Genomic DNA, 72,089 nt, shown 5'->3' with positions numbered 1-72,089 from the left:
TTAAGTTAAAAGAAAGACTGCATCTAAATTCTTATAGTGCTATACTAGCACTATCATTTAATATTTATGTTTTTTAATTTCTACACAGATCAAACATTGTAAACCCATGATTTACAATCAGAAACTAATATGAAGAGAAAAACCTCAGAGTTTAGCACTGAATAAGTACTTCCTATGTACAGTGAATATTATTCATAGTAGAATGCATCCATTTCAAAATATAATTATTTAGGGCCTTTCTACTGTCAGTTTGTTTTAAAATGTTTGCCACCTTTCCTTATTCTGATCATCAGAGTTTACCTGTTTATGAGTCTAGGAGCCCTCACTGAATTGTGACTCTACAAACTTAAATCACATAATCCTCTCCTAAGAACACAGAAATGTCGAGGGTAGGAAAATATTTTATTAATAACACAGCAGTCCCTTCTGCCTTGCTCCACTCCCAATGCAAGCAGTCTAGAGAACGTGACTGTTCAAACTGCACAAGAATCCAGAGTCAGACACACCAGCAACTTATGAAGAAAGGGAAACTGAGGATTCATCCATGCCTGGTTATTGCATAATTATCTCATAGGAGAAAGCGAATTTGCATGTTTCCAAAGTAAATTATAGGAGCCAGTGTCACCTCCCCCTCTGTGCCACATACAGGCTGATAATGTGTAGAGATGGCAGTGTGCCTGGCCATACGAAGCTGGAAGGAGACCAGCTTTCACCCTTTAAGGAACACACAGATGAGCCCAAGGCCATCAACATAATCAAGATCAGACCAGAATTTCCATGTGTAGGAAGAATACATAAAGTTGCACTACTCTTTTTTCTTCTTATTATTATTACTTTTGTTTTAATAAAATGTATTTATTAAATTTCCTTTATATTTAATCCTAAATTACAGTACATCAATATAAGAGAGCTATGTGTTCATTTAAGTGAGGTTGTCTTCAAGGCGGAAAAATCAGATGAAGGCAGCGTTGGGTGAGTTATAACTCATCTTTGGCAAACCAGAGAATAAAAGTCCGGAAGTCATCTATCAGTGTAGAAATTATGATCGTCCAGGCCCATTTGTGTAGTAATAGAATAAACAACACAAAGCAAATCTTACAGGCAGGCATCCCACAGCAGCTCTACAGACCGGTGAGTAGCTGGAGACCCCATTAGTGATGAAGCAGCTCCATTTTGAACATTCCACACACAAATGTAGAAACTCCATCTAGAGCAGGACATGCTCATCTCCTAAAGAGCTGTCTCAAACTCTTTCAAGTCACCGTCGTTCTGAAATTCCGATAAAGCTGTGAACACATCTCTTGAGAAAAACTCTTAAATTGGCACGCACACCAGTCTTGGACACACTTGCAACGATTCAGAAACCCCCTGAAATTCCACATGTGGATATGCAGGCCCGTGAAACCAGGTCGACAAGCAGCGCCTTCCTGGGTGACGGAAGTGCAAAGCGAAGGGGCCCAACAGAACTGCTGATTAGGAACAGGATAAACTATTCTCTTGAAAGGGATTGAAGCATTCCGAGCCTCTTAAATGTTCTCCATCTCCCGCTTTCTTTCTTTAGCTTCCTCACTCCTTCGAGTGAAGGTCAAAGACTCAGATATTGAACTTTCCCGAAACCACCTGGAGAAACCACTGCACGTTTCATTTGCCAGAGGGGGTCACTCTGCAGCTTACTGTTCACTTGCAAAACTAAAGCACACCTTTGTTCTTTTCCATAACTGTGCCCAGAAGAATTACTTTCAAATGCATTTTCCACACTATGAAGTGTGTCCTAACAAAACACAATATACTCAACCGCAATGTGATTACTGTGCTTGTAAAACAGTTGGTGTTTTAGCAATATGCCCTTAAAAAAAGTATGCTTGGAAAAAATGGATTCTGTTTCAACAGTTAAAAGGACATAATTATTTTTCTGCTGCATAACAATTTTTAAATGTTAATGAGTTAAAATACAGCACCAAAACAGCTCCCATGCAATAATACAGTGCATCATTTGGCTGCCTGGTCCCCTGCCTTTGTTTTTTTTCCTTCAATGGTCAAATAATATGCAGCATCCTGGAAAGACCACAGATATCAAGTGACTACAGTGAACCCATCACATGGGACAGCTTGCTCTTCATAAACTTTCTCTGGGTTTATATAGAGTTTCTCAACCTTGGCCTCCTAGACAGTTTGGGCCTGATGAGTCTTTGCTGTGGGGGCTACACTGTGCAATGTTGACCATTAGCAGCATCCCTGGCCTCTGACCACTAGACTCCGGCAGGACCCTCACTCCAACCCCAAACCATGACAGTCAAAATGCCTCCAGATGCTGCCAAATGTCCTCTGGGGGAAAAAACTGTCCCCAGTTTAGAATCACTGATAGAAATCGTAGTTATAGGAAAGGAGTCACAGGTAAAGCAGAATGCACTGGGTATTGTACCTGAACAGTCCACCTACCAGATGGGGGACTAATCTTCTAGAATTGCATTTGTCTAATATTGTAAACAATGTCAATGGCATGACTCATACTTATTTTTTTTTTAATTTTTAATGTTTTTTTTTTTGAGAGACAGAGAGGGACAGAGAGCGAGGAGGAGTGGGGAGAGAGAGAGGGAGACACAGAATCTGAAGCAGGCTCCAGGCTGTGAGCTGTCAGCACAGAGCCGATGAGGAGCTTGAACCCACAAACACGAGATCATGGCCTAAGACGAAATCGGAAGCTCAATCAACTGAGCCACCCAGGCGCCCCATGACTCACTCATATGTATTCAATGAGTTACCAGGCTCATCAAGTAAAAAGCAACTGATCTGCAACCTCAGCAATATCATAGAGCATATAAAGGAAACCCTAAAATCTCATCAAATACCTCTACTCATTTATTCAAGTGTCTATTAAGAGCCTAGATTATGGCAGGCACCATGTTAGAAGCCGGATTCTGGAGTAAAAATGATAGAAGCATTCCTGCTTTCATGGACTCTCAATGCCGACGGCAACATCAGGTAAGGAAGTGGGCAACTATGACATATAGTAAGTGCTCTCGTGGGAAAAGTAGCTGGGGCTCTTTAAGTAGATTTAAGAGATTTAAAGAGATTCCTAGAAGACCTTCTGTGTAAGCTGAGACAAAAAGGACGAACAGAAATGAGGCAGAGAAAAGACTAAGAAGAGAACATGACTAAGAAGCTGGAATAGCACGAGAGGTGGCCCAGCATGGTCACAAAGCATGGAGTGTTCACGGGAATATAAAAATTACAATAAGGATAGAGTGCACTAACTGAGGGAGACAGATAAAGAAGTGAGGCTAAAAAGCAGGGGCTAAATCATGAAGGAAACCATGTTAAAAGGTTTGAGGTTTATTGTAAGGCAAAGGGAACTCACTGAATAATTCCACAGGGAAAAGCAGGATTATTTGATTTTTTCTCAAAGAGATCACTCTAGCTATCATAGTTGTATGAAGGTTCTCCAAGAAAACAACCAATAGGAGAGATGTGTGTGTGTGTGTGTGTGTGTGTGTGTGTGTGTGTATTTATAGAGAGAGAGACAGACAGAGGGACAGATTTATTATAAGGAATTGGCTTATGAGATTATGAAGCCTGAAAAGTCCCACAATCCATTATCTGCAAGCCTAAAACCTGGGAAATCCAGTAATATGGTTCAAGTCCAAGTCTGAAGGCCTGAGAACCAAGAGAGCCAATGGTGTGGCTATAATCCAAAGGTAATTAAGTGGGAGGAAGTCTCACTTACTCAGAGGTGGAGCGGGGTAGTCAGCCTGTTTGTAACTTCACCTGATTGGATGAGGCTGACCCATATAGGAAGAGCAATCTGCTTTACTCAGTCTACTAATTTAGTATTAATCTCACCCCAAAACACCCTCACAGAAACACCAGAATAACGTTTGACCAAATACCTGGGCACCCTATGGCCAAGTCAAACTGACACACAAAATTAACCATCACAGTGGTGAATATTAAAAAAGAAAGAAAGAATCCAGGGAGTGCATGAGAAAAGCTGGTGCAGTAAACTAGGCAAGACATTATAGTGACCTGAACAGCACAGGAATTTCACCACCCAGTTTTTTAATAGAGATCACAGCCTGACACATAGTAGGAGCTTATTGAATACGTAGTTAGTATTTCTCAAATTAGTGAATGAACACGAGTGAATGAAATCAAAAACATTTTTGATGGATTGATTTCATTTAAAAGCTCGGGAGGTAGTCCCATATGCCTGTGATAACCTGTCTACATATTAATCATTTCATCAATCCCATTCAAATCAGAAACCATTTAATGTTATTCCAAACCTTGAGTGCTGTTAACAGTTAACACTGGTAAAGGTGCAATGAAAAAGACACTTCCAGGCACTTTTGATGGAATTTCTGAATAGCAATCTGGCAGCATTAAGAGCATTAAAAATGTTCTTACCCTTTGGTTTAGCAACTCTCTTTCTAAGTTTTTATTCTAAGGACTGTTCATTACAGTGAAAAAAATGAAAGCAACTTAATCTCTAACATGGAGAAAAGCACTAATTAGTATCCACCAAGTAAAAATCTTGTTTTCAATGTCATTTTGGTGAAATAGACAATGCGTTAACAAAATAAAATACAAAACTCTCTATACAATATAATCCTAAATGCTCATCCATTCCTTTCCAGGCTTATCTACACTAAGACAGAGAGCTCAGCGATGTACAAATGAGGAAAATCATCTTAATTTATAAAATATATATGTATACATAATTGCATGTGCTTAGAAATTTTTAGTTATTCTTTTTTTTAGTGAAATTAGTCAGACTCTATCAGCTAAACAGCCATTCAAAAGGATGTTTTAAAAGGAAATGAATAAAAGAATGGTTGAGTGAATGGCTTCTCCTAATTGCAAATGACCAGATGTCTGCATAGTAACTGGAAACGCTCTATTTGGCTCACAATAGACGAAAGTAACAGGCTTGTGAAGAAGATCTTCCCAGTGATACTATACATATCCTGACTGTTTTGAAAGGACTTTCAGACCTTGGGTTTGGAAAGGCAGAAGAGTTTACCAGAATTTTTTGTTCACGGAGTCACATAACCCAATTCAGTTAGTTTTCGACTTTCTATAAAACTGTGAAGGGCCTCCAAAGGTCTTGCAGCCTGGTCTCTGTCAACGGAGATTAACAGCTGAGCATGTATGTGTGTGTGAAGGGACAAGTACAGAACCGCCTTTCATGCGCGTTTCCAGTACTTAAGAACCTCCTTTGTCAATTCTTACTGCAAGTTCAGTCCATTCCTTCTTGTCTGGCCTTCATAAAGTATGGAACAGCTGGGTTCCATGCTTCTTGTATAACCCTTTAAACACTATCAGAGAGTTACTTGTTCTGTTCATCCCCAACTCTTCCCACCCCCGGTGCCCTGCGGAGTTATCACACCCTCATCAGCCTGAGGCCATGCTCCCCCTACCAATGAGGTATATGTACTATGCCTCCATTCTTTGCCTCATCCTGATGCCTTTACCAATCACAGGGCTGTCAGAGAATTCACTGCTGGGCCAAGCATTACTCTAAAGAAATCAGTCCTTGGAGGTTGACTACAGCATGGGAATAAGTAGACACACCCATGCTGTTTGTTTCCTAGGTTACTCTCCTAACAGAAAGGGATAAAATGCCTTTAGTGTATTTGATCTTTTGCCTAGCACATCGCTTATAAAGAGTTTGCACAAGAAGGTGTTTTGAGGTTGTGTTTATTTACTTTTATTAAATCACTGCTCTGATACCCAAAACAAGGCTTGTTCATAAACTAAAAGATTTACAACTTACAGAATTGCCCCCTTTTGTCTCAGAAGTGGATCACCCATTAGAAGGATCTAGCTCACTGAGTATCTTCATCCAATCAAAAAAATTGTTTAGGCGTGCCTGGGTGGCCCAGTCGGTTAAACACCGGAGACTTGATTTTGGCTCAGGTCATGATCTGACGGTTCTTGGGCTCGAGTCCTGCACTGGGCTCTGTGCTGACAGCACAGAACCTGCTGGGATCCTCTCTCTCCCTCCCCGTCTACCCTGCCCCGGCTTGTACAACACAAGTGCACTCGCTCTCTCTCTCTCTCAAAATAAATAAATAAACATTAACAAAAACATTTGTTGAGGGGCATGTCTTACTCAGAGAAGAAATGATTTAATGGCAGGTTTTTATGTTATTAATATTTTAAAGTATGCTTAGCGTTTATGGCTTACCCAGTTACAGAAAAAACGAAGGAAAACTTTCAGGGATTAGGAAGATGAAGACCCCAGGCTATGGTTAATAGAATATATTGCTAGAGCACCTAAATAGTCCTAGAGATATGTATAAGAAGCTATTTCCATGAACAGAACTGAGTTCTGTTGTTGAAATACTTATTCATAAAAATAGGGAACATATGTCTTCCTTCTTTGGTATTCTATGTTTTTTTTAAACTGTCATTGCTGATGGCTAGAATAAAGTGTTATTCAAAAGGCAACTGATAAGAAGAGTTTCATATTTCTCCCCCTCTCTCCCCACCCCCTCACCACACGCACACACACACACACACACACACACACACACACTTCCAAGATGAAATTACTGTGGGGTTGATCTTTGCACCAAACCAAAGCCAGTTAAAAAGCTGAACCATCGTTTCCAGCACAGCTTATCTTCAAAACTACAGCTATGAATTAAATAAAACTGTAAATGCTTTGTATTATTAATTGAAAATGATTAAAATAAAAAACCCTGGCAGTATAAATCTAATCCATGTGATTCATTTGTTAATTAAATGTGTGTTTATAATCAATTGCCAAGAAGTCCTCCAGATAAATAAACATTAGCTTAGGTGGTCTTTTACATCAGTAACAAAAACTACAAAAAAAAAAAAAAAACCCAGTTATCTATAAACAATCAGGTAGGCCTCTGCTTTCCAAATGGATCCAAATACTGAATCCATTTTTTAGATGAGATATCCAAACTGTGCTTTATCAGTGTTATAGAATAGAATTTATAGCTCAGACACCAAGGACATTTGATTGAAACTCATTGTGCGACCGAGCTGTGTATATAAAACTTTCACAAATATTTTTTCTACTATTGTCAACATAGTGTCATCTTGGAAGCATAAAATTGTGTAACATAAAATATTTTACCTGTGAGAGAACACCAAAAGTATTTTGTAAGAATTGGAAAGCTAAGAGAGCCAGAAGATATTCTAGAGCTACCAGGGGCTAAATCTATAGACGGGAGACTGGAAAAAAGTAAGAGTCAATGGTTTTTTTTCCATGAAATGTGACTACCCAAAAGCTCTCAGGCCACCGCACTCATAAGGGGTGATCAATACTGACTTGTTACTCACCGAATACCAGGTGATCTCTCCAATAGCATATTTTACTCTATGTGGCTGACTAGAAAGGCCTGAAGTGCTTATATTTTTTAATCAAGATTATAAAATGGTCTTTAAAATCTGGGTTAAATAGGTATTTCTGCGGTACTCTTTGGATAAAGATTTTCTTTTTTTCAGCTTGTCTTTTTTTTTTTCCTTTTGACAGCTACAGTCCCCAAAGGAACAAATGAGAATAGCATTTCATAGATGAGAAATCATATCCCCTTCATCAAACATCTCACCTCTTGACATTACTTACAATTGGATAAACATGGGGGAGTCCTAACTGAACTGATTCCAACTTTGGCTGGACAATTACAAATCACCTGCTACATTTCAGAAGCAAAGCGATTCGGCTATCAGTAGAATCATTAAAATGCTGAGCAGGGTTGAGAGATACTCTTATCAAATGGGACATTACAGTTCAATAAATATTTATTGAAGCCATGCTCTTCACAGGGTAATATTTCCTTTCTTTGAACAAATGGTTTTCACATAAAAGAAGGTGATACGACATCTTAATCAGCTTAATTGCATCAAATTTTTCCCAGTTCTTTCACTTTTACTCGTTCCAAATGAGACATACACCTTATTTAATTTTGCACCTATTATCAGGTTCTTGAGTCTCAAGCAAAATATCTTTGCCAACCCTCTCTGCATATGTCCATGACCGCAAAACAAATTTCATTATTACTTAAAATTAAAAGGTTTCATGCTGCTGCAAACATATTTACATTCTCACCATTTCATTTATCACGTATTGTAATGGTTAAAAAATCAAACACCATGTTATGGTTTCACTTTAAAAGACTAAAGAAATACCAAATCCTATGGAAGGAAGAGAAAAAAAATACCTGGCTGTGTTCGTAGCACATTTCAACCAAAATGCTGTAGCCACACTTCTCACTACATTTCTCACTCAAGGAGGTTGCCCCCAGGAAAAGAAACACGTCTGGATTGTTGAAAACATAAAGAAAATTCCTGACAACAGCAGGGGAGGGGGAAGTGTGAGAAGCACAGCGCTACCTCTGGGCTCAGGTAGCTCTACTCCTGCTAACCCAGCAGCAGCCGTGTGTCAGGGCCACTTTTGTCACGGCTACAGCGACAGCTACAGCACAAGGGTGGATTACTTCAACATTATTTCAACATTTTAAATATAAGACTTTGATTAAGAGACAGTATTACAGGGGTACCCGGGTGGCTCAGTGGGTTAAGCATCCGATTTCGGCTCAGGTCATCATCTCCTCATTGGTGGGTTCAAGCCCCGCGTCGGACTCTGTGCTGACAGGTTGGAGCCTGGCGTCTGCTTCAGATTCTGTGACTCCCTCTCTCTCTGCCCCTCCCTTGCTCACACTCTGTCTTTCTCTGTCTCAAGAATAAATAAACATTTAAAAAACATTTTTTTAAACGGAGACAGTATTATAGGCAAATGAATTCTTCTTCACTGACTCACAAATTCTCTTGTTTTACACTTCATCTGATTTAGGAAGTACTCAAATCAGATTCATAAATCATACCCATAACATGACACCTTATTAGGTGGGGTTTGGGTGAGGAAAAATTGCTATAAGTAGATTACAATGACTGGCATGAGGAAAGAAAAACCCCTCCTACTAGTTCTTACAGGACTTCCCTCCACATCCACAAGCAAAACGAAATCCACGCTTCATATGCTAAATGTAGGGCGTAGAGAATCTTGTGCAATGGACACAGATGGAACCTGTTCGACCTATTTCTTACATTTGGCAAGCCATTACAATGCCATCAACAAAACTTCTTTTTTTTTAAATTTATATTTCAAAGATGGAATGTGAAATGCAGGAGTGTCTTTTAAACGAAAACATGAATATGTAATGTGATAATTTACCGTATTCCTTAACTGTTCTACCAATAGTTCCAAGGCCTAGCCCTCACCCTTACCAAAGCTCTCTGCCATATTAATAACCCTTGGCAAAAGGTCAACTATACCCAATTGTGCAATGCCTTTAGCGCTTATTCATTGTGAATTGAGTGAACTTCTTCAAAATATATGAAAATAGTTATTTGTCCCAAAGGTGTATTCCAAATATCCATTTAAAATATTTGAGTGTGTTGCCAATCACTTCCTCAACATTGTGGCCCGAACTGCCCAAGCCCACTCAAAGACAACATAATGAGGAAAATCATGGACAATTCATCTCGAGATAACTCACAAAACAAGACCAAGCCCCTCTAGTGAAGATGTCTGGTCTGGCATAATTACTGAACAGCCAGCTCCTTTTTTGATCACAAACTGGATTCAAAGTCAACAGGGCCCTAGCGCCTGAGGAGTTAATTACTGTAAACGCAAGGGTACACCCTGGGACTTCTTCTACAGGGTTGGTTCTATGCTGAAAGAAGCAAAACTGCACACACCCATTATTCGAGAAAATGCCTCTCTCCTACTCAATTTGAAGCATACCTATTTTATGGACACCAATTTGACAATAAATTATTTTCAATTAAAAACAAGAAAGAAACATACCTATTTTGAAACGACTTAGGACTGACTAATTACATATTTGGGCTTCTCAGATATGCGGGACAAAAGGATTGTTTATGTTCTAAAGAAATTCATTTAGTAAGTTCCTAGGAACTGTGTGTCTAAAAATTGTGCTTCGTTAAATGATTCCAGGGCCACAAAAAGCAATAATATTTTATATTCCACGTTTTCCTAACTCTATTACCTTTCACTCTAGTACTGTAGAATTAAAGTAGAGAGAGCAGACTAAACTAAGAATGAAATCATCATGTTGATACATAGAATCTCAATCGTATGAAAACTAATTTAAAAAAATTATTTCCTGGTAAAAAGAATAATAGAGTTTACTGAACAGTAGTCATTAACGACAGCTGGGAAATCAGTGGATTTCAACATAAATGGACACATTATGCTTGCAGGCATAAAGTCCTTTTGTAGCTGATAAAGTCCAACCTGTTGAGAGTTACAAAAAGGCAATCTGGGCCCAAGATCTAAAGCAGTAGATTGGGAAAATGGTGTTGCATCTTTGCCCTTAGAAGAAAGGAAGGAAGAGGAGGGAAGAAGGAGGAGTAAAGAAAGAAAGAAAAAGAGAAGGAAAATTATAGCTGTTCTCTGTCATTGTATACTTTACCCAAGCTAAAAATGCTTTGTGGGCAGTGTAGTTTTAAAAGAAAAATCATCTTCAACAGAGGTACGTGTCTTTCCCTATTCCCTCTTGACACTTGGCCTAGAGAAGGGCCCACTTCGTTCAATGCAAAGGGGTGCTTCCACCCCAACCCTGGACCCCAAGATCAAGGTTTGACTCTTTCTTTTAATATATTACAGAACACTGCAGCTACTGAAGCCTCATGTGAAAAGTATCCATAGTTCGACTCTCCATTATAATCAGCTAAATAAAATAGCTGCTCACTTCTTTCTGATAAATTCCCATGAGAGGATATTCTCTGAACATTAGTGCTGAGCATCGATCTCAGCAGAACCCATCTGTTTCCAACCATCAGAAAAGCGGTCCGAAAGACTAGTTTTGAGTCTGTTGTTTGGAACTCAAAACTTATTTAGCCAAAAAAAGTAATGCGTTCACAAAAGCTTGGCTCACACTCCCTCCATAATAACCTACTTAGTCTATAATACAACTTAATGTATAATACCTTTGAATGTTAAGAGAGGAGAAAATGATAATATAAGGGAACATACAGGACATATGAGAAATAATAGAAAAGGAGCTTCCTTCCAACTTGGATGAAAGGTTCATGTTGGGCAAAAATGTGAAATAACCAAAACTCCCTTGCTTACATCTCCTTTTGGTGCTTCTTTTCTATATCATTTCTCTGACCCAGTTCCTCCATTGCTTAGAGTTGTTCTCAACCTTTACGAAGCACCTCACCCTAACAGCTTCCTATAAGCCTGATCTCCATCTCTCAGTGGCCTCAGTTCCAAACCTACCTACTGCCTATCCCTCTTCAGGTGAAATTCGCACGTGGTTTAATGCATCACCCTTCAACTGACTTTTAGGAAGAAAGCAATTTCCTGAGTGATCATTTCCATTACGTGTGAAAAGTTGCTGTCTTCTTAAATATTCCTTGAATAATTTTCAATGGTTCTCTTTATTCATTTGCTTTGTGTTTGGACCTTTTCTAGAATTCTATCTTGATTTACCTACAGTACTTTTTGAATGTATCTCTCTGTACAGCTTTTTATTTTTAAGTTTATTTATTTACTTATTTTGAGAGAGAGAGCACAAGTGGGGGTGGGGCAGAGACAAGGAGAGACAGATACTATACACTGCCAGCATAGAGCCCCATGTGGGGCCCGAAACCACAAACCATGAGATCACGACCTGAGCCGAGATCAAGAATTGGATGCTTAATCGACTGAGCCACCCAGGTGCCTCTATGTATAGCTTTTTAGTAGTTGTTCTAAGTACTACACTCTTTCACATACATAATTTTCACAACTTTTCGTGTTGATACTTTAACAGTACAAGTGACAAATAGGAATCTTAACTCCCCTTAAGTCCCTTTTCCTCCCCCATTCATAATGGAATTATCTTAAATATCTCCTCTATATACAACGAGAACTACATCAGACATTGAAAACCACCAAATATAACATAGAAAACTCAAAAAAGAATATCAGTTGTAGGGAGCATATTTTTATTCTTCCCATTGTCCATTTTCATTGTACCAATGTACCTTCTTATATTATTTCCCTTCTGTGTGAAAATTTCTTAAAGTCATTATTTTAGGGTGGTTCTGCTGGCAACAAATTCTCTTGGTTTTTGTTCATCTGAAAATGGTTTTAATTTACCTTCATCCCTGGAGGATATTTTCCATAGATATGGAATTCTGAGTTGGCAATTATTTTCTTTCAGCGCTTGCAAATGTTGTGGCACTTTCTCTAGCTTCCATGGTTTCTGATCAGAAATTCTCTGTCATTCGAATTCTTTTCCCCTATAGGTAAGGTACCAACTCTCTCTAACTGCTTTTAAAGTTTTTCCTTGGTGTTTAGCTTTCAGGACTTTGATAATGATGTGTCTTGACCAAGATGTCTCTGGGTTATACTGTTTAGGGTTTGTTCAGCTTCTTGAATCTCTAGGTTTATATCTTTTGCCAAATTTGGGAAATTTCCAGCCACTATTTCTTCTAATCCTCTCCCAACTCTACATTCTCTAACTCTCTTTCTGGGATACTGACCAGATAAACGTTAGATCTTTTGTTACAGTCTCAAATGTAGCTGAGGCCCGTTCACTTCTTTCCTGTTTATTTTCTCTCTGATGTTCAGTTTGGGTAACTTCTATTGTCTTCATCTTAAAGTGCATTGATTCTTTCTTCTGTTCTCTTCATACATACTTCTTCTGAGCTCATTCAGTAAAATTTTTGCTTGTTTTTTTGTTTGGTTTGGCTTGGGGTTACTTTATTTTTCAGTTTTAAAATTTCAATTTTTCTCTATTTCTTTTATTTCTCTGTTGAGACTTTCTATTTTTTTTTTATTTGTATCAAGCCCTATTTCTAATTCCTCCTTGAAGCATTATTATTTATGATGGCCATTTTAAAATCCTCATCAGCTAATTCAACATCTTTGTCATCTCAGGGTTGTCATCTGTTGGTTATTCTTTCTCATTCAGTTGAGGCTTTCCTGGTTCTTGGTATGATGAGTAACCTTATCATAGCTGAAACTGAAACAGGTGAAACTCCTAAATTCCCACTGGGCAGGGAGGGAGAGAGGCGCTCCTTATGGCTGAGTGGGGCTGTGGGTCCGGGCTTCTGCTCAGCCTTCCCTGTTACTGCCCCGCCCTGAGAGCAGGAGTGTCATCCATGCTTTACTTCTTTCCCTATTTTTTCTACTTTTTCCCTTTGAACCCACAGATTTTTCTTAAGATCTAAGACTTTCCACAAAGGATTATAGAACAGATGGGCAATAATCAACCTGAATCCTTGTTTTTTCCCTGTGCATTAGGAATATTTTTAAGATAGTCAACTTCAGGGCACGTGGGTGGCTCAGTCAGTTAAGCGAACAACTTTGGCTCAGGTCATGATCTCGCGGTACATGAGTTTGAGCCCCATGTGGGGTTCTGTGTTGACAGCTTAGAGCCCGGAGCTGCTTCAGATTCTGTGTCTCCCTCTCTCACTGCCCCTCCCCTGCTTGCACTCTGTCTCTCTCTCTCTCTCTCTCAAAAATAAATAAACATTAAAAAAATTTCTTAAACATAAGCAACTTCCCATTAATCCAAAATATCTATAGAGCAAATTAACGTAGTAAATCTGTTAGCTTTTTTTTTCCCCCCCAAAGGTAAATTTCCATTTAGGAGAGATGTAGGGGGAAAACATATTGTTTAGCTTAAAAGTAACAAAAGCAAATCTTTAAAAGATCATGAAAAAGAAAGAGAAAGGAGCACACACAAAAAAAGGAAATATTTTCTAACTATTATTCATATATTCCTTATCTCTAATTTGGGTTTCTGGGTGTGTTGGGCTTGTGTTTATTTGACTCTTAGACTTTATTTTCTCCACCTATAATTTCTCCAATGACCTGAATTTATTAAGACTCCAAAGATTAGGGAAATTAAATCAGAGGAAAAAAATAAACTTCCTTACCCAGTAGGCATGCACTGTGTCTCATAAACCTAAACAAATGGCCAAGATGCTTTCTTTAACTCATTTTTTTTTCCCTAAAATAGGGAGCAAGTAATTTAATTAATCAATTAAATGCATCTACCATAGAACAATTCCAGTATGAACTTCAGTCTGTAAAATCTGCAGTTACTTCATTTCATATTATTGGAAGAGAAGGGAAATGAAATGATTACCCTTCCAACCCTTTTCTGCAAATACTTCTCATAAACAGAATTCCAAACTTGAGAAGACCAAGCAAAAGAGAATCATCTCTGACCTTTACTTTAACTTTGCTTTCAAAACTCGTACTTATTTTTTAAGCCCAAATTTAAAATAAAATGAAATAAAATTGGGTCAAGGACAAAGTGGAGGCAGCATTTGCAAAACTCAGGGAAGCACAGCCATCCTTTACACCACTCACTTGGTAACCCTTTCTTGAAACATGTGAAAGAACCAATCACACAATTATCAGCATGTTTTTTTAAAGCACATATGCCATGACAAATTAAATGTCTCCTCTATAAATGTGTATCATCTAGAGTAACACCATGTAAAGTATGCTATGTGATACCAGACCATTAAGACAGCCAAATACTTCTTCTAAATCATCCTTGGTGTGCACCCACTTAATATGCCTAGGACAGGGAAATGATAGGATTCTAATAGAAAAAACAATATACAGCATTGCCAAGAAAGAGAGAAATACCATGTATTACCAAATCCGGAAGATATGTAGTCTTTATGGCTTCACATGTTAAACTAGAAAGAATTTTTTCCAAAATAAAAAAAAAATAATTCAAAACTTTTAGTTAACTGACCTATTTATATTTAAAATACAACTCTGAAAGATAATTTAGCCCAAATTTTTGTTTTACAGACAAAGAGGCAGAGATGATCTTACATAGCAAATCTCATGTTTTAACATCAATAAAATATGTATGTGTGTATGTGTGTGTGTGTATAGATATAGATATATAGATATAGATATAGATACAGATATAGATATGCTTTCTCTGCACCCCGAAAGAATAGAGAACAGGGATAGACTCTTTGATATAGTAAAACCATGATACATCTCAGGGATGTCCTGAGTTACCTTCTGGATTCTGACAAGTCGCAGGACTTAACAGTCTAGAAGACAGCTTCTTCCACATCTTTAAGAAAAAGAGAAAAGACTATGTTGGAAAGGGCTCTGACTCGGGCGCTTGTGGAATCTTGAGCAAGCCCCCAAGCAACCCAAGCCTCAATTTCTTCATCTTATCTTAGAAAAACAATACAAACTTTATGGAAGCGTTGTGAAGATAAAATTACGATAATAATTTACATAGATTTTTGGTATGAGGTCCACATTGCAGGTATCGTTGTTATTGGTTATGACTGCTGTGGAGAGTAATTCAGCATACTTAACGATTCCACTTCTAGGAATTTATCCCACCAAAACACACGTATATATAAAATGACATATGTAGATGGATCTCCACTGCATTGTTGTTTGCAATAGCCCAAGATTAGAAGCAAATCAAGTGCCCATCATAATAAACTTAATGATATCATACAATGAAAATTTTGGAGCAATTTTTAACTTTTGCAAGATATACAGGTGTTTTACAAAGTATATAGATGAATAGATGACAGGCAGATTTTTTTAAGTTTATTTATTTTGAGAGAGAGAGAGAAAGAGTGAGGGAAAGAGAGAGCAGGAGCAAGGAAGGGGCAAAAAGAGAGGGAGACAGAGAATCCCAAGTGGGCTCCACATTGTTAGCACAGAGCCCCATGCAGGGCTTGATCTCACGAACCATGAGATCATGACCTGAGCTGAAATCAAGAGTTGGACATTTGACGGACCAAGCCACCTAGGTGCCCCTAGATAGGCAGATAATTATGCTTGTGGACATACAGAAGGCTTATGGAATTAAAAGAATCGAAACAGCCCTCTGAGGAAAGGACTTAGTGGCTGGAGACAGGACTAAAAGGAAAATTTACTTCCTACTCTACACTTTTCAAACTTTGTTATGCATGTATTCAAAGAAAAATGAATAAAATTAAAAAATTTTAATTATGGAGGAAGCTGATAAAGAGTGTAAGATTTTTTTTTCTTCATGTGTTTGTTTTTGTAGGGTTTTTTTTAGACTTTCTAGCAGATTTAAAGGATAAGAGTGGTCAATTAAGAGCACACTTTCCAATAATAATTAAAGACATTAAAATCAGAATCAACAATGATATTAACAGTTTGAACCAAAATTGCCAAATTAATTCATTGAATATAATTATAAAAGAAGTTTGTAACTAACACATAGCTAAACACTTTGTAATGCTGGATTACAGCAGTTATTCTTAGTAAGGTTGGGAAAGACAGTGTATTAAATCGTGGTTAGTTGGGACAGGTTGGAGGGAGGCTTGTTCCAAATACACACATACAAAAATGTGCACCCCTGCATGTATACACATGACAAGCACACATACTCATGCACACATGCGATTCTGAATTTCAGCCTATTCGGACATTGGGAATTATTGACTTCGAAGCGGCGTGTGTCAAATTTAATTGGCATTTGGAAGTTAAATACAAATACTAATTCAATCATTCTATAGTTTAGTTATGTAAAATAAAAGCCACGTCCAGCGATGTTTAATCTAGCATTTCATTGATAATTTTTATTCCACGAAACATTTATGATCATGGTATTTTTCTGATTCTGTTCTTGGCACTGATAGGTGGCCAAAGGCATCATCACCTTCTCCTGGTTGTCAGTCACAGTGAAATTCAAGAGAGCTGTTATGGGGGCAAACTTATAAATGGAAGGAAAGACTCTGCCTAGTTAAACAATGGTAGTGTGTCTGATTAGTGGTATTAGTGACTGTGAGAAGGAAAAGACAAAGACTCTTCTGTGACATTTTATGTACATGTATTTGCAACAGAGAAGGGGGAAAGAGAGCTGACTGAAATCACTCATACTTCCAAAGAATAAGCATAATCTCTCTCTGGAGTAGATGGCCTTTTGTTTAGCAAAACACCTTGACAGACCACTTGGGTTTCAATGCTGAGGCCCTCAGGGCCTAGTTTGGAAAAGGACAGAGATAGCTCTGATTGTTCTACATAAAAAGAAAAGAAAAAAAGAAAGATAAAGAAAGAAAGAAAGAAAGAAAGAAAGAAAGAAAGAAAGAAGAGAAGGAAGGAAGGAAGGAAGGAAGGAAGGAAGGAAAGAAAGAAAGAGAGAGAAAGAAAGAGAAAGAAAGGAAGGAAGGAAGGGGTAGGGGCAGTGGTGTTGAGCAGCCTCAAATGGGAGGAGATTCTTAGCAGAAACACAGGGAGACTACCAATCTGGAAGCCAGACACAGACGAGAGAGAGACCAGTGTATCATGTAATGAGTAGGAAATGCTTTACAGCCAAATTTTCTGTTAAGACTGGCACAAAATGTTTGAATAATTGATACTTAAAGAAAAGAAAGGGCCAGATAATCCAAGGCCCACAGAAGGGGTGAGAGGAACGCAAAGAGGGCAACAGAGTCAGTCATCCGGGCGTGAACGAAAGATAGCACCTTTCTCTTCGATGATGCTAGAGAAAGTTAAACTCTGGGGGATGTGGAGGGGTTTGCACTGAGCAAGAAAAAAGCTAACGTCTGGATAAAATATATGCTATAATTACCAATAATATTTCACTGCAGTCACATAAAAAAAAAATGACAAACTGCCCCTTCCGTTCTTCATCTATTTGATCATCAGTGAAAATGAATATAAAAAGTTTTCATGCATATTTGAATGCTCTAGATGCACTAAAGCAAAATCAGAGTCTTTGAAGACCCCATCTGGGTAGTAGTTTGATTCTGGAATTTTATTTTGCATGAATATGTAGATCACAAATGGGTTTCTTTAATTACCACCTGTATCACTTTTTTAATGGTTACACAAAAATCGTATTTAAAATTACACCACGCTGTTATTTCTATCTAGATAAATAAACCTGGTCTCTAAATCTAACAGCCTTAACTAATATTTGAAATTAATTTTTAAAAATGCACAATTACGCGTCTCATATTCTCATGAAACATTTCATCAAAAGGAAAGACGAAACCAAGGCATATCAGTCTAGTGGCAGTGACAGATACTAGATATTAGAAAAGCATATAGAAAATCTTTTTCATTGCAAACACTCTGAATGACATCCAAATCAAGATAAATATCAGATGGATCTGAATATTTTTAAAAGGTCTGAAATCCATTAAGTGAACAGAAATGTTTTCTTGCAGTGGATAAAAAGAGAGAGAAAATATAGAACAATAAGGGTAAAGAATAACCTAATAAGATGGGATATAAATTCTTGGGCTCAGTATTTTATTACAATCGAAATTAATTCTTCTGCCTACTTGATAGAAATATTAATTGGGAAATCTCTCCAACAACAAGCTATAGATAAACAATTCTCAATTACTCACATTCATAAAGAGTGGCTCAAGAGAGTGATATAATGTAGGGGCTGTTTACATTTGAGTCATATTAATTTCTAATTAAGATTTTATTTGGCCAACCTTACCCTGCTATATTCCTTGAGTATATCTCATCTAAGGAGCAAGCAATGGCCAGGAGTGTATTTTGTATAAGCGGGCAAATCAAAGGAATTGTAATGTCCGAGAAGGTTTGAGAGAAAGAAAAAACACACACCTGAAATTAAGTACATTTTTTTAAATGTGGCATTTTAAAAGTGCCCAAATCATAAGTGCACAGCTTCATGACTGTTCATGAAGTAAATACAACTATTTAACTTTAACTCAGGTCAACAATCAGAATATTTTTATCACCCCATTCGTTACCCTCCCCTCATTCCCTATTTCTCAAGGTGACCACCATTCTGACTTCAAACACTTATGTTAGTTTTTGCTGTTTTTGAACTTCGTATAAATGGAACCACACAGTGCCTACTTTTTTTGCATCTGGTTTCTTTTACATTATTATCTTTTGAGACTCACCCACATGATTTCATGTAGTTACAGTGTGTTCATTCTTGTTGTACATCAATATCACAATTTACCCATTCTATCGTTGATGAGCACTTGGATAGTTTTATCACTGTGCCATTATAACGGCTTGCTGTGAATACTCTAGTCTATGTCTTGATAAACTGATATACATATATCCTTTGGGCGTATACCTAGGACTATAATTATTTGAGTCACACACTCAGTATTCACAAATACTGAAAGTAGAGTTTCCAAAATAGCCAGTCCACTTTACATTCTCACCCTCCGCGTATGATTGTTCTGAATAGACCACATCCTTGTTAGTACTTGTCGAGTGTGTTTTTTTCATTGTTGGTTCATTTATTTTTAAAATTGGCCATTATGCTGAGTACAAACTGATGTGTCATTGTGCTTTTAATATCTATCTCCCCGAAAGTTAATGAGATAAAGCCAGTCTTTGGGATATCATCATTTGTGAAGTACCTATCCAAGTCTTTATTCATTATTCTGTTGTATTCATCTTTTACTTACTGGTTTATAAAAGCTCGGTATGTATTTTATTTAGATCTTCTATTGGATGTATTCATTGCAGCACATGTTTCCATTTTATGGCTAGTTTTCTCACTATCATCAAGATCTGAGGTTTTTAAATTGGCATTTTAATGTCACATGGATAAACAAGAGTTCACTTTTCCAAGAAAAGAGAAGTAGATGACAATGAGTAAATATGACATTGGCACATTGAGAAGACTAAACTGCCGAGCTTGGTTGATTCGGTCGGGACTGTAATACACCATTTAACCTTACTGTTTCTCAGTTTTCTCATCTATAGGGTGAAAGCAAGGGTTTTAGATGGAATCTCTCATACAGTCAAGCTTTAGAATAGCAAAAGAAAAGGAAGTAGGAGAGAGTAATAAATATTACTATGCGATGCCAGGTAGTTTTACTTGAAAAAATAGATTAGCACTGGCCTCTTAAGCAGATGCACCTTGAGATATCTTTCTACAGAGCTAGACTTTGTAAACTACTGCAGTCATAGAAATTGTGTTCAGATCTATTGGGGGAACCATCACCCTCAACTTAGGATGGGTCTATAAAATAAAGAGGAAAGAGTTCAGTGAATAATCTGAGCAAGTCACCCAACCTTCACATTCTTTCAGGAACAAATCGTGTCTGGTGAATGTTTAATTAATCACACTGTCAGCAACGTCAACTTCAAAAGCAAAATATGCAAAGAGAATACAGCACCATAGTTTTTGTATAATTTACTAGAAAGATGTGGTGTGATATAGAGGAAAGGAGGCTGATTTTGACATCAGGCAGACTTCAGTTTATTTAAATCTCAAAAATTCACTTAATAGCTAGAAAATCTGGGGAAAATGATTTAACTTCCTGAAACTCATTTTTTTTTATCCTAAAAGGGCTAATATCTTACACAGTTTTGTGAGAATTCAAAACAATTAACTGATAATTCCTGACACCTAGTGGGTACCCAATAAATAATAACAATTGTATTTATCTAGTATTTTTCAAAGGAAAGTGAGAGCGTTTGGGTTCCTGTGATTGTGATCACACGAAAAGTTTTTAATGAACGAAAAAATGGATGTGGTTATGGACTAGCTCTTTTAGTATTTGCAAATTTCCTTTAAGGGTATATTTCAAGCTCTTTCACTAGTTTCCAAGCATCTTAGTGTCCTTGAGCTATGAACGCTTGTTACATAGGTAGTAAACGATTGATTTGGCTAGAAAATACAGGCACGATCTAGAAAATGCTCATTCTGATCATTCTAAAGAGATCTCACTTAACTAGATTAATACATTTGCTATTTTCCTTGACTAGTATCTTGTGAAGTAAGCTTGAATTTAATTACCTCAATCCAGAGATCTTGTTCCGGAGCCCACTTACCAAACTACATGCATCTCAAACTTCAGACCAAACCATGAGTTTCAGTTTTAAACAAAGTTTCAACATTGTTGGTAACAGGTAGTTGTTCAACTCTACCAATCTGTCTTCCTTTGAAATATTCTTTCACAAGTTTATATCAGTAAATTTGTCTTATTTCCATTCCATCAAACATTCCCCAAAGGTAAGACTTGTCTGCCTCAAGGCTGTTGTAAACCGTGTCACTGTTCACAAATTACTTGATTTCTGTGAAAGGATTATACCTCCCCGCCCCCACTGAATTGAGATGTAGCTTTGTAGCTTGCTTTGGCAAATAAACTGCGAAGAGAAGTGGCATGTGTCATTCCAGGATGAATCTTTAAGCACATATCTTCTTTCCCTTGCCATTGAGATTGTAAATATGTGTTGGGTTGGAGCCTCTCTTAGCTTAGGTCCCTCAGTGACTACTGAGCTGAGCCCACTGCCACCCTCAGTTGAACATGTAGCATGAATAAGAAAGAGACTCTTGTTTAAAACAGCGAAGATTGGAAATCGTCTGTTTCCAGAGCATAACTTCCATCTATCCTGACTGATGGAACCCACAACGCAAAACAAATGCATGATGCAAAGTTATGCTCTATAAAATTTCAGGGTTTTTAAGGGAGGTGTTTCAAGACAGGAGTCTAGAGTTCAGTAAGCTATAGAGAGAAATCTATATCAATCATTACCGATAAACATGTTGTATTTCTTTTCCTTAATAATGAGTACCTTCCTAATGACAATTATTCTACCCATTAGTGGTGGGGAAATTTAAAAATTAAAAAAAAATTATATATAAAGTGAAAAATTTAGAAAATATCTATGATTGTCACTTTATCTAGAAAATGTTTCTAACATGGGGCACGTGGGTGGCTCGGTCGACTGAGTGGTTAAGCGTCCCAACTCTTGATTTCAGCTCAGGTCATGATCTCAGGGTCATGAGATCAAGTTCTGTGTGGGGCTCTGCTCTGGGCAGGGAGTCTGCTTGGGATTCTCTCTCTCCTGTTCCCTCTGCCCCTCCCCTGCTCTCAATGCTCTCTCTCTCTCTCTCTTTCTCAAAAAAATTTTTTTTAATTAAAAAAATATATATATTTCTAACAAAGTTGACAAAGGGGTTCTTTGAAACTTTAGAAATAACTTTCTTTAGAATATTGGTAGGATAATAATAATGGGCAAACCAACTAATATTTACTACACAAGTTAAAAATTAAGGACTATCCATCACAAGAGGAAATAATTATCTTAACAATGAAAAATAGTCATTTACTCAAAACAGTGTAAAAATATTTCTCTAGGGGCACCTGAGTGGTTCAGTCATTTAAGTGTCCAACTCTTAATTTAAACTCAGATCATGATCTCATGAGTTCGTGAGTTTGAGCCCCGCATCAGGCTCTGAGCTGACAATGTAGAGCCTGCTTGAGATTCTTTCTCTCCCTCTCTCTCTGCCTCTCCCCTGCTCTCTCTCATTCTCTCTCTCTCTCTTAAAATAAATAAAGAAACTTTAAAAAAAAAAGCAAAAAATATTTCTGTAGTGCAATCTAGGCAATATACACACCAAAACAAACTATAGAATTGATATAATTTGCTTTGGAGAATTCTAAATGAAACATAAAACATTCTTCTGAAAGCAAGTTCTTTTTACTTTAAAATTACCATGATCAACAATTCTCCACTGCATACAAATCACTCACCAGAACAATAATAAATCAGGCATTTTTACATTCGAGCAAACAGCTTTGTCAGTGACTACAGTTCAGAGTAGACCATGATTATTCAGAGAAAAAGTTCTTACAGTGAATTTCAGCCAGATTTGTGCGGAAAGACGAAATGTTTTCCCTCTCTTGTGAAGGATCTATGGCCAAGTTCTGTCATATCTACCTTAAACCGGGGATGCAATCTAGGAAACAAGAATTGCATAAGGAAACATTGAGATGGTAAAACACAAAGGTGTATGAAATGAAATGTAATCCAGGTTAGCTACGGCTTAGGGTATATGTTGAAATTAGCTGGAGAAAAAGGAAAGCTAGAAAATGTTGTAGCAGTAGCTGATGGTTGTCCTACAATAGGCAATATCCCCACTTTTCCTCAGTAACAGAACCAACACCTGCAAATAAAAGACTTTCTTGCGGTTAGATGTGACCATGTGTCTAAGTTCTGGGCAATGGCTAATTGCTGGAAACGGCATGCACAGCTGTCAGAAGTCTCTTAAAGGCAGTAAACAAACTCTTTTTGAGGGTAGAGGAGAAACAAAATAAGAACATGGGTCCTCGGCACCGTGGAGAGACAGACCATCTCAGAACTACCTAAATTCACATGAGGGAAAAATAAATTTCTAGTTTTTTAAGCCACTGTTATTTGGGGACTTTCTGTCACTGTCATCTGAGCCTAATCTTAAATAATATAGGTTATGTACTGAACTGTGTCCCTATAAAAATCACATCTTGAAACCCTACCCCCTAAATGATAGTATTTGGAGAGAGGTCCTACACAGAGATAATCAAGGTTAAATGAAGTCAAAAGAGTGAGATACTAATCAGATAGGGCTGAAGGGGAAGAGACACTAGAGATCTCTCCTTCTCTATGAGCACACAGAGAAAAGACCCTAGGAGGGAACGGCATGAAGACAGTTGGCCTGCAAGCCAGGAAGAGAGGTCTCACCAGACACCAACTATGGAAGCATTGTAATCTTGGACTTCCTAGCCTCCAGAACTGTAAGAAAACAAATTTCTGTTGTATGAGTCACCCGGTGTATGGCATTTTGTCACGGCAGACAGGGCTAAGCCAGAGCTACAGATAGTACAGTGCTATTCAAGGCTGTGCATGCCATACGAAGGACTTTATGTTACTAGATAGAGGTATTGGCGAGCAGAGGTGGAAACGACCCACGTAATACATTCAGAAAGTGAATATGTTAACAGTGAGCAAAGGAAAGACTGAAGTCGGTAAGAATGTCATGAGATAAAACAACCCATATATGAAAATCCATATAAAGTAGAAACTGAAGGAGACCTGGGATATTTCCTTTTTCAAATCCATGACAGACACTCCTGAAAATAAATTCTGAAAAACTGAAAGGGGAAATAGATAATTCAACAATAAGAATTAGACTTTAATACCCATTCACAATAATTGGTAGAACAAATGAGCAGGAAGTCAATTAAGGAAACAGAAGACTTGGACAAGACGGCAAGCCAACAAGACCTAACAGACAATTCTAGAGCATAGCACCCATTTTTTCCCTCCCATGCCAAACAAACTCTTTCATAATTTTTCTCTCAGTATTTATACGATATGGAAATTTTTTCACTACTGTTCTCTGAGAAATACCTGCCCATGAACAAACTCTGACAAATAAAACTTTATGGATGCAAATCCAAGAGAAAGCATTTTGATTATACTTACCTACAAAATCGGTATTCATAGTGTTTGTTTTCAGTATGCCTCTCCAAGATCCAAGGCCCATTCCATGATATTTGTATCTTGCTTCTTAGTGATAGGTATGAATAAAAAGCAGACTTGTTTTAATATTAACTCAAATCAGCCATAATGAGAATGACAAAACTATTGTGAATAAGAATAATTCTAAATCTCAGTATATGTGAAAACTGGTTTGCCTGCTGTTCAAGATTTAGCGTGTTATCGATCTTTCCATTTGTGAGCAGAATTGAGAATCAAGGTGCAATAATATTATTTTCAAAAGATCCACAAAGATACATGTTTCAGAGCTCATGTTAAATATTCAAAAACATCAATTTAGATAGTAGGCACATTTTAGTGTTGCTTTTATTGACTTAATGAATATTATTATATTTGTGATATTTTTAATTATTTCATCCAAGAAGAAAATATCTATTGATCGTATCCAACCTGTCAAATATTTATAAATTATGTCTTGTTTAATCTTTACTCCAATATTATGAGGTATTATTACAACCATTGTATTCATTAGGAATTGAAGTTCAAAAGAGTTAAGAAAGCATCTTCCAAGGTTGCATAGTTAATAACTGGCTAAGCCAGGATATGTGTTAGAATTCACTCCAACACTTTTAGTTTTCGCATATAAGACAATTTATAAAACAACACAAATACACATACCATAATTGTTAGATTTTAAAATAACACATTTCTTGGGACTCCTGGATGGCTCAGTCGGTTGAGCATCTTACTCTTGATTTCTGCTCAGGTCATGATCCCGGAATCATGGGATTGAGCACTGCCCACACAGAGCATGGAGCCTGCTTAAGATTTTCTCTTCCTCTCCCTCTGGCCATCCCTGCTCACACATTCTCTCTCTCTCTTAAAAAACTAAAAATAAAAACATTTCTATTTCTTTCTTTTAGAATGTGAAGTGAAACTGAAAGTTATTATAATTATCCAGATAATTGAGGAGCTTGAAACACACTTATTCAAGTGAAAAGAGGTGGCTGCTCCAAATGATGAAAATTACTCACCAAATTTAGCTACTATTTCTAATTATTTAATTCTGCTTCAGTTTGCCTACATGAACTGAACCTAATTTACAACATTGCCTTTTTATGTTATGTTGTATTATTTATCATATTTGTAATTACAAAGAGTTGGCTTTAGAAGTCAACTTTAGACTAGTTCAACTTCCCTCGGGGTTTTGCTATTCACGAAGTAATAGTCTGATGCCTTCTTTTTTGAAGATTTAAACAAAATATCCCACTTAACTATTTTTAAACAATCTCAGGCCTTATGCTCATGAAGTATCCCAAGTGTTTTATGCCTCTCAAAATTACCAGAAACTAAATAAATGCTTTATACTATGTTTATGTGCACTCTGTAGCAAACTAATTCATTTTGATGCAGTTGACATGAAGATGAATGAATTCTGTATTGGCAGGTAAATAATAGGCACCCAAATAATATTAACTATTCCTTTTACTTGCATTTTTGTGAGAAACTAGGTAAGAGATTGAAACCTGTGTCATATTTTCCATTTTCTAATTTTCAATTTTTTTTTTATGTTTATTTGGTTTTGAGAGAGAGCACAAGCAGGGGAGGGGCAGAGAGTAGGGGACAGGAGATCCAAAGCGGGCCCCATGCTGACAGCGGTGAGCCTGATGTGGGGCCCAGAACTCACAAACTGCACGTAAGATCGGGACCTGAGCTGAAGTCGGATGCTCAACTGACTGAAACATCCAGGTGCCCCTAATTTTCAAAAAAATTTTAAAAGAACTGATAATGTCTCAGTTAAAACTTTGGAAACAAATGCTAGAAGAAAGAAAAATAATAATAACATTCCTGTTACCCAATGAAAAATATTAGTGAATTTTGGTAAATTTACCCAAAGTATTTTTCTTTTACTATTCTGTCCTCACTTTTTAAATTTACTGTAAAAAGTACCATATTCATTTTAGACTATTCAACAAGCATAGAACTACATGATAAAGAGTGGAAAGTTCAGATCTCACTTCTTTCCATTAACATATACCTCACTCTGCAGAGAGGCACTTTTACACACACACATATGCTCGTACACACTCATGCAACTATGAGTTGTGTTTTATAAAAATTTATCTAAAGGGGCTCAGTTGGTTAAACATCTGACTTTGGCTCAGGAATTGATCTTGTGGCTTCTGAGTTCCAGTCCCACATCAGTCTCTGTGCTAACAGCATGGAGCCTGCTTGGGATTCTCTCTCTCTCTCTCTCTCTCTCTCTCTCAATAAACAAAGAACCTTAAAATATATATACCTAAAGAAGAGTGGAAGCAGGACTACCAGAATGGTAAAACGAGAAATTTGGTAAATCTGTCTCCTCCATAAAAGCAACAACAATCTAAGGGGTGTTTCTTCAAGAAAAACTGCTGACCCTTGGTAAAAATAGCAAAGTTTATGACAATATAATGCATCCTTTCTCCCTATACCACCATAGACTTGAAACCCTGAAGCTTCACACGGTAGATGTGCCAAACAGAAACCTTTTAAGCCACTGGAGAAGACAAGAAAGGCTTGGAGCTCCTCCAAAAAGTCTCATCCCCAGAACATTGTAATTACTTTACCTATCCCGCAGCTCCATGGAAAAGCCCCATTCACAGGGCATTGTCATTGTTTAAAGTCAGCTCCTAAGGGGGGAAAAAATACTCCCCTCCCCAGGGTATTTGTGGAAAATAATCAATGACAATTATTTCATATCACAGCTGCCTAAAGCTGAAATATCAGCTGAGGGAACAAAGAGTCTGCCGAAACTTAAAAGGAAGATTTAGAGAATAAACTGTCCATAGGAGGCTTTGAAAAGCTATAGTCCTGGGAACTAGAAGGACACACCTACGGACAGGGTTGTACACATGCCAAAGCATTACCTGAAAGAGCCCTGTGTCAGTATTCTCCAGAGAAACAGAACTAATACCATGTGTATGGAGATACTTATTTTAATGAGCCGGCTCCTGCTACTGTGTGGGCTGACAAATCTAAAATCTATGGGACACACTGGCAAGCTGCGAATCTAGGGAAGAATTGATACAGCAGCCTTGACTCCAAAGTCAACTTAGAGGCAAAATTCCTTCTTTGTTAGAAAATCTGTCTTTTCCTTTTAGGTCTTCAACTGATTGAATGAATTGAACAGTGTGGACGATAATCTGCTTTGCTCAAAGTATACTGATTTAAATATTGATCACATCTAAAAAAAAAAAAAAGGACCTTCAAAACAACTGGTATTTGAGCAAACAACTGGGTACCATAGCCTAGCAAAGTCAACACATAAAATTAATCATCACAACCATAATCTTTTGCCTTTGGCTAACCTCGAGGCTGTGGGCAAGCAGAAAGTAAAAGTTAAGCCAGAGTTGTTAACTGCTAGGGAGTAGAAGGCCTGACACAGCGCACAGGCACACACATACACACACACACGCACACGCACACACGCACACACATGTGCACACACAGTCTCTTAGCAAAGGGTAGAAGACTTATAAGTTCAAGAATTTTTAAGGAAATCTCCGCCCGAGCATTAGATAACCAGTAAGGTCATTAAGTAGAGATTTCAAAAGCTATACACTATACACTATAAGAGATAGAGGGTCTGGAGAAGCAAGCCAAAACAATCACTAAACAAACAAACAGCAACCAAAACAGAAAGGGAGCAGCAATGGCAAACCATGGGGAAATGTGGCGAAGGAGTGGCTGATTTTTAGATTAGCCACATTATATTATGTAACGTGTCTAGTTGTCAACAAAAATATCAAGAAAGAACACAGAAACAAGGAAATACGGCACTTACGTAGGAAAAAGCCTTGAGTTAAAACTCTCTCTGAGGGTTTTTGGATATTGGATTGACTTGAAAAAGACGTAAAATCAACTACTAAAAAAAGTTCAAAGAACTATAGGAAAAATATGTCTAAAGAATTAAAGGAGGTTATGACAATATTGCATCACCAAAGGCATAAATCAATAAAAAGATAGGAGATGATAAAGAAGAAACAGAGGAACAAAAACAGGTAAGACATAAGAAAAAATAGCAAAATGACAAACAAAAATCCTAAATTGTCAGTAATTGCATCAAATGAAAATGAATTAAACACACAGATTAAAGAATATATATTGTCAAAAAATATTTTTTAATGGCCCAACTATATGCCGTCTAAAAAAGACGTTTCATATGCAGAGACACAAATAGGGTAAATGTAAAATGATAGGAATGATATTCCATACAAACTAGCCAAAAGAGAGCTGGAACAGTTATACTAATATTGGACAAATAAGACATTAAGATAAAATTTTTACTAGACACAAAGAAGGACATTTTATAATGATAAACGTTTTAATCCTTCAAAAAGATATAGCAAGTATAAACATATGTCCCCATCAACAAAGCCCCAAATCTACAATGTATGAAGTCTGAAAGAATTCAGGTAAATAGGTAAATCAACTATGAGAATTAGAGATTGTAATGCCCATTTGCAATAATTATAGAACAAGTAGGCAGAAGACACACAGGGAAACAGAAGACTTGGACAGCACTGTAAACCAACAAGTTCTAACAGACAATTCTAGAACGCACTACCCAAAAGAGGTAGAATACATGCTCTCCTTAAACACACAGTGAATATTCTCCAGTATGGCTTACATGTTAGACATAAACAGCAAGAAATTTAAAAGGATCAATAACATACAGAGATGTTCTCTGACCACAGCGGAATTAAATTATGTTTCAATAAAAGTAATACATTTGGAGAATTAAAAAATATGAGGAGTGAAACAATCAACTCCCAAACATGCAATGAGTCAAAGTAGAGCTACTAAGGAAATTAGAAAACAACTTTGAGGAGTAAAAACAGAAGCATGGCTTACCAAAATTTATGGCATGAAGGCAAAGTAGTGATAAAAGAAAATCTGAACAATAAATGCCTATATTAAAAAAGAATGAAGTTCACAAATCAATAATCTAACATTCTACCTTAATAAACTATAAAAAAGAGAGAGAGAGAAATAAACCCAAAGCAAGCATTAAAAAAAGGACATAATAAACATGAGACCAAAAATAAGTAAAATAGGGATTAGAAAAAATAGGAAAAATCAGCAAAATAAAAATTGGCTCTTTGAAAATTCCACAAAACTGATAAATGTTTAGATAGTGTGACCAAGAAAAAAGAGACAAGAATCAGATTACCGAAGTCAAGAATGGAAAAGGAGATATCACTCTGAGAGGGAGAATAATGGCCAGGCGAATAAATCCTAATTTTAATCTGCCGAACATATGAATTTGCTACTTTATGTGACGAAAGAGACTTTACAGGTATGATAAGGTAGTCTCTTGATACAGGGATATGGTCTAGATTTCTAGCTGGGCACAAACTAGATAGATCCTTAAAACTTGAGGACATTTTCCAACTGTGGTCAGAGGGAGATGTGACGGTGGAAAATGGTAAGAGGGATGGAATGTCACCAGCTCTGAAAATGGAGGAAGTGGGCCACAAGCCAAAGACTGTGAGCTGCGGGTTCTAGAGCTAGAAAAGGCAAGGAATGTTTATTTTTAAAAATCTGCAGTTTGGGGCACTTGGGTGGCTCAGTCGGTTAAGCATCCGAATTCGGCTCAGGTCATGATCTCACAGTTTGTGGGTTTGATCATCCTGTTGGACTCTGGTGCTGACAGCTCAGAGCCTGGAGCCTGCTTGGATTCTGTGTGTCTCTCTCTCTCTCTCTCTGTCCTTCCCCTGCTTGCACTCTGTCTCTATCTCTCTCTCAAAAAATAAACATTAAAAAAAATTTTTGAATCTACAGTTTATCAAGCAAAGCGGGAAAAAAGAGAGAAAGAAACCAAGAAACAGACTTAACTATAGAGAACACACTGATGGTTACCAGAGGGGAGGTGGGGGTGGGAGGTGGGGGATGGGTGTAGTAGGTGATGGGGATTAAGGAGGGCCCTTGTGATGAGCACTGGGTGATGTATGAAAAGCGAAATCACTACATTGTACACCTGCCAGTAATATTACACTGTATGTTAAAGATACTAAAATTAAAATAAAAACTTAAAATAGAAAAAATTTAATTTTTTTTAAAAATGAAAATCTGCCGTTTATTTATTACTTTGATGGATTATTTATTGTTGAATCATTCTTTCATTCCTATGAAAATCCCTAATGTTTATGATATCTCATTCTCTACAGACCTGAATTTAGTTTAAGAATATTTTCTCTCGAATCTTTGTATCTAATTTTCTAAATGAAATAAATCTATGCATTAGTTTGCTAGGGCTGCCATAACAAAATACTACACATTGGGTAGTATTCTCCAACAGAAATCTATTTTTTTCACAGTTCTGGAAGCTAGAAATTCAAGGTTAGAGTGTTGACAAGTTTGTTTTCTCCTGAGGCCTCTTTTCTTGGCTTGCAGATGGCCACTTTTTCCACTGTGTCCTCAGATGGTCTTTCCTCTGTGTACACGTGTCCTTGATGTCTCTTTGTGTGTCCAGATTTTCTTTTCTAATGACACCAGTCAGATCTGATTAGGGCCCAACCTAATAGCTTCATTCTAGCTCAATCATCTTTCTAAATACAATCACATTCTGAGTTATTGCTCTTTGGGCTTCAACACATGAATTTGGGGGGACATAAGTCAACCCATAACAATCTATAAATTCCTGCTTTTATATACACTGCCCTTTTCCAATTTTGTTATTATGGCTATGCCAACTTCACAGAGCAGTTCAGGAACTCTTATTTTTCTATGACTAGAACATTCAAATAGCATAAACAATATCTTTTTTTTTTTTTTGGAAAGTTTGATATATTCAAACCCAAAAACTATATAGACCCAGTATCTTTTTAGCATTTGATGCTGCCCTTTTCTGTGTTATTACGGAGGGTATTATTCTTATGTCTTCTATCACTTTAATGAAATCTAGAACTCAGAGGAGGTATTGTATATGCTCATAGCCACATGTCTATATGTGTAGCTTGGGTTTTCTTTTTAATAGATGTATATACTCATACTCTGAAATTTTGACTTATTTTCACTCCATTGTATCACAAGCATTTTCACAAACTACAAATTATTTGTAATGAATATTTCAATGATAACTTATTTCATTTTGCAATGTACGTTTAACTCTTCTCTTATTTTTATTTAGTCAATGTGAATTTTTACTAAACTTAGATACACTTCTCTGCGGAAAAAACTTGTCTTTATTTATGATTGCATCTTAGCTTAGACTGCAAGAAATGGGCTGATTAGCCCCAAATTATGAGTATTCTAAAGCTTGTATGTAGTGTTATATAACTGTTAAGAACATTCTATGACTTTATAAAATTTTAAAATTTAACAACAGCATTTCACTTTGCCATCACTAACATTACAATCATTTTCTTTCTTTCTTTTTAATTTAAATTCTAGTTAGTTAACACACAGTGCAGTATTGGTGTCCGGAATAGAATTCAGTGATTCATCACTCATAAACAACACTCAGTGCTCATCACAAGTGCCCTCCTTAATATCCATCACCTGTCTAGCCCATCCCCCCACTCACTTCTCTCTGTCAACCCATAGTGTACTCTCTATCACTAAGAGTTTCTTGTGGTTTGCTTCCCTCTCTTCTCTTTGTTTTCCCCCTTTCTATATGTTCATCCATTTGGTTTCTTAAATTCCACATATGAGTGAAATAATACAGTATTTGTCTTCTTCTGATTGACTATTTCACTTAGCATAACACATTCTAGTTCTATCCACATTATTGCAAAGGACAAGATTTCATTCTTTTTGATGGCTGAGTAATATATATATATATATATATATATATATATATATATTACATCTTCTTTATCCATTCATCAGTCAATGGATATTTGGGGTCTCTCCATAGTTCCATAGTTCAGCTATTGTTGATAGTGCTACTATAAACATTGTGGTGCCTATACCCCTTCAAATCTGTCCTTTTTATCCTTACAATCATTTTTTTAAAGTCAGCTACATCATAGATAGACAAAATCTACAGTTTTTTCTAATTTTCCTTTGTTTTACTACTGGTAATATTAGACATTTTTCATTATTTCTCTATATTTGTGATCTCTGTCCATTTCTATTGTGCTTTTACTGTGTTTATTACAAATTTATGTTGGAAAGATCACAACTCTCTAGGTTTCTTATTTGCTCTGAAAGTTCCCTCCATTGGCTTATTTTTTACCTTTTTTATTTTCACACATAATATACTTAAATACAGAGCTCATCACTCTTTAATAAGATGTATATAATTAATTTAACACTTACAAAGTCATCTCACAGCCAGAGATTTGATAGATATATTAACTTATATTTTCATTCCTTTTATTGTTTGATAATAAAAGGAATGTTTATTGTTTGGTAATAAAAGGAATATTGTTTGATAATATATATATTATTTATATTATATATATTACATATATTATTTGATAATATATATTAACCCTCTAATTCACCTATATTTTTTTATTTCCCTTTTATAATTTTTTTTAATGTTTATTTATTTTTGAGACAGAGACAGAACATGAACGGGGGAGGGTCAGAGATAGAGGGGGACACAGAATCTGAAGCAGGCTCCAGGCTCTGAGCTGCCAGCACAGAGCCCGATGTGGGGCTCAAACTCAGGAACTGTGAGATCATGAGCTGAGCCGAAGTCGGATGGTTAACCACTTAACCGACTGAGCAACCCAGGCGTCCCTTATTTCCCTTTTAAAAGATAATTCTGGGAGAGGAGCCTGGGTGTCTCAGTCGGTTGGGTGTCCGACTTTGGCTCAGGTCATGATCTCAACTTCTGTGAGCTCAAGTTCCATGTCAAGCTCTGGGCGGACAGCTCAGAGCCTGGAACCTGCTTCGTATTATGTGTCTTCCTCTCTCTCCGCCCCTTCCCCACTCATGCTCTGTCTCTCTCTCAATAATAAATAAATATTAAGAAAAAATATTTTTTTAAAGATAATTCTGGGGGTGCCTGAGTAACTCAGTCAGTTGAGTATCTGACTCTTGATTTTGGCTCAGGTCACGATCCCAGGGTCATGGGATTGAGCCCTGTGACAGGCTCCGCATTGAGCCTGGAGCTCTCTCTCTCTCCAATTAAAAAAAAAAAAAAAAGCATCTTAAATGATAATTCTGCATTGTTTTCTCATTTTATTTTCCTGTCGGTCAGGGTTTTGAGCTGTAAGCAACGGAATCCTCTTTGACTAACTAAAGCAGGAAGATAATTTATTGAATATTAAGCCATTCACAGAACTGTTGAGAAGGCTGGAGAAACAGATTTAAGTCTAAACTTCCAGGACACACAAAGGACCAAAACCGTGTCAGAAAACTGGTAAGAAACCGTTGCCAATGCCACTTCTGCCTCCAGTCACCAGGAAGTTGGTTTACAGCCCTAATTTTAACTTCCTGTGCTCATGCCGCTTCTGCCTTAGGAAACTGAACCTTAGACCACTACCAGGCACCCGCAAAACAGAAGCGCCATGTAGTGTGTGTTTTCTGCAAGTCAAAGACTCACGTACGGGCGTCTGATTTGCCCAATCATATGCCTGTGCTCCAGCCACGAGAAAGCCTGAGAATCAGAGTTCTGATTTTCACCTCAGAGGACAGGACACATAACATTGGAATTTCTCCCAAATATACAAAAGGAAGGCAATCGCATATAGAACAAAAACCACAAGTTATTTTTGGCGACACGGTCCTCTATTTCTTCCAAATTTTCATGCTTATTTCAAATTATTAAAGTGATAGCTAGGTTAAGAGCCCTATGGGATATAATACTGAAAAACACGGTTCAAATGTTGCAATTTCATCTGAGTCCAAAGAAAAAGGGCATGGACTCTGGAGTCAAACTGCCTGGGCTCCGATTCCAGCTTTGCCTCTAAGTAAGTGTGTGACTTGGGCACGTTAATTGCCTCAGTGACCTCATGTATAAAACAGAGATAGTTAAATACCTACTTTACAGGATTGTCTTGGGCATCAAGTGACTTAATGGATGTAAAATGCTTAAAACAGTGCCAGACATAAAATAAACACAAAGCGCTTTGGTGATTTTTCTTCGGTCTTCTTCCCCAAGGTATTCTTTGTCCTGCTAGAAATTTTTCCATTTACTTGTACCCTTAACTTCTGCCCTTAGCCACTTTTCAGTCTAAGCTGTCAGCTTCTGTTCTATTTCACAACTCTGCACCTTAGACATGTGTTTCTGATGCGGAACCCTGTTAAATGCTATCTGAAATGACTTGGAAACTGTGCCTTGCTTGTCCAGTGTGGCGGGACACATCAACAGTGCATACAGAGACATTATCTCTGAGGATTACACAGAGATATTGATTCTAAGCCTCTTTCCAAAATGCATAAGAAGCTGCATGCAAGTAACTGTACAAACCAAACAATTCATAGTTGTCCAGCTTCCTGCTGGGCTTCAAGTACATTGATCTATGATACTTCAAGTACATAGTATCATACAAGTTTTGCAATAAAATTTTGAGGTTATTGTTTTGGAGGCAAGCATTATAACCCTCTTTTCAGAGTTATGCAAGATAAAGCTCAGAGAATTTTACTTCAATGGTATGGGTATCCTTATTGCTTCTGTAACAAATTACCACTGACTGAGTGACTTCAAAGTAACCCAAATTTATTAACCTCTAGTGCTGGGGGTCATAAGTCAGAAATGGGTCACACCAAGCTAAAGTTGGCAAGACTACATTCCTTCTAGAGGCTCTTAGGAAGAATCTGTTCCTTGTCCTTTCCAGCTTCTAGAAGCTACCCATATGAATTGGCTTGCAACTCCCTGTCTCCATCTTCAAAGCCAACAGTAGCAGATCAAGTCTTTCACAGGCTGCCATTCCTTGGGCTATCTCACTCTGTTTTCTTCTTCCACTTACAAGGACCCTTCTGATACATTGAGCCCACTCAGATAATCCAATATAATCTTCTCGTCTCAAGATCATCTGATTAGCAACTTTATCCGCAACTTTAATTTGCCTTTGGCACATAAGGCAACATATTCACAGATTCCAGAAATTAGGATTTGAACATCTTTTCCTTTTTAAGATTTTTTTAAGTAATCTCTACACCCAACGTGGTGGCTGGAACTCACAACCCCGAGATTAAGAGTAGCATGCTCTTTCGACTGAGTCAGACCCTGAACCCCTTTGAGGAGCCACTATTCTGCCTACAATCATTTATTAACATTTGTGATGCCCTGGCTTTAACAATCTGGCTAGATTTCTATTTCTCTCTCCTTACAATTGTCTAGCCATAGTACTTTGCAGCACTTACACTGATCTTCACATAAGGGACAACTTCAAACGCTAACTAAATCTGGTTCTAGCTGCATACCATGTAGAAAATCCTCAGTAATTCTCTAGATTAGGATGGAATTAACACTGCTGTTGGCCCTTCTCTCATTCTGATAACACAGTGTCCCAGGAGACTTACACCATCCTCCAGCCCCATCTCCTTCCTAATATCAGAACAGTTGCCCAATGCCCCTAAAAGCTAGTCTCCCCAGTTTGGGTCTTCTGTAACTCAACTAATTTTACCACTCTCCCTGACCTAAAGATAATTATTCTCAGAATAATTACGCTGTAGAAAATATCACATCATTTTTGCAAACACCAAGTCTTATTTAACTGTATCCTCCTTTAACAGCTAGTATAAAGAGTTGCATAGATTAGGTACTCAAAAAAAACTTTATTAAATGAATGAAGTATTCTCCTAAGATGAATCAACTTATATTTAATATTTCCTTACCTCCCTTGTTTAGGGTGCCTAGGTGGGGCGCCTGGGTGGCTCAGTCGGTTAAGCATCTGACTTCGGCTCAGATCATGATTTCACGGTGCACAAGTTTGAGCCCTGCTTGGGGCTCTATGCTGACAGCTCAGAGCCTGGAGCCTGCTTCGGATTCTCTCTCTTCCTCTCTCTCTGCCCCTCCCCCACTTGTGCTGTCTGTCTCTCTTTCTCTAAAATAAATAAAATGAACATGAAAAAGAAAAAGAAAAGCTTTAAGTCTTTAAAATTTATTTTGTATGCCCAAATATTGACATAAACTTCATGGTATGTATAATGTATAAAATATAAAGGAATTAGTAGCAAATTTATTTAAATGTTTTAAAAATGAGATGTATCTTACAAGACTCTGAATGTAGAAAGAAATAAAATTTCACAAAATGTTGGCTGTGAGCTTCATGGTTTTTAACTCCAATTCCAATCTAATCCAGTCCAAAAAAGGAATATTTCTTTTAAGTTTATTTATTTAAGAGAGAGACAGAGTATGAGCAGGAGTTGGGGGCAGAGAGAGAGGGAGAGAGAGAATCCCACACAGCCTCCGAACAGTGCAGAGACTGACACAGGGCTCAATATCACAAACTGTGAGATAATAATCTGAGCAGAAATTGAGAGTCTGATGCTTATCCAACTGAGCCACCCAAGCGCCCCCCCAAAGAAGGAATCTTCAACAAAATCTACTAATAATAGATACAAAATTTTAAATGCAAACATATTTGAATTGTTCATTATATGATGTCTCAAAATTAGATTTTGAGTCTTTGCATTACAATCGCACTTTGAGGAATAAAGTGGTGGTACTTGGGTTTATAAACAAAGTTTAACCCAAAGATATTTTCTTGCTTCATCTGATCATGAACCTAAGTTCTAAGATCCATACAATCCTGAAGGCATAATTCTACTGATTAGAATATAGAGTAAGTTCTGTACTCCTCCCCATTGTGATTTCTTTGGACTTATGAGAATAAACCTCAATATACTCTGCTGTCTAGGACTCCTGGGTGGCTCAATCGGTTAAGCATCCGACTTCAGCTCAGGTCATGGTCTCACGGTCTGTGAGTTCGAGCCCTGCATCGGGCTCTGTACTGACAGCTCAGAGCCTGGAACCTGCTTCGGATTCTGTGTCTCCCTCTGTCTCTGCTCCTCCCCCACTTGCGCTCTGTCTCTCTCTCTTTCAAAAATAAATAAAGATTAAAAAAAATTTTTAATGTGTTCTGCTATCTGTGGATTTTCTCAGAACATGCCCAAATCTTAAAGCCATGATTATTGATAATCTAGCTTATAGAAGAAAAACTAGGTCTTACATAAAAATAAATACAGTAAGTGTTTACTGCAGTGGAATGGTTTCACTATCTTACAACTGTAACTAAGATAATCTGAACAAGGACTGTCTAAAGGTAGAGCTAGTATTTGACCATTTGTTATCTCCTTTAAGAATGCTCTCCCCATCGTGGTTCAATGCCTCTTGATCCCAAACAGTGAGCCCTTTGTGTTTTTCAAAGTTCCCTTAAGTTATCTTCTGCTCTTACCTGTTCCTATTCCTTTCCTCCATTTAAAACTCACTGGTTTCTGCCTATGTCTGTTAGCTGGATGCCAACTGATCTAATTAATGCCAGTGTGATGTTTTTCCGTGACTCTAATAGTCTTACATCAGACAATAATTCCATGCCAAAGAAAAGCCAGGGCATGGAAATTGTTTACTGTCATTACATTTTTTGCCTACATCTCTAACATGCATGGATTAAAAAGAGTCATTCCAGAAATTAAGACATCTAGTCTCATCACTTCATCATTAGAGAATGTCAGTATAAAGTAGACTGAAAAAAAAAAAGAGGACTTCTTTTTTCACCCAGTTCACTTGTGTCAAAATTAAACATAGCTTGGGGTAATGCATGGCCTAGCAAGAAACAATTTTACCTGTTTCTCACAGCCTTAGCCTCAGGGCAGCAAAATGGTGATCAACAACAAAAAAAAGAGAAAATTAGCCACGTAGCTAATCATCACATCAAGAATGGTGTGATGCTGTAGTAAGGTAGAAACATCACTGGACCGAATGTTCAACAACTGGCCCTATATCCCTTCTGCTTCTAAGTACAAGATCTTACAAAGTCACTCAACTTCTCCAAACCCGCTTAATTTTCTAGCTCATCTTGGGTTCAGATTCTCTTGGTTCCAAAGTCTAAGTGCTAAAATTATGCAACTCAGATCCCCACCATTCTCATTCAATAATCTGGATGTTTCTGTAGAGCCCCTCCACACTCCAATAACGTTTTTGCTCTAGACCACATTCTTAGCCTAAGGAATGTCCCAATAAAACCAAGCTTTTAAAAGACTTTTGACAAAGTCTAATACTATATTCCTATAAATAATATGTAGACATGAAACTAGAAAATGATAGTTAGTTGGATTTATATCTCTTCTAACAAATATACCAATAGAATGAAGATTGATTCATTAATTACTTCATCAGCTACATAACAATTAAGACTGCAGTCACCCTAAATAGCAGTTTGTAGCAGTATTTTGCAGCATCTCTGATCTTCTCTCTGTCCTACCGAACATTTTATTGTTAAATTTCATAGGGATAAGAGGGCATGTTCAACAAATATGAAAATTTGCTGGAACTAGAGGGCCCAATCAAGATACTTTACAAAATAAAATTAAAACACCTATTAACAGACCACGGGCACCTGGGTGGCTCAGTCAATTAAACATCCAACTTCGCTTGGGTTGTGATCTCAAGGTTTGTGAGTTTGAGCCCCGCATCAGGCTCTCTGCCGTCAGCGCAGAGCCCTCTTCTGATCCTCTGTCCATCCAAAGATACTCAGAGAAGAAAGCAGGAGTGGGGAAGAATCTAAAAAACCACTAATTATGAGAAATAGCTCCAAGAACTGAAGTTGTTAACCGCGTGAAAAATATACATATTTCACTATTTTCAATACGACTGGACACAAAGAGGAAGAGAGGCATAAAATTTCATAAACACACCGACTCTTTGGTCATTTATTCAGCAAATATTTATTGAGGACCTACTATACGCCACACCTTACACTAACTGCTAAAGCTTCAGAAAATAGTTACAATCTTATAGAAGAAACACAAATGAAGAAGTGATTGCAGTAAGACTGACCAGTGCTATGAGTGCGCATAGATGTGCATAGTCTAGCACTGGATGGGCCTAAGATTTCCCAGCTGAGACGACTGAGCCTGGCACTGAGCCACGTATGCTGTCTCATTTATTCGTTTCACTTCACGAGGCTATAATGAATCGAATGCAAACGTTTGGTTAGGAGTTATATGAAGATATTTGGGGCTAAATGTAAAAGAAAAATTATTTTAGGGGTGCCTGGGTGGCTCCGTCGGCTAAGCATCTGACTCTTGGTTTCGGCTCAGGTCATGATCTCATGGTTTCGTGGGTTTGAGCCTGACATCGGGCTCTGCACTGACAGTACAGAGCCTGCTTGGGATTCTCTCTCTTGCCCTCTCTCTCTGCACCTCCCCTGCTCTCTCTCTTTCTCAAAATAAATAAATGAACACTTTTTGAAAGAACTAGAGGATTGACAGTCATATATTAGGCTGCATTATATACTATTTCTCCTGGTTCTAACATCCTACTTACTTCTACTTCACACTTTACTACAATTTGTCTTTTTCACTGGATTCCAAATTCTTTCCATACCTAAAAATCACTGGACATGTAAATTGGCAGATGAATAAACTCTGGCTTGTTAATCTCCATATCACCATATTTGCTGAATTATTTGATACAGTACATAAGGGGAATTAATGCTTTAAGTGGACAATTGGGCTTAGTGGATCCAAAATACTTGTGATTCGCATCAGAATCACATGGGGAGGTCTTTAAAAAAATCTATCAGGTACACCACCAAAAATATGATTTGATATACCTGACATGAAATCAGGAAATCTTCATTTTTAAACAGCTCCCCAAAGTTGTTCATGGCCGGGTTTGAAAATCACTGGAATGAGTGACTTCTGAGATCTTCTAAAATTCCAAGATTCTATAATCTCCTCAAGTCCCATTGCCATCAAAACATATTTGAAGCAATCTATTTCCTTAGGAAATTGAATGTACTCATCCTGGTATCTTAGCAATGTGATCACCAGTAATGAGTATTTCCCAATTGCATTTTTAAGGAGATCCTTCTCATACTTTAACATTGCACTACGGGTATTACCAGTAACTACTTCTTTGGACTACAGGTAAAACACCAAGTACAAAAAGAAACATGGACTCAGATTGCTTTGGAACTCCTGAAAACTCAAGCAAGTTCGTCAATTAAAACCAGATTGTGATCTTAGGTGTATGCTACTTCTTATTTTTATGTTCTTTTTGTTTGCTTTTTTATAGAAATGTATCAGCAGGGGAACTATGACCTCATCTATACACGTACATATAAAGAGGCAAACATTTTCACTGCATAGTTTGGGCCACTGTGAGGTTGTAAAGTATATGGTTGAATGCAACTCTGGTCTGACAAAAAGCATTAATGGCTGTATTATTTCCTATTCCACTGGAACAAATTAGCACAAACTTTATGACTTAATATGACACAAATTTATTGCCTACAGTTGTGTAATTAGAAGTCCAACACACGTCCCACTGGACTAAAGCCACTGTGTCAACAGGGCAGTGTTCCTTTCTAAGTGCTCTTGGGCAGATCCATTCCCTTGCCTTTTCCAGTCTCTAGAAGCCATGCAAGTTCCTTGGTTCTTGGCGCCCCCCAACCCTCCTCTATCTTCAAAGCCAGCAACATTGCATTTCTCTGACTATTCTTCTTTTGTCCCCTCTCCCTATGACCACAGTCAAGAAAGGTTCCACTTTTTAAAAAATCACATGATTAAGGTGGGCTCACCCAGATAATCCAGAATAATCTCTCCATCTAAAGGTTCTGAACCATAATCACATCTGCAAAATTCCTTTGCCATGTGAAGTAACATATTTAGAGGTTTGGGGGACCAAGGCATGGACATCTTTAGGGAGCCATTTTTCTTCTCACCTTAATGTCCAAACAGAAGTCATTTTCCTATACATTTCTCTAAATCCAAACTGTAACAGTCATACCATATATGCTTGGATGAAATATTTTAGACAGGAGCAAACTATATATAAGCTTATTGCATGAATATTCCATTGTATGGTTTAACTAATCAAAATCTTTTTTTCTTTTCAATCATTTTTATATTCTGGTCCGTATTACTAAATGGACGGTCAACACAATTGTGAGCCTATGAGAAACTGTCCTACTTTCAAGCATCTTAACAAAGATGGATACTTAGAATTTTGTAGACACTATAGAGTGCAAATCACACAATTACTATTCCAAGTAGATATATACAATTATTTAAAGGCTCACACTCATTCTACGCTGAGTTCTCCAAATTAAATTGGAATCATTAATTAAAATAACATATACTCCATGAATATAGCATTCATCTACTGAGATTTTTATTTTCCATGTTTATGGAAAGGCCATGAAAGGACTTTCACATCACTAGCTTTCACCCGGTATTGTAGCAAGTTAGAAAACATAAAACATCAAACCATTATGGATTTAAGTGAAATACAAATCCAGATTGTCTTCTGAAATAGAAAATAATTATCCTATTATGTTTTAGTTACTGCCTAGCATAAAATAAAATACACACATTCTGCACATTTGTTGAGATTCTTTCTGCCTCTGGTCACTCACAACAAAGAGCTGGTTAAGGAAACCAGGAATTAATTGGCTCACAAAACTGAAAATTCCATTGGAGAAATCCAGGTGCAAGAGAATCCAAGGGCTCAGATGATAACATTAGGATGAATCCAAGCTCTTTTCCTGTTGTTGTGGGGCTTTTTGGTGTTGTTTTAATGCTTAAGTAGGTTTTCCATTTCAGGTGACAACATGGCTCCTGGCAGCTTCAAGCTTCATGTGCTATATTTCCAGCAATACCAGAGGCTAGAATGTAATTCCTTCCCAGTCATCCAGCAAAAATCCCTAGGTTAATCCTGATGGGACGATCTGGGCCATGTGTCTTTCTCTGAACCAATCATGAAGCTGGGATTATAAATTATACTGATTGCTCTTGTCTAAGTCAGGTGTCATTCTAGAGTAGGAGACAGATCACCAGAAACACAAGAGTAGAGAATGGATAAGGGAGATACTGTCTCCAGGGTAAGCAGTAAAGGATTTGAGATGTACCAAAATAATATTTTTATCTCACTGAAGAAACGAGGCAACTCTGTTAATTCTGATACCTCTGATATGTTCACTCATTTATTCAACACATGTTACCGTCGAGTGCTGTGCTGTGTAACTGAACTCTGTACAACTTGTTTCTCTAACTTCCCATCAAAGCCGTAGCTAAGTATTCTTTGCAATGGCAACAGGTGAAAACGATATGAGGAATCTCTGAGTTCTGGTATTCATCACTAATCTTTATTTACCTTCTTGGTTTCTGATTTCCTCTATCTATGTATGCTTATATCAATATGAACTAATTCTGGACCTCTAAGAGGGACTTAGAGGGACCTCTAAGAAGGACCTCTAAGAGGGACGTCTAAAAGGGACTTACACTATGTAAGTCCCTCTTACATAGACTTACATAGTCTATGTAAGTCCCTCTTCACTTTCTTGCCATACCTGAGTTCCTACATATGGGCTGTGGAGCTATATGATACTGAGTTTCTAATTCACATATTATGGATTAGAATATTTTCTTAATTGAAAAAAATCTGCAGCATAATGTCAGTATAACTCTTCCCCCGCTTCTTTTGCCACTCAGAAGAGACCATTTTCAATCAAAATATCTTGTAATGAAAACTGCATCTGGTCTAAAAAACAACTGCCAATTTCTAACCTGTTGTGCATTATAAGAACTAAATTTGAAAACCTCTTAAAATCAAGGAATAGCGTGGAAAGGTTGCCAGACATTTCTCTGAGTAATCGCTCTAGCCCTTTTCTCAAGCTCACCAGTAACCATGACCTACTCTCCCCTGATCTGTCCATTTTATTTAAACCTACCCCTGCACATGTCTGACGTGTCACACTAACACAGTATCCTGGCATTATCAAAAGTCAGTCAGCTTCCTTAAACAGAGAGTTAGGGAAAATAGCTACTGTTAATATTATCTCATGAACTCAAACCACCACCAAAGAGGGTATCTGTCTACTCAGCCTATGTTTAGTGATGGCACCAATTCTAAATCAGCCTTCATTGAAGAGAGCTCTATTTTACACAATAAATGCTCACTGAATTTATTCACAATCCCCTCACTGAACCTGAGCATTTCTGTCTTTATCTTCCTCCTTGCCTTTCTCTGCCACCTTGCCTTTTCATCCAGATTCCTCTCTTCCTCCTCTTTTTCTGCTGTACTGTTCATCACCCACTCTGCTTTCTTTCCTCTTTCCATTGCACCCCCTCCTACTGGTGGTTCATGGGCCTATTCAGTGATGGATAAGACAAGAGCAAAAGAGCATTGGTTCAGAATTTGTTATTTGCCATAGAATAAAATAAGATCTAAATGCAAGTCTGTTTGAGTCTTTATCTGGTGAGAGGAACAGAATTTGAACCCAGATCTGATTCCAACGTCCATCATCTTCTATCACCTCACTCTGTCTTTAACCTAGAAATTCTTTATTCACTCAGTCCACAATTTTACAAACTTTATCAGGTCTCCCAAGTCACTATCATACACTCTGTTTTACTTATTTCAGAGGATGTGTCACTATAGGAAGTTATCTTTTTCACTTACTGGTTACTTATTGACCATATCCCTTCACTTGATTTAGCATTCACTTCCTTAGAATTAGGGACTCTTTCTCATTCACCATTGTATTGCCAGTACTCAGATTACATGTCTGGTAGTGTTTCATCAATAACTATTTCCTCAATAGCTGAATGAATGTATGAATACTTTCTATGTTTCAGCTACATGGGTAAACACGACAGCATCTGAGAGCTCTATGGATGCAAAGAAAAGAACTATAGCCAAAATTTTAATATAGGACTTTTCAAGAATATAGTAAAGTAAAAAGAATAGCATGATGAAACCCAGATGGATTCCAAACCGTCAACATTCTGCTTTATTTGCTCTCTCTCCTCCTCCCCTTTTCTCTCTCTGGTGCCCACTTTATTTCATAAGATAAACATATCAAAACTTGACTATCAACTAACTTAGAAGATATAAGTAACTCTTGCATCAATGAGTAAAAGAAACCCAAGAGTACCCAGTAGAAAAATAATTTTATGAAGAGATGGCATCCATTATACCAGTCATTAAGGTCATAATTGGAAATAATGCCACACGTCGGTGAGAATGTGGAGAAACAGGAATCTTGTGAATCAGCGGCAGGCACAAAAAGTTGACTGACGGTGCTCAGTGTACTGCAGGATGTGTAAACCCCATGGCCCAGCAATCCGTCTCCTGAGTACCTGACCCAGAGAATCAGAAGGGGGATACAGAAGGAGTGATGTATGACCGGGCTCATTGCAGCACCGTGTGTGGTAAAAGAAGTGGGAAAGCAACTTAAGTGTACTCTACTAGGGGAAATAAATGAACTATGGTAGATGTAAACTGTGGAATATTATTCTCAGAGCAAAGCAACACAAAGAATGATATGGGTAAGCCTTAAGAACATGATGGGAGATCAGAAAGAAAAATAATGAGATTATAGTACACTGTCACTTATATAAATTTATAACATACAAATACACAATAACATTCTATGTTTTCCAGATACATGTATCTTCAAATGCAATAGAGTGGATTTCTGCTTGGGAGGGAGGGGAAGATTGAAAGCAAAAGGAAGAAAGAAAATGAGGGGCATACCATAACAAAAGGTACCATAAACAGAGGAATGTGATTGGCCCAACTGTCTGTATATAACATTTTTTAAAATCCCTTCAATAAAGTAACGTAAGAATGATATAAAAATCTTCATTCATTTGTAAATGTTCCACTCTTAGTAACATTATGCCCATCAACATCGCTCAAGCTTCATAGTGGTTAATCATCTCTTCATATAGTTGTTTTTCCATTGGGTACGCTTGGGTTTGTCATTATAAAATTTCATTGTTTATAGGCACTCTTGATATGGACATGGTCCCACTTTCTACTCATCGAACTGAATGAAGAAAAATGAAAAGAACATTACAAATAATAGGCTAAACTGACACCATGTATACACCTTGACATGTGAACCATGTGTGAGAAAGGCACACCACTGTCTCTCCATATTCTTGCCCAAAACGATGACCTTGTATTTAATAATGAAGAGACAATCAGATGGATCTGATTTTGACATTCAACATGACAACAGGCCTGGCCTGGACTTTTCAAAAATGCCAATGCCATTAAAGAGAAGAAAGGTGAGAGGATTGTTCTCCATCAGGGATTGGCAAGCTACGGGCCATGTGACAAATCCAGTCTGCTGCTTGTTTTTATAGCCCACCGGCAAACCTGGTTATATGCTTAAATTTGAGGCGGGGGGGATCATAAGAAGAATATTTCATGAACCCTGAAATGTATATTAAATTCAAATTTCCTCGTCCATAAATAAAGTTGTATCGGCACACAGCCACACTCATAATTTACATATTGTCTATGGCTCCTTTGACACTGTAACACCAGAGCCGAATAGTTACAACAGAGACCACATGCGACCCACAAATCCTACCTAAAATATTTACTGTCTGAGTTTTTGCAAAGAAAGAAAGAAAGAAAGAAAGAAAGAAAGAAAGAAAGAAAAAATTGCTAACCCCTTCTCCAAATTGAAGGAAACCAAAGAAACACCATTTCAGGCAATGAATAATCCTCGACTGACTCAAGGGTAAGTGAAAAAAGGAACATTGTTTGGACAACTGAGAAGATTTCATTATGGCCTGCACATTAATTTTTTTTAATGTTTAGTTTTGAAAGACAGAGAGAGACAGAGTGTGAGTAAGAGAGGGACAGAGCAAGGGAGACACAGAATCCGAAGCAGGCTCCAGGCTCTGAACTGTCCACAGAGAGCCCTCCATGGGCCTCTAGCTCAGGAACTGCGAGATCATGACCTGAGCCGAAGTCGGACAATTAAAGTCGGACCGAGCCACCCAGGACCCCCAAGGCCTGCCTATTAGATTAATAACATTGTACTGGGGTGCCTGGGTGGCTCAGTCGGTTAACCATCCAACTTCAGCTCAGGTCACCATCTCACAGCTCAGGAGTTTGAGCCCCACATCAAGCTCTGTGCTGACAGCTCAGAACCTGGAGCCTGCTTCAGATTCTGTGTCTCATTCTCTCTCTGCCCCTCTTCCACTTGCCTTCAGTCTCTGTCTCTCAAAAATAAATAAATGTAAAAAAAAAAAAAGGTTAATAGCATTGTATCAATGTTAAATTCTTCTGGTCTTATGCTTATTTAAGAGAATTTTCTTGTTTTCAGTAAATATGTGCTCAATATTAGAAGTACAGTCACATGATATCTGCAATATACTTCCAAATGCTTCTGAAGGACGCTTGTGTGTCGTAGTGTGTGTATGGAGAAAGAAAAAAAAAAACAAATGTTCCAAAATGTTAACAATTAGTGGATGGATGTAGACAATGGGTATCTAGTTGCCCATTGTACAATTTTTTCACCTTTTTGTTTAACACTTTCCACAATAAAAAAAAAAATTAAAAATGTACACCAGTCTTTGAAATGACCATTTTCTTTTGAGTTTTCAGGGAGTCATAATAAATAGTTTCCAAAATGCTTCGGCTCACTCCCTTCCCTGAGGAAACACGTACAGTAACATGGATTTCTCCAGCTTGGTCGAGGAACCTTCATTTCTCTTTCACTTACCCACATTGAATCCATATTCAGCACTCTACCTTAATAATATATCCAGAAACTGAGTTCCACTGTATGCCATCGTGCTAGTTCAATCTACCATCACCTCTCACATGTTGCTGCAAGAGCCTTACCTAGCCGGACTTTTCACCAAGTAGCCTTTTAATCAGTGAGCTTTAATCCTGTAAGATTACATGAATTTCCCATTCCAAACTATCCTGTGTCTTTTCATTATGTGTAACATACAACCCAAGGGCACCTGGGTAATTAAGTCGGTTTAGCATCTGACTCTTGGTTTCAACTCAGGTCATGATCTCATGGTTCGTGAAATGGAGCCCCATCTAGGGCTCTGCACTGGCAGTGCAGTCTGCTTGGGATTCTCCCTCTCTCTCCCTCTCTCTCTCTCTCTCTCTTTCTCTCTCTCTCTCTATCTCTGCCCCTACCCCACTCATGCTTTCACTCTCTTTCTCTCTCTCAAAATAAATATTTTTCACAATAAAAAATAAAATAAAACCAAAAATTCTTAGCATAACCTAAAAGACCCATACAATATAGCTGTTGCTTATCTCCTTGGCATTATCTCCAACATTCTCTCAAATTCACAAAAACCATGCTCCTACCTCAGAACGTTCACACTTTCTGTCACTCCTGCCTATACCCAAATCTTTTCATACCCAAAATCTTCACATCACTCAGCGTCATGCCCAGATCTGCCTTCCCAAAGACAGCTGTCCTAATCACCTTATCTAAAATAGCCAAACACCCCATACCACTTTCTATTTTCTTACCTTGATTTATTTTTCTCATAGTATAATGGCAGTCTGAAATCATATTTGTTTCCATTCTTATTGTCGGGAATTTTTTGTTCGTTTGTTTTGCCTTTTCCAATATTCCCATATACATTAGAAAATAAACTCCATGGAAGAAAGAATTTTGTAATCATTAGTTGTTATGTTACCACACAACCATATACTTTGCTGAAGAATGGTCAGAGACTTTATTCATTCTATTCATATTTATTGAATACCTACTATAAGAGGTACTGTTCTGGTTACTTGGTCCACACGAGTGAATAAAACAAAAACCTGTGCCCTTATGGAGTTGATACTCTATCAGAGAATAACATTCTAAAGTGTTTGCTGACTTGTAATATTCGACACGTGTCAAAGCGACTCTTCAGACCTGTTAGTAGGCAAAATGGCCCATTACGACTCCATTAATGTCTAATATCAACATTAAAGGCACGGGAGTGATTTAAAATGGAATGGGGGTTGCAGGTGGAAGAGAGGTTAGTAGGGAGAGAGGAAAGCAGTGTCAGGAGGCCCAGAGCAAACAGTATGGGCATTGGGAAACGCAAGAGGCTACATTTTGTGCAGTGTCAAGAATAACAGGAATATAATGGGATTGGCTGCTCTCAGATTCCACCTGAGCCATTGATGTGAGATTGTTTCCATTCCAATATAGCTGTGGTATGGGAAGCTAGATTTCATAAACAATTTGCAGTGCAATCTGAATGGCCTTTGCACAAGGGTCCAGGACAGGGGTTTTAAGGAAGTGTTGTCTTGTGCCTCATCAAAATCAGACCAGTTGAAAATATCATTATATGTAAATTGTACCTCAATAAACCTGATTTTTTTTTTTAATTAGCCCAAAGTGGAGAGATAAATCACAGTTGAGACAAAGTTTCAGATGACTTTTGGCTTTCTCATCCCTCTCCTATGTAGTAAAATAGAAACAAATTGGTTATTTCAGTTCATTTGCATTTTAAAGCCTTTATCTCTAGGGGCGCCTGGGTGGCACAGTCTCTAGGGGCGCCTGGGTGGCGCAGTCGGTTAAGCGTCCGACTTCAGCCAGGTCACGATCACGCGGTCCGTGAGTTCGAGCCCCGCGTCAGGCTCTGGCCGGATGGCTCGGAGCCTGGAGCCTGTTTCCGATTCTGTGTCTCCCTCTCTCTCTGCCCCTCCCCCGTTCATGCTCTGTCTCTCTCAGTCCCAAAAATAAATAAAAAGGTTGAAAAAAAAATTAAAAAAAAAATAAAATAAAATAAAGCCTTTATCTCTAAAATTTTGCTTCCAGAATAAAGAAGCTTAAGACTCTATAAGCCAGAGTTTTAGAGATTTCCGAGTGCTGGAGTGGGAACTGCTTGGAGTAGGGGAGTGGTTCTGAATGAGAAAAGATATACTTTCTCTTTCCCTGGGGTCTGCTAACCTCCTCCTGGCCAGGGGGCTATGACTTCAGGCTGAAGCTGCTCAAAACCAACCGTTGCACACTGGTGGGTGTTCAAAAGTTCTGCTGCGATCACTGTCCTCCTCATTCGGTTACAAGTGGTGTATCTGGCTGGACCTGAAGCAAAGGTACTGAACCACTCCTTCCGTTCAATAATGCCTCTTTGCTTATTTATATAAAGGCCCCAATATTCTCAGGTCTTACTCTACCTACCTCACTTCCTATCCTCTTGGCATGGATCTCTACCCCATTTCCCCGGCCTGCTCAGTAGCGACAACCCCATCAATTTGTATTCTACCCCAAATCCTCACCCAACCCCCATTCCGTGAAAACAATAGTCTCATAGCCCAGAATTTCTCCTGGCCCCAAACCTGGATACCATGAGAGGCAAGAAATGTAGAGAAGCTGAACAAAGAGCTAAAGTACTTCTCCTGGTGAGTGCTTGGAATCTAAGAACAATAATAATGACACCTTCTCCAATTTACTGGTTCTACAATGTTTCATATCATGTATTAGATGCTTCATCTAAGAATACCATATTTAATCTTCTCTTCTCAACAAACTTATGACTCAAGTAGTACTGTATCCGTACCTACTGAGAAAGTAACTAAAATCCAGAGAAGTTGCTTTGGGAAAGTCCACATCTAAAACCATGCTTGGGACACTGGACAATTTAGAAAAGAAAGAGGCCAAAAACTGGATTTTCTAGTTTAGAAGAAAATTTAATTTTTATTTGCTGACTATCTTACAATTTATGCCACATTCTGGCTACCTCTTTTATGTTTAGTCTTTGTAGTTGCTTGCTCAAAAGGTGGGATATTCCGCTCATGAAATTAACAACAAAATAAAGAAAACATTATTGGAGCTTTTAAATGCTGAATATTTAATTCTGAAATTTGAAGACCAGCAAAATCATGAAATGCTTATAGAACTGGTAACTTGTTAGCACTTAGAAAATGGTGATCATCAAATGCCAACATGGATTCCCTAATAGTACATTGTCTTTCTTTAGAAATTCTAATTAAATGTATAAATGAATAATGAATAAATGAGTCTCCAATTAGTCAAACTTCTGGATAAATAGAATGACAAAACCAGTGGTTATAGAGAATAGCAAAGTATCGAGTATCATGTTTCAGCAAGAGATTGGACAGACACTATTCTTTGGACCAGAAGGAAAAATGTAAACTGTATGATGACACAGTTTCATGAATATTTAGCTGACTGTCTAGATAGGTGTAAGGGATGTGAGTTTCTAGGAACAAAACTTTTAACCTCATCATGTCTTCATCTACCTGGGATGTACATAGAACTTCCAATGATCTTCTATTCGTACTTAATCTGCCACAAATATGAGGACATCTAATAATTGGCCTTTGAGAGAAATTAGTTAATATACTTTGAGGAAGAGCTATATTGTATATACAACTGAAAAGAATACAATGGACTTTATAATTCTTTTCAGTAGAGGCACAAACACTATACAGGACGGCCAAAACAAGCATCCATCAACTAACGATGTTATGTTTAACCATAAACAAAAATGAAAACTTTTGGTAACAGTTACATTCATTTGAATAAGGCCAATTTAGCAAATTAAAAATATGAATTGTTCAGGGGCGCCTGGGTGGCTCAGTCGGTTGAGCATCCATTTCTTGATTTTGGCTCAGGTCATGATCCCAGGGTCATGGGATCAAGCCCTCTGTCAGGCTCTATGCTGAGAATGAAGCCTGCTTGAGAGTCTCTCCCCCTCTACCCCACTCCCCGACTTGTGCTCCATCTCTCTATAAAAAGTAACAAAAAGAACATATATATATATATATATATATATATATATATATGAGAGAGCCAGTTCAAAAAAAATTAAAATAAAATAAATATATGAATTTTTCATATTCAGCTCTTCCCTTGTAGTGGCTTTATTATATGTTTAGCATTCAGTATCATGAATACAAGTACCTCTGATAATATAAGCATTCAATTACCCAATTCTCATAATAATTTTTTAATAATATTTACTTTTATGAGAGATTTACTATATTTCTGGCATTGGGTTAAGTATTTTACAAATATTTCCTCACTTAATCCATACACAATCATGTAAGATAAGGATTTTTATACCCATTCTGTAGATAATGAAACTGCATCTGTGAAGTCAATTCTTGAGGTAGAACAAGAAGTTTTAAATGTTAGGCAATATTATAAGAGCTTATGAATTTTTTTTTATTTCTTTTTACTTATCATTAAGGGCTCAGAGTTTTGATTTTATACTAGGAAAATATTAACAGCATGCATGCACACACCAAATACATAAATACATATATTTCTGCATTTTATATTTGTGTGTGATTGTTTATGTGTGTTCTTATACAAATCAAAAAAATCTATGTGAACTAATTTTGTATTTTATATATGTGGTCACTGCTTCTCCCTGAATATGAGCACATAATTGATTTGCAATTGTAATAAAAATTCCTCTTTTGTTTGCTTTTCTCTATTAAAAATAGCAAAATATGCTTGAGAATATTTTCAAGCAGAAGAGGAAGGAATTTTTGTGAAATTCATTTAAGCAAACGTACATTCAACATTCTTCAACTCTATTTTATCAAGATGAACTTAGGTTTTCTACATATAAACAATGAGCCTTTTCATAAATATTAAAATTTTCTGTAGTTTTTGACACAACTCTCAATTCTCATCTCTCATCTCAATGGATCTAATTTTGATTTGTCAAATATCTATTTCCTTGACCTTTATGGTTTTATATTTGATAGTTGTTTTCCCTTTTTCTTTAGTCCTGTGATTCTGAATGTTTTTATAGATTTGATCCCTTGTCATTTTATTCTTAAAATTATGCCTAGCTTTTTATAATTTTAATAAGTTTATAGTACTTTAAGAGTTTGAGTAAACCTTTCATTAGCTAATGATGCTGTCTCACACCAAAGCTACAACTTACTGTTCTAATTATAATCAATCAGAAATATTTCTTAGGATCAACATGGCCATTAACTATTTTTTTTCTGTATTTTTAAATTCCCTTTAGTTGCTGATCGATGTTATTTTTATTTACTTATTTATTTATTTTTAATTTACATCCAAGTTAGTTAGCATATAGTGCAATAAAGATTTCAGGGTGTAGTCTAGTAATTCATCCTCTATGTATAACACCCAGGGTTCATCCCAACAAGTGCCTTCCTTAATGCCCCTTGCCAATTTATCCCATCCCCCTACCCACAACCCCTCCAGCAACCTTCAGTTTGTTCTCTGCATTTAAGACTCCCTTATGGTTTGTCCCCCTCCTTTTTTTTATATTATTTTTGCTTCCCTTCCCTTATGTTCATCTGTTTTGTACCTTAAATCCCACATATGAGTGAAGTCATGTGATCTATGTTATTTAATTTGGGGGGAGTCCTAAGACACTGGATGCTTTACAAAGTGTAAGTCGACTAAACTTCATGGATATGGTTTTTTTGCATTGAGGCTCCGTTGGTGTTATATGAAAGTCAATTGTATATACAATATATTTAATTATTTCTTCGCTAGTTACCTGTTCATTTTAAGCTTTTCTAATTTGCCTAATTCTTTAATTTTCCACATTCTCTCTTCTTTATGATTCCGGGACAGGTTTAATATATGTTTAGATTATTATATCCAGTTAGATAAAAGAATAAATGCATTCATTGATTTTTTAATGATGCACAAACCTTGCTTTTCTCCTGGGCTAACTAGTGAACATTTCCTTCTAAGAATAGCCAGTGAAATAAGAACAGACATAAGAGCAGCCTACCTATGTGTAGACTAATAAGTATTTGAAAAATCAAAGGTCAAAAGTTAGCAAAAGAAAAAACACAAGGTGGAAACATGTTCTTGTCCGTAATGTACGGGTCAAAGAAAACGGACTGAAAAACAATTTCTATGAGAAACTGAGCTCTGACATTGTTTTTTCTTGCAATGAAAGTCTTACCCTATTTCTAAGTACCTTGTCAGTATCTCTCAATTTTCAGAAAGAGATTTTTGGGTTAATTGACTTCAATGCACTTTCTTCAATATATTCATTCCTCTCCAAAGTTGGCTAGACCAAAGACCAGTCCTTTCAAGCTACTACCTTTCTTACACATTTCTCAGGTGATTTCAAATCTGACGGTGTGATGACAACACACAATATTCACCAGCTACCATGTTATTTATCATACTTGGTTCATCTCCGAGGACTAAAAGGCCTGAGTCATTAAAAATCATATGCCCCATTTAAGCAGGTTTTCTGCATACTTTACTCAGGGAAAAATGTTGAATGCATTTTCCCTCTTATAAAAGTATGTCTTCTGTATGATCCATCAACATTTAAAAGTAGTATATAACCAGGTGCCTCTCACTCTCACACCCTAGTGGTGCCTAATTCCTGAGAACTGCAAACTTAAGTAATAAAAGCATCCTTGCACAATGTCCCCTTCCCATTTCCAGGTAATTATTCTTGGGGATAAAAATCCCAGAGTTATAAATTCTATTTACCAGCCTATGTACTTTAACCTCCTTTCCTTCAGTAAAGAAACTAGAACCCTGTCCTTTGGGTAAATTTAACCAACTGATTGTTTCAAAATAACAAATCATTTGTACTCTATCTTCCTACCTCTTTTTAAAATATACATTTTTGGGGCGCCTGGGTGGCGCAGTCGGTTAAGTGTCCGACTTCAGCCAGGTCATGATCTCACTGTCCGTGAGTTCGAGCCCCGCGTCGGGCTCTGGGCTGATGGCTCAGAGCCTGGAGCCTGTTTCCGATTCTGTGTCTCCCTCTCTCTCTGCCCCTCCCCCGTTCATGCTCTGTCTCTCTCTGTCCCAAAAATAAATAAACGTTGAAAAAAAAAATTAAAAAAAATATATATATATACATTTTTAAGTTAAAATATATGGCTTCTCATATGGTTTAAGTGAATGTTTATTTTAAATTTTTTTTAATGTTTTTATTTATTTTTGAAGAAGAGAGAGAGAGACAGAGCATGAGCGGGGGAGGAGCAGAGAGAGAGGGAGACACAGAATCCGAAGCAGGTTCCAGGTTCTGAGCTGTCAGCACAGAGCCCAACACGGGGCTTGAACTCGCAAACTGTGAGATCATGACCTGAGCCGAAGTCGGTCACTTAACCGACTGAGCCACCCAGGCGTCCCCAAGTGAATGTTTATTTTAAAATAAAAGTTTCCAGGGGCGCCTGGGTGGCTCAGTAGGTTAAGCGGCCGACTTCAGCTCAGGTCATGATCTTGTGGTCCGTGAGTTCGAGCCCCGCGTCAGGCTCTGTACTGACAGCTCAGAACCTGGAGCCTGTTTCACATTCTGCGTCTCCCTCTCTCTCTGACCCGCCCCCGTTCATGCTCTGTCTCTCTCTGTCTCAAAAATAAATAAATGTTAAAAAAAATTTTTTTTAAATAAAATAGAAGTTTCTGGGAGTAAACTTATTTGAAAGAAGAAAAGATGAATTATACTAAGGGTATCCCAGCAAACAAGATAATAGCTGTAAAAGATAATAAATACAACCTTTATGGTAACTCTTTAATCCACAAAATGATCTTATGAGGTAAGTTACTATTATCATTATCCCCCCTTTACAAATGATGAAGCCAAGACATGGAAAGGCAGATCACTATATTGAAGATCTCACAGTGATGCTAGTTTTAGTACGTTGTGATTACAGTACTCAAAGCCTCGGAGTTCAGGATTTCGCCACGATGCTGTTCCCAATTCATTTGCTATCACTCCATCTGGGAAATTCCCATATTTTTATTTCTTCATCACTATACGAACAATTTCAACAGTTTCAAAATAATTACTTTAAAAATTTGCTTACTTACCTTCTATGATTATATGACACACTTCTTGAGGGTAGGCATTTTTCTTTTACTAGAAGGAGCATTCTATGTTTCTTAATTCTTGACCTGGGGCATGTGCAATTTGAAAACGTGGATCTTGATACATTTCTGTAGTTAATAACTCCATCTCCCACACCCACATCCTTCACTCGGTTACTGCTCAGACAGTGGAGTATAATAATGAACTTTGGGAGCACATGATGCTGGCATATTTCTTGCAACTAGAAACAATTTACAAGAAGAAATTATGAGTATTATTATATGTGTATTAAAGAAGGCTTTAAGTTAGATAGAGAAATTCGGGCAAAGGATGTTGCTTAGTAAAATTCTTTCATAGGGTGCCAGGATGGCTCATTTGATTAAGCAAAGGGCTCTTGATCTCAGCTCAGGTCACGATCTCATGGTAATGGGATCAAGACTCACACTGGGCTGTGCCCTGACAGTGCAGAGACTGCTTGGGATCTCTCTCTCCCTCTGTCTCCCTTCCCCTCCCTCTCTCTCTGCCCCTCCCTCTTTCTCTCTCTCACTCAAAATAAAAAAAATAAATAAATTCCTCCTTATCTCACTCAAAGTACCAAATACTTCAACATTCAACACAATATTCTTTCAAAATGAAAGGAATAGAGGGGTGATTGGGTGGCTCAGTTTGTTAAGCATCTGACTCTTGATTTTGGCACAGGTTATGATTTCACAGTTCCTGAGTTCGAGTCTCATGTCCGGCTCTGTGCTGACAGTACAGAGCATGTTTGGGATTCTCAATCTCTCTTTCTCTCTCTCTCTCCCTCTCTTTCTGCCTCCCCCACCCCCGCTTGTTTTCTCTCTCCCAAAATAAAAAAAATAAACTTTTTTTTTTTAAGTTTAAAAAATGAAAGGAATAGAGATAACGCACAAAGTGTCATGTAGTACCTTATTCCACCACCAAGTACCACAGCACATCAAAGCCAAGTTTTCTCCCTCTGGGGATATGTAGCTACTGAACGATGTAACACTTTTGCTAGATTGACATCTATGAGCATCATCTCAACAAACAATACATATAGTCCTACTCCTCACAAGGGCTTCAGCCTCACATAATGCCACCCCCCCCATGGAAACTCCCACTTATCCAAGCAAAGTAGGACCCAGTCTTCCCTCATATCTCTCCCAAGGCTGTAGCATCAGAAGCAAAGCCTGTGCTCTCAGTTTGCTTGTTTCTCCTTAGGACCCACTCAGAAAAGCAGAAAAACTAATCATTGTTGGCCTGACTGCTTTAGCCCATATAAGCATTTAGTAATACTTAGCAATTGAAACATTTTTATGGCCCAGTTTCACTGCCCAATACAATGTTATTTTCAGTTAATACACCCCAAACAATGTATTTTTTTTAATCCAGTAAAAGATTTACTTTTCTTCCTTCCCAAGGTGCAGAGAGGTTATCATGAAGAGTGTTGGGTAGGAAAGTCTACATTACAGAGTTTGACACCTGCTCATCTTTCTTCCTTCAATCTACAAGAAGTATGTATTTACAGAACTTCAACATATCTGTGAAATGGCATACGAGAGAAAACCCAAGTGAGGAGAGCGTATATGCAAGCATATTCAGAAAACATATACACATACACAATAAGCATACAAATTATCAACTGTTTCTAAGTTACCCCTTGATACGTACTTGCTGTTCTTCCATTTGCTTCATTTTCTGCTACCACTGATAGACACAAGAAATGAGGAAAAAAGAGTTAACATTTACTGAGTTCCTCCAAGGGGCACACACTCAACTTTCTATACAGTGTTTCATTTCAACTTGAAAACAACCTGATATTGAAAACAACCTGATAGGATTCGTACCTATTGTTTATGCTTTTTCAGATCAGAGAGTTGACTACATTGTTCAGTTTAACAGTGTAACCCTTGATATAGCTCTCCTTACACCTCTCTTCCCCCCAGGGATGTGCCAGGCTCTGTTCTAAGTATTTTATGAATATTGGCTAGTTTAATCTTCCCAGAACTCATGAAGCAGATACTCGAAGAAAACAAGTGACTGAGACAGAAAGATGCCAAAGGTCACAGGGCACCCAGGTGACTCAGTCATTTGAGCATCTCGATTTCGGCTTCTTTTCATGATCTCACGGTTCGTGGGTTCCAGTCCTGTGTGGGGCTCTGCGCAGAGTGTGGAGCCTGCTCAGAATTCTCTTTCCCTTTCTCTCCGCCCCTCCCGGGCTTGCACACGCGTGCTCTCTCTCTCTCTCTCTCTCTCTCTCTCAAAATAAATAAACTTAAAAAAATGGGGCACCTGAGTGACTCAGTCAGTTAAGCGGCCAACTTCGGCTCAGGTCATGATCTCACAGTTTGTGAGTTCGAGCCCCACATCGGGCTCTGTGCTGACAGCTCAGAGCCTGGAGCCTGCTTCAGATTCTGTGTCTCCCTCTCTCTCTGCCCCTTCCCTGCTCATACTCTGTCTCTCTCTGCCTCTCAAAAATGAATAAACGTTAAAAAAAAAAAAAAGAAAGAAAGAAAGTTGGCTCAAACTCAGATGGAGAGTGCCCAAAAATAGAAACTAAGACTGCAACTGCAACAGGGAAATCTTTCAAGTTAATTATTGTTTAAAAAGCAACATATCGGGGTGCCTGGGTGGCTCAGTCCCTTCCGCGTCTGACTTCAGCTCAGGTCATGATCTTGCGGTTAGTGGGTCTAGCTCGACACCAGGCTCTGTGCTGACAGTTCAGAGCCTGGAGCCTGCTTCGGATTCTGTGTCTCCCTCTCTCTCTGCCCCTCCCCCACTCACTCTCTGTCTCTCTCTGTCTCTCAAACATAAATAACTTTATGTTAAAGTAAATAAATAAATAAAATAAAATAAAAAATGTGAAAAGCAAACATAGCAATATAACTTTGGAGAAAGTATATAATAAAATGGCAATAGCTCTCCCCAAAAGAATAAACATTTAAAAATAGTTAATATTTAATCTCACTACTAATCCATGTAAATTGAAATTGTAACATATGGCTAAAATAAATTTGGTAAACTGTTTTTTTTTTCAATATACTCAAATTTGGAGAGAGTTTGAGGAAAGGAGTACTTTAATAAACCAAGATGTGAGTACACATTACTATTGCAATGTTTCAAGAGGGCGTTTGGTAACACCTATTAAAACCTTCAACAACTCATGTGCTCTTTGACCAAGCAATTTCATATCTAGGAATTCAGCCTAATTAAATATTTTAAGAACTATGCAAAGACAGATACACGGATATTGGTTCAAAGAGCTGACGTGGGGAAACTATCAAATTCCGTTTATAGGCAATTGATGACATACTATATATGATATCTTTCATAGTATATAATATGAATTGAATAAAACTGTGCTGTAAACAATTCAAATGATATGGAAAGATGTTCACTTCATTAAGTGAAATCGCATGCATCACTGATGAAGTATTTTCATTTACATGGAAAAATACTGAAACTACCCATGTAAAATTTCGAGTGGTATTACTAAATGCTGATATCATGAGTGATTTTGGGTTTTGTTCGTCTATTTTTTCTGAAAATTATTTAGCAAATGTGTCTTTATAATGAGAAAAAAAATAACAAACTTCTGTTTTTTAAGTCAGACATTTCCTCAGGCTACAGACTCATAACTAGTTTCCCCTTAACTGATCATTATGTATCTATCATCTCTGTATTTATCCAAGTTTATTTTGAAGCTAGCTCCACATTTTCCACCAAAATCACCTCTTTCAATACCAAATTCCATATGTTTACTACCTGCTACAAATTACATCTCTTTTCCTTTGTGTTACAATTTCCTCTTTTAAACTTCCAAATAAGCTTGCACAAGAAGGGAATTAACATTTATTGAACACCTACTATGTGCCAGGAACTATTTAAATCCCATTCACATATGTTAGTTCATTTGCATTTAAGTCTGGTTCCAATTATACATAACTTTCATAATTTGACAGGCGTCAATCATTTTTCATTTTAGCCTGCATATTGCCAGACAGATGAGAGCAAATATTTTTAGATTGTCCTCAGATGGCAGTACCCACATTCCCTTGATTCAGTTCAGGTGCCCTTTCCTGGACCTTCCCTCGCCATTCCTCTGGTTGCAACATCCAAACTTCCACACATTGTTCCCCTGCTTTTAATACCCTTCATGATAATTCCCAGAAATAGCTGGCATTTTGAGATACATGTTACTCTCCTGTGGGAGAATCTACCCTTAGAAATCTCTCGAGTAACCTCCAGTTCATGGAAATGAAAAGATTAGTAATATATTTCATCAGCGCCTTTCAATGTAAATTAAACCTACTTTTCACACATCTGAGGCCCTGGTAATGACGTAACAACAAATGCTTCCACAGAAACGTATCACTCAGTTTCTGTTTTTTATGAGGTTTCTACCTTTTGGGAGATGATCTTATTCATTCTTTCTCTGTGCCCTATCTGGACAACAAAAAAGATATGGCCCCATCCCTATTGATCTGGAAGCCCCAAGCAATATAATTATCATTAAGCAATGCTTTTGCTTCTAGGGTCAGGAAGAATCCCAAGGATTGGAAAATGGAGACTAAATCTGTTCAATTAGTTTGGCAACATAGAAGATTATCATTAAGAGGTTCTGACTAAAAGTGACCAGAATTCCCCCCTCCTTCTCTCTCTCTCTCTCTCTCTGTCTCTGTCTCTCAATCTCTCTCTCTCCTTCCATCTCCAGCAAAACAATGTAAAGTTATTAGGGCAATTGACACAAAAGCTTCTTGAAAATATGATTGTGTAAAGGATGGCAGTGAGTCACAGAGTGACCTTAGTTACCCCATGGAACAGGTCTTTCTTCAAGATCAACCTAAAAAACTCCAGCTTCTATTCTTTAGGAGCTAATGAGCTAAGGAAATTTGATAACTAACACATGACTTTATATCTCAGTTTTAAAGCTTTATAACTGCAATGAATATGGATACTGGTCCATAGAGCCAAACCCAAAAAGAGCTCCAAGTGGAGCTAATGAAAATTATGGGGCACACCAAGAGGAAATTAAGCAGAAGTCCTAAAATAAATCAAATACTCCATAAACCTGTACATGAATGCCAGTGTCTGTGAAAAGGATTACCATATGCCTTACAGACCAACCATATTATGTGAAGTTTTTACTATAAAACTCATAGAATCTAATTGTGATTCTCAAGGCTTTAAAGAAATTAGAGTTCATGTAGCCAAACCTCCACTGTATTTATAAGATTCTTCTTCAACAAAACCATCAAGAGACCACTGGCCTAGGCTTAAACTTGCCCAGTGACAGAGAGCTCATTAACTGCAGAAGCAGCCTATCTCAGATCCAGAAATCTCAAATCACTAGACGGTTCTGCTGTTGCTAAATTGAAATCTGCTACTCTGATCTTTCTAAACCCACCATATATATCTGAGGGTTTCCTAAAAATGTATGCATATCCTTCGTAAAAATTCCTGAAATACGTGTGTATATACGTATAAATATTGTCTGCATGTGCATTTTTCTGCATCAAATGCCCAGAGCATTATTCAGATTTTCAAAACTGTCTATGATTCATAGAACTTAAGAGACACTTGTTTTGGGGGTTACACGTGTCTGTTCTGCGTGGGAGATATTGGAAGACATTTGTATGTATACCTGTGAGTCTTCACTTTTCAAGGGAACCATAGGAAATCCCTTCACCTGTTTCTCATTTCAGTAGCTCATTCAACTCACTGTATTTCTTCAGCGTGTTCCGTGTCATCTGTACAATAGGACCCCAAACTAGAAACAATACTCCTGGCACCCTGCAGCACAAATAGAGCAAGCTTCTCACACCTCCTACCCCAGTTTTCTGAATGTTCTACTTCTATCAGTGAAGCTTAAGAACTCAGTTGTTTCTATCAACTGGACAGTTTCTGGTTCTGTGGTCAGACATCACTCTGTGTAAATCAGACCGAGGGTGCAGGAAAAGGGGGTCATGGCCGGGCCAGCAGAGCTCATCGCTTCCCTGGCACAATTCACAGTCAGGGTGAGGAAAGTCCTCATGAGTTGTGTCACAAGGTGGCTCTCTCTGTGCATAGAAACATCCTTACCATATTTAAAAGTTACAAGCTTGCCAGGTGTCTGCCTTCATACCGTCTGATAGTGTCAAAATACCAGGTTATATCTGCTAGTAGACTGTGCCTACACATATAAGAAAATAAAATTCTATGCTTCTCTCCGCTATAGAGATCCAATACCTCCTTATGAAAATTTTTGCTGGAGGACAGGGGAAAGGAGATTTTAATTAGTCTTCCTAGCTCTTCCGTATTCATGAGAGAAAATGAGGTTAAAGAGAGGCACCAGAAGGGCATATGAACTGTAGGGCAAATGATTCTTCCCATTCCTCTCCCTTGAACCACTTCTGTCATTCGTTCCCTGTTTCCAAAGGTTGCTAAGTGATGGGTCCACGCAGAAGACTTCTGTCCTCCTATAATTTGCAAGTGTATTCTCAGAAATTCCAACCTATAGTGCCACAACAGATCAGTGGCTGACCAGGGTTGGAGGTGGGGGAAGGGCAGAGGGTACCTACAAAAAGATAGCATGAAGGAACAATTTGTGGTGAAGAAACTGTTCTGTAGTCGGAAGTGGTGTTAACAGGCATCTATACATGTGTTAGAACTCCTAGATGGGGTGCCTGGGTGGCTCGGTCAGTTGAGCGTCTGACTTTGGCTCAGGTCATGACCTCATGGTTTGTGAGTTCAAGCCCCACATCAGGCTTTCTGCTGTCAGTACAGAGCCTGCTTCAGATTTTCTGTCTGTCTCTCTCTCTCTCTCTCTCTCTCTCTGTCTCTGTCTCTTCCCTGCTCATGCTCTCTCTAGTTCAAAAATAAATAAACATTAAAAAAAAAAAACTCGGAGAAATAGGGGTGCCTGGATGGCTCAGTCAGTTAAGCGTCAGACTATTGATTTCTGCTCAGGTCATGATCTCAGGTTTCCAGGGTTCAGTCCCTGCTGTCAGCATGGAGCCTGCTTGGGATTCTCTCTCTCTATCTGTCTCTCTCTGTCTCTCTCTGCTCCTCCCCTGCTCATGCTCTCTGTCTCAAAATAAATAAATAAACACTAAGAAAAACTGTATGCCAAAAAAAAATCTATTTTACTTTATGTTAATTGAAAACCTTTTTTTTTTCCCAAAGGAGCAAAACTTTCCTTGAATCCTAACAACTGCAATAGTAATAATAGTAATAATAAGAACAATAATAATAATGACAGAGAGAGATACCACCCTTAACCACGGTGGAGCTACAATTAAACCTGCTCCCTCTCATTCCTGCGTCTTACAACTCTTTCTCCATAAACAATTGAATACATGGATTTTGGCTGAGCTGTCTTTGGCTCCTGGACATAAAATGCTGCTTTTTACAGATCTCAGAATCGAATCTCAATTTAATCCGAAGTGATGCAGCCTATGAGTGGGAAGAATTCTTGTGTCAGAGATGTTTTGCTGTGGCCTAAATTCAGCCTCTAATGAACACACCCAATAACGATCCAAAACTGAATTCTCAAGCCCGATATGGTTACTCCACTGACATCGTGCACACAGCTTCGGTGCCAACCATGCCTGATTCGTGGCCTTGTTGCAATGTCATCAATCACGGAATTTGAGCTCCTGCTCCACAGACGATGCACTGATTTTCAGACTGTTTTTTTCTGAATGGTACGATAGCAGCCAGCAAAATGCAGGCTGATTCATAAGTCAAGCAGAAGGAAATGACAAAGAGATGGGCTATATGTCTATGAAAGGAAAGCAAGTTCTATCAAAAATCCACGAAGCTATCAGTACATAAGCATGGGTTTTTCTTTAACACAAGTGAGAATTAACAGAGAAGAAAAGAGTAAAGCAGATCCAACAAAGATTTTTGTCAAAGCAACTGTTCAGTCCTGGGAAGCTCTGCCAGCTGTCTGGTTGAGTGAGGAATCCACAGCCGTGGCTCACTGGGTGTAAAGCCGGGAAAGGAGTCAGAACTGAAGCCTCATTGCCATAGGAACACTAACTCCTGCATTTTCCTTTTCCTCATAAAGCCGTACATGAGAACTGCTAATAACTTTCACATTTCTTGGCTTTATAAGAGAAAAAAATCTTAAGATGCGCATAACTTGGCAGTATTCTTCAAGTTGGAAGCTCGATGGAGTTTTCAGAGTATTGCTACAGGATATGTCCTTCTTATTCATTAACCAAAAAAAAAAAATCAGGAAAACAGTTGATACATGAAGAAAACCCACATAACTTCTAAACCATTAAGAGTAAAAAAAAAAAAAAAAAAAATAGAATACTCCTTTTTTTCATCGTAAAGATTTAAACAGACCTGTACATCCACATCTATCCAATGGATTCATTGTCATACGGCTCCTTCAACATGTTTAATTTTATCATGCCTAGTAATCTAACCATCACTTCTAGGTATATAATCATCTTTTCTTGTAAAGAGGGCCAACTAGATTGTTTTTGATGCAATAAGTTAATATCTACTTTATAACACACCAGAAATCGGTTTATGCATCAGGGGGAAAAAATAGATGACTAGGAGCGTTCTTACCTCCGACTTAGTTCTGTCTATTCAGGGAGATGCCCAGACGAAAGCACAGCGAGGCAAGGACAAGCATTCACAGGTGTTGCACAGGGTCAAGTTAACCCTAGCAGATCTAAAAAGTTTCCAACAGAGGAAAGTAACAAATGTGTAACTATGTGAGGTGACAGACGTTAACTAAACTTATTGTGGCGATCGTTTCACAATATATACACATATCAAATCATTATGTTGTCTACCTGAAACTGATACCATGTTTGTTACGTGTCAATTTTATCCCACTTAAGCTGGAAAACAATAACAACAGCAACAACAAAAATCCTATCAGGAACCGGAAGCGGGGGTGGGGGGGGGGGGGGAAGAGGGGTCCTCCCTGATACTGACAACTAAGTTGTGAATCAACAAAATAAGAGCTGGCCAGTTGGACAATGTGAAAAAGAACATCCTTAGCAAAGATGAGAATATTACCTGACTGGTTCTTAAACAAGAACTAGTTCACAAATTAGTCAAGAACCAGGGGTCCTTCTTGTTACCGACCTAGAGTACACGGCTTCTAACATCATGTCACTGCATGAACTAACGTAGTGATCAGACTCAAACTTGATTACATGAAAATGTAAAGGAAATAAACTCGAAATAAAATGAATTTCTCCCAGTCTCTAAGTAATTGCCATGAATCTTTTTTCTCTATGGTATTTGAAATATGTGGGATATTGATTTTAAAAACCCAGACATTTCTGAATCTGTCTGATGACATCTCATCAATAAAACAACAAAAATGCCACAGTAATTATCGTTTATCAAACATTTGTATTTTTCCAGCACTTATATACCAACTTTTCTGTAATCCTCATTCTTCCATTGAATGTGATCATATTTTACAGAGACGGTATGATATATTGTTGGTTCATATGCTATACGTGTTATTTTTGTAACTTGGGAATTTTCTAGCTAGAGCTTTTGTGGTCACATCACTTTGAATGAATTACCATCAAATGTTTTTATTAGGAAAGTGCAAATATATTTAGGACAAAATCACCTGTGAATCTTGAAGAAAATGGATTTGTTGTGTGTTACAAAGTGGATAGCACAGTCATAAATGATAGCTTAAATTTGAATTAGTTAATACATAAAAATAGACGTGTCATATTAACAAACAGCATGTAGAGAGTAGTAAAGCCAATATCCTGACAGTTCTAAGTAATGAAAAGGGGTTTTTTTAATAAAAGGCTTAATTGTGGTGAGACTCATTCCTAGGAAACTCTTCATGCTTAGGCTCCAGAGAAGCCTGAAATAGCCGATGCCAAAGAAGGGGGAAATGCTATGAGTTGGAGATTCAATTACCTAATTATTATTAAATTTGCTAGAAAGAATTAGTACTACTCTTTTCTTATAATGATGAAGCTAAAATGGCAAAAGCTAGGAGTAATTCCAGGATTTTCATCCTGTTATCTATTCAACAATCTCTGGCACATCTCTGCTCATGAATTAATACCTTGCTTAAGAGTGTCCTCTCTCCCGGCAGGATAAAGTGCTACCTTAAGGTGAATGCTATATTAAGTAGACATGAATTTGCAAAATCAGAGTTATAAAAAAAAATCCGTACTATTTTACTCTTATTATGCATCCTCATCGAACAGTTCTAATGCATAATTTAGGGCACTTCATTTTAATATTAACATTATTTCTATACAATTACACACAACTTTTCTACAGGATAATGTATGAAAACTCTCCTCCTCTGATACTTACTTCGTTGGTTATAAAATAACTTCGGAGTGGCGGTTAATTTATTGGCTCTGGGGCTACTTCGATCATTTGTTTAAAGCAGCCTTGAAACTGGAGGATTTTTTTTTTTTTTGGCAGCTATTTAATATACCCTCGCTTTATGGACAGCACGGTGGGATGCAGCCGCTCATTTAGTCACTCAGCCTCCCAAAGAAAATTATCGGAAGTGCATTATCTGCCTTGTCCCTGGTGCTCTCCGAGAGGAGACACATCCCAACTTCGACTCTGCGTCAGTCACCACCCCATAACGGTATGATTGGCAGATCTGATATTTTTTTAGAAACTGCCAAGTATGCCATTCCAAACAAAAAACCACTTCACCCCAATGAAATAATAATAACTCTAGCAAACAGACTTAAAATATTGGGCAGTTTGTTCAGTGCGGTTGCAATAGTCATGGAACTATTGATAATTTGCTCTAATGGCAAAAACGATTCGGGACTTCTCAAAGAAACTGAACAATGCTTATGAGTCTATAAATCAGGCTTGCCACGCACCATTATCATGCAGGGTGTGTACCTGTAAAGTTAGCGGGCACTCTGGAAGCTTAAAACATGGCGGAGCAAATGGTAAACTTACTATTACTGTTTTGAATTAATACTGGGATTTGCAGACTGATAAGACTGAAAAAGTGTATAGCCTTGTCATTCAGTCTTCCTCATTAAATCCTTCCCTTTTTATCTAAGCCAATTTGACAAATAAAAGTGTTCTGTTTTGAGCAGAAACTGAGGCTGAGGATGACGTCCTTTGCGGAGGGGGACTACCTATCCCACCTGTCCTATAGCCTAACCAAAGCCTGCATCTACGGCCTGTGGGGTGGGGCCAGGCAGCAGGGGTGGGGCACCCACAGAGCAGGCCTCAGTCATATCCCCCCCCCACCCCGCCAAAAAAAAGAGTGTTCTGTTTTATTTTATTTTATTTTATTTTATTTTATTTTATTTTACCTTCTGGTCGTAAATTCAATAACTTCGTCTCATCTGACGTAGATGCATTCCCTGGCCTCGAAAAACTGTTTGTGCAGGACTCTGCTGGATACGTTTCTCCAGGCCCTATGTCTTCCCTAAGGACAGAAGTAAGGACGTCTTTCTTGACTTTGCATCCCCAGGGCCCAGGAAAGTGCCTCGAATATAGTATTTGCTTATGAAATACTTGGTAAGTAAATAAAACAACCAACTCTAGGGGAAATAAAGTTCAATATAATGTGAATTAATATTAACAACTTGACCTTGTCTTTGTCATTATTCTCTCCACTTCTCTCCTTGTTCTTGTTCCCTCCTCTGGGATCTCCTACCTTCTTCTCCCTCCCTCAATGCTACGTATAATTATAATGTATAATTATAACTATTACATACAAGGTAAGAAATAACCTAACCAGTGTGCACTGGACAGCCTGTGACTGAGAATATAGCATATTCTCAATAAGTAATTTTTGAAGAAAGCAAAGGACAGAGCTAAGTGGGGGAGAAAGGAGAGAGAAGAGTCAAAAAATCTTTAGAGATGCTATATTTTTAAGTTTGACCAAAGTATAAAGCAAAGTGATTACCTTGTCCTGTCCTCCTTTGCCTTTGATGTAATTTATTATCAATTTGGTACAAATCATTTCCATTTTCACAAAGCAACCATGATGATTAGTTGTTAGTTAAGATTTAACACTGCTGGTATTCAAACATTTCTATCACCATTAAAAAAATGTGTTTGGGTGTTATGTACATCTTGAGTTTTTCTCTATAACTCTTCTTATCTTGCAATTTTCTAAAGATTAAACATGATTTAAATGAAACAAATAGAGTCCACATTGAGAAAGATTGTAGCCCATTTCTCTGACTAAGAAATAAATATGCTCCTTGTCTATCAGACTGTCAGTTTATAGGGAAATCAATTACACCAAATGATGCTCAAAACCCCGGGAGTGTAAGAAAAGTCAAACCCACACCCACTCATCTGCTTTAGGTGAGGAAAAAATAAACAGCGTGTGGAATCTGGATTATGGGTTCAGTTTAATTCAATCAATGTCTGAATATTTGTTTAATTCAATCAATGTCTGAATATTTGTTTCCTGGATGTTTGTTAAATATTTGCATGGGGGAATCAGGTTAATTAATGCATAAAAGTAGTCTGACTTCAGAGTAACTTTCTGTATAATTAGGAAAGAAGAAAGCTGAAAATGTCTGCTCTTTATGGAAGTCGATTTCTCTTCTGTGCTGACCAAATATTAGGAAAGAGACAATTTTTGGCACAGATTTTTTATTTTGAGAGCTGAAGATGTAAGTGACATTTTCTGAGTGTTGTTATATTTAATTTTTCTGGTCTAGCAGGCATTAGTAGATGTCTGTGATTGTATTAGGTGTAACTTTTAAATAAATTTTTGCCACTGCAATTGTCATTGTTTTCGCTTACAAGCTTATATCATTGTCCTGAAATAGAGATATGACATTGGTGACTTTGGTTTTGGACATACTTTTTAAGAGAATTAAATCTATATACGAGAAATTCTTCACTTGGGAGAAGATTTCACAGAGGTAGGTTCATGGGTTAGCGGTAGAACTCACCCAGTCCAGCAAAACACTTTCAGTGAGCCTACTCTAAATCGCTGGTGTTTGTCGCCTTAAAAACAAATGTTTTCAAATTGTTACAAGTGGTGTGTAAGGTAGACAGCGTATCTTTTGTCTGCCCTACATACAAGAACTTAAAGGACCATCCAAACCACTGCTGTCTTTAAAGCCCCAGGCAATATGCATCGAGGATCAGGCCCCACAGAATGGATGATTCCCTGCTCCATAGAACTAGACCAGGCCCAGTGAGTCATTCCTGCCGGTCCGTAAAATACCACCTTTGTCCCCACGTGCCATAATTCTTGAAGTCCTCTCTTTAGAGATTCATAAGTTAATGAATTATCCTCTGATTTTAAAATGCTACTAACCCATAAAAATCATCAATCACAAGCCTGAGAGCCACGTTTGAAATCATCCATTTCCACTTTGTTCTATACAGAATCTGTGCCTGATGATAACCCTGGTTAAGCTATTAAGAACTGGCAGCGAGGAAGAACAAGGTACAGAGAGAGAAGGCCAGGGGTATCAAAGACAGAGGTCATCTGAAACGCCATCGTCAGGAACTGGTGTGGGTCTGCTTGGCTAATGCTGCCCATATCTCGACCTATTATTTAAAAGATGAATTTTGAAGACAACAGAACCACCACCTTCTCGCTATAAAACTTAGGTAAGGTGTTTTTTTTTTTAGCTTTGGTTCCTTATGATAAATAGAAGAAAAATAAGACCTGCCTTTAATAGTTATTTTAAAGAGAAAGAGAAATGAAATTTTGTGACAAGTGTTGGTTTCTTTCTTTCTTTCTTTCTTTCTCTTTTTTCAGTATCTTCAAGCTATCTAAAACATTTGATGCCAAACTTTACATAAGGCTACTTTTCCCAAAGTTAGGTTTTTAAATAATCATATCATTGGCAATTCCAAGTAGCAACTTCAAGGGTGTTGAAATACTACTCAATTTTACTTCAGCTTGGGTTTTTAAGAGAGCTAAGCCCAAGTAATTATTCATAACAACTAGTATGTATGTTCCATGAGGGCAGGGATTTTAATTTTGTTCCTAACTCTATACCCAACATCTACAACACAGCGCAGCATATAAGGGAGTACATCATAAATAGTCATTAAATGAATGAATGAATGATTATCACGCTATTTCTCTACAAGATTGGGAGAGAGTTTATAAGGAAGGAAAGCATATCATAACTACCGGTAAATTGATGTTGTGTAAACATGCAAAGGTTGTAACAGTAAAGAAAAAGTGAAATAGTGAAGAGGAGAGGAAAGGAAAGGGCTCCAGCCAATATTTGTTGTGTACCTGTCTGTGCCAAGTATTTGTGGACATTGATTTTAAACCTCGCAGCACCTTTGGTGAAAGACTTTATCATCCCCACTCTAAGGCAGGGACACTGAAGGGCATAGATGTAGGACTTGCCTATCAGAACAGTGCTGGTTGTTGTAAGTAAAATTTACACCTGGGCTCATTTGACTCAATAATCCACTTACTTTTTACTGTACCATGTCCCTTCAAACTCCTCAAAGAGAAAAAAAAAAAAAAATTGAAAAGCCCAAATGTCAAGGTGGAATGGGAGAATCGGGACAGTAGAAGACAGTTTCACCAAAAAGGAACACAAAACACTCTGTTTTCAAAGCTGACATGAGTGTAAGCAAGTGTTTCAGAAATACAATAGTGAAAACTCATGTCCAAACTCCATTGGTTCTAACTTTATGTAAAAAATTTTTTATTGAGATATATCATTCTAGTTACAGTGTAATTAATGATAGCTTATTGCGTTAATGATCACACCCAACAGAGAAAACCTGCCCTGGCAAATTCTGATATGTTTTTCCCATTAGAATTTTCAAATGACTTTGAGTATTCATCTCAATGGTTATAATTGATTTCAACAGCTTATGCTCTAACAGCGTGGTTGCAATTTCTGGAAAGCGCACCTAATGATTCAGTAAATGAATCATTAGGCAAGGTAGGGGGCTAACCAAAAGGCTGCGAATTGGCAGCCCCTAGTAACCTGTGACTGTAGGAGAACTGGTGAGCACGTTCATCCGAGACACTCTGAGTGCCGTGGGATCAGAGCTTCACCTCAACAAGTTGGAGAAAGTCACACTGCACCCTGGGGAGGAATAAGCTAAACTGAACTGAATTAAAGTCTATTAGATTGATCAGGCAGTATGCTAATAAGCAATCTGCTTCCCAACTCACACTATCTAACCTGATTGAAAGGGGCATGGCTGACACCTGCAAATGAGCTGTGGGCACTTGATATACAGGCACGGAACATGTTTGGGCCAATCCCAACCCAACCAAACTAAGTCGAACTGATGCTTAAATCACGTTAATGCGAACGAGACAAGATACCGGGAGCCCAACGTCTTAAAGCAAGCCAGTGTGTTGTGTACATACAGTTAACCAAAAAGAAAAGTACATTGTTATATATAATCCAACGAACGGGTGGTTTACCAATCAGTCGTAACCAAGTCAAGTTGTAAGGGAGGACTGAACCGAGAGAGAGTTAAGGCAGGTCAGTGAACTGGGAAAATCGGAAAGGAAAAAAGGAAAAAATAAAATTGGGCAAACCTAACCATAAACGGTGAACCGACAAGAAGCATGTCTACATCCCTTTTCAACTAAAGGGCAATTCTCTCTAACACTTCCAAGCTGGCACTTGCTCAGAACTTTGAAAGATAACTGCTTACCACACACTCTTTTGCCTCCACAGCATAATTTGCAAATATTAACAGAAAGATTCAAACAAAGACAATGAGTTAAAATGTGTCGGGGTGCCTGGGTGGCTCAGTTGGTTAAGCGTCTGACTTTGGCTCAGGGCATGACAGCTGACAGCTCAGAGCCTGGAGCCTGCTTCGGATTCTGTGTCTCCGTCTCTTACTGCCCCTCTCCCCTGCTTACGCTCTCTCTCTCTCTCTCTTTCAAAAATAAATAAAACATTAAAAAAAAACAATTTGAAAAATAACTAACTTTTTAAAAAATTAAAAATAGCAAACTTGAAAATAGAAATGTAAACAAAATAAAGAACCTAGGTTAAATAAATAAATAAATAAATAAATAAAATGTGTTGACGACTTCATGAAACAGCTGGAGTTCTATGACTCAATTGAAATATCATTTCCATTTTGTTTGTATAAGAAAGCATTAATTGTCTGCCAACATGACTTGTCCTCTTAAATAACTTTACTAAGGTTTAATTTATAGTCCATAAAACAAGCCCATTGTAATTATATAATTCAATTACTTCTAGCAAATGGACAGAATTGTGTCAATAGCATCACAATCCAGTTTTAGGACATTTCTATTACCCTAAAAAAATCTCTCATGCTGGGACGCCTGAGTTGCTCAGTCAGTTAAGCGGCCAACTCTTGGTTTCTCAGCCCAGGTCATGATCTCCGGGTTTGTGGGATCAAGCCCCATGTCAGGCTCTGTGCTGGCAGCACAAAGCCTGCTTGGGATTCTCTGTCTCCCTCTCTCCCTGCTTCTCTCTGTCTCTCCCAAAATTAGTAAATAAGCCTTTAAAAAAATCCCTCATGCCAACTTACTGCCAAACCCTGCCCCCACAGTCAACCCCAGGTGACCATTGATCTGCTTTCTGTTCGAGATTTGCCTTCTGTGAAGTGTATTTAAATAGAACCAAACAAGCCGTGGTCTTTTGAGTCAGACTTCTCTCACTGAACATAATGTGTTTCAGGTACATCCATATAGTAGCACGTGTCGGTAGTTTGCTCCTTTTTATAGCAGAATAATATGTCGTTGTATGGATACCGCCACATTTTGATACACTATTCATCATTTCATAAACATTTGGATGGTTTTTTTTTGGGGGGAGGGGTGGTTCTTGTGAATAATCACGCTATGAACAAGTCTTATGTGGATGTATTTTTGCATTTCTCTTGGGTAGAGACTAGGGATAGGATTGTTAGGACATAGGGTAAATTTCTGTTTAACTTCTTAGCAAACTACTAAGTTGTTTTCCAAAGTGCCTGGTACCATTTTATATTCCTTCCCACCAGGACTATATGAGAGTTCAACTTTTGCCACATCCTCACCAATGCTTAACATTGTCAATCTTTTTAATTACACCCACTCTTGCACGTATAGTAGCATCTCACTGTGATCGTGGTTTATATTTCCCTAAGGAGTAATGATGTTGATCATCTATTCATGTATTTATTAATCTTTGGATATCTTCTTTGGTGAAATGTCGATTCAAGTATTCTGCCTATTTTTTAATTAGAT

The sequence above is a fragment of the Lynx rufus genome, unplaced genomic scaffold (genome assembly GCF_022079265.1).
Source record: "Lynx rufus isolate CCGP_SWC_20201006 ecotype Redwood Valley unplaced genomic scaffold, mLynRuf1.p SCAF_2, whole genome shotgun sequence".
NCBI lineage: Eukaryota > Metazoa > Chordata > Mammalia > Carnivora > Felidae > Lynx > Lynx rufus.
The sequence above is the reverse complement of the archived record's forward strand: the minus strand, read 5'-3'. Positions refer to the sequence as shown.